Source organism: Electrophorus electricus, chromosome 21 (assembly GCF_041902795.1).
Source record: "Electrophorus electricus isolate QZ-2024a chromosome 21, ASM4190279v1, whole genome shotgun sequence".
NCBI classification, from domain to species: Eukaryota; Metazoa; Chordata; class Actinopteri; order Gymnotiformes; family Gymnotidae; genus Electrophorus; species Electrophorus electricus.
This window is the reverse complement of record NC_137517.1, coordinates 10258465-10330188: the sequence shown is the minus strand read 5'-3', so window position 1 is coordinate 10330188 and position 71724 is coordinate 10258465. Positions and strand designations below refer to the sequence as shown.

The following is a 71724-nucleotide window of genomic DNA, read 5'->3' as shown; positions in this document are numbered from 1 at the left end:
GTTTCAATTTTCTTCAGAATCCTAAACTCTTGCTGCTCCCTAATGGTCAGAAATAGAAACACATTACTTACCCAGTCACTATCACTGGCCACATTCTCTGCATCCATAGAGATCTTTAGCATTCTATGCTCTTACAAATTACTTACAAAGATAATTTGTTAAAAAAAATATTCATTACTTATTCTCAAAATGTAACAAAATTATTTCCTCTTCAATTTATGGCAAAAACAATGAAACTACTAATTTCTTTACTTTTGTTATGCAAACAGTAGATGCAAATATGACAAACAATATTTCTTATGATTGGCTGTTTTATTATAGACTAATTGCCAATTACAGTAAAGGCAATTTAAAAGGCATGACAGAAGCCATGTGCTCTGTAGCATGCTATCTGAATAGAAACTCGGAGAGACTTTATATAACAGAAAATTATTTAATTACCTCTTGAGTAACTTACAGCAGTGGGAGTAATAGAAGTTTAGCAAGTCATGTAGCAGTCTACTACCTTATAATCCCAATAATAAAATAAATAAATCCCATTTTCGTAGGAATGAAAATGTTCTCATGACTTGCAGTTTCACTGGATGTTACAGAATAGATCACTGAGTATGGATCAATTAACAAGATAACCTTCCAACTATTGAGAAAATGTATGAAGCTACACAAAAACAAGGCTGAGTAAAAAATAAGTAAATAAATAATTCAAAGGATTTTAATGCTCTTGAACAGCATAATTTCACCAGCTCAGTGTGGATGCACCTCAGAAACTCGGCTAAGACAGAAGAAAATTCACAATTAATTTGCATCAATAGATGCATGACATTAGACATTTTTAAAATACGCTTTACCGCCCCTGTCAATAGTTTGTCAATAGTTCTCATTCATTCTATCTAATTCAGCAGTACCGTCGTGTCTCCAAATTGACTTGCATAAGGGCGCGAGGGCCTGGGAGAGCTGCTGCTCCGCACAACAGTCCTGAAACCTGATACACAATTTGAGTATGAATGATTTAAATATTTGGGCAATCTGTGACAACGATTACTGTTGCTATGCACTGCTTTCCAAAAATCTCAACCAGTCTGTGTCGCGCTATGTGTGAGTCAGAGGATGTTCCCTAACTGCGTTTAGCTTCAATATAAAAATAAAGAAAATGAGTCATTTGAATGTCTGTTAAAATTATCCGAAATGAAATGAACAGAATAACGTTATTTAAAAGTAAACGAAAAACGATTTTTAAAAAATGCATTAAACAATGCAGTGTTTAATGAATGGTTCAATTTTGTTTTTTTGCAATTTTCCTGGGAGGCTTATCCCCCTATTCATATATATAGTGACGTCACTGGTTTATTATATTATCACCTCTTATTCATAATATTCATGTGTCTCATTCATATGTCACATATTCATTACTTGCAACTCTAAAATACTCAAATATGAAAGTAATTCCATTAAAAATCATCAGAATATGTATTTGATCAAACTAGGCACTTCACGTAATGCTTCTTGGGAAAATTCTTATTTGGTTAAAACCACGTTAGATAAATATAAGGTATATTTATTGCAATTACTAACTGATGTGATAACAAGTATTAAAACTCCAAAGCATTACACCACCTCCTTACAGGGTAAAGTAGCTCAACTAAAGTATATACCGCATAAGACCTACACTGATCCCTACACTGATTTTAAGGTTAGATACCTTACCTCAAGATACATTTTTCATTAAGTTTCTATAATTAAACAGTCTCGGCACACACACAATGTTAAATACATTCTTTATTGATGCTTCAGCTGTTTGAAAAAAAAATCAGTATTTCTACTCAAACATATAATGTATACAAAATAAATGCACTTTAGGTCGAGCTCACCTTAGAAAAGTGTTCAAAGCTAGTAGTAAATAAACCACTTTCGAGCCTTATTCGGTGTAACACTGGACGATCTAGTGGACTGCACTTCCCGGAAACAGCCATTCCTGAATACAAAAAATGGCGACTCTGTCCGTGTGTCAGCCTCAATTCGGAGGTTTCAGTTTCGAAAATTGTAAGAGGTATGAGCAAAAGGGTAAATTACTACTAACGTTGCATTTTAAGATCTGATATATTTTCCTTTGTGTTTTCTGTTGAGATTGTTTGTTTTCACGTTCCCTAGATGGGTTATCGCATACTCCTGGCGTTAGCTAGCTAGCCAACACGACTCTGAATGACTCAGTAGATTTCATTGAAACTGGTCAGTTATGTATGTTTATTCTGGTTAGTAAGAAATAAAGAACATTGTTCTTTGAATATAAAGTATATATTTGCCACAGCACATGTGTGTATATAAAGCTATAATTATATTGTCAACTATGTAGCTAATATTCTTAGTTTAGAATTTTGACGATGTGCAGATATCCATCCTGGCTCGCTAAATTCACCGGTCCCCGAGTTGCGGGTTTAACGCTAGCGTTGGCTAGCTAACCCTAACTAACCCAACCTGCCGTGTTAAATAAAATTATTATCTTAAATAGTAATAAAATATCCGACGTTTCTGCTATCAAGATAGCTAGCTAACTAGCTAATTGGCTAGACATACAATGAAAGCGCCTGTTATGCGCACTCAGTTTGTTTTTGGGCATTTTTCAGACAATTAGTTAACGTATTTGTCTGACTTGTATAAAATTATCATTTGAAAACACATTCGTATAAGACAAAGGGCTAGGCTAAATTTGATGGATACATTGTGAGTGTTTAATCTTGTGTTAAACCACCGTTTGCGAAGAGTTGGAAATGTTTTGATTTAAACTATTTTCCTAACCGTTAAAATTTGTTTTAACTGTTTAAAATGTAACGAATTAATTGTATTAGATTTTTAAACAAATGCAATTTTTTATTCGAACATATCCCTTATTGTCTTGTTCATATGCTATCGTTTTTACGGAGACGGGCGTGGGGGGGAGAGATAGATGGATTCAGTGTTGCATCGTTAAGAAGGGACAAGATGTCAAGCAATCATTTAAAAATAAAAGGGGAAATATGAATATGAAGATAAAACAGCACAATGGACCAAGAGCCAACCATCCACATCATACTACTGAACTTTAGTTTAACAGTGTACGTTAACATTTCAGATGTTGGAAAAAGTCTATATTTTCCCATGGTCGGTGTTCTAGAAGTACAGCTCTAGTGTCTCCGAAAAAACCCTTATTTTATTGCTCATATGCTAGTTATGTTGGAATTAAAACATTTTTTATTTATATATATAAAATTGTGTATATAGTGTGTGAGCATTCACTGTCAAAAAAATCACAATCATTTAAATTTGAGAACCATGTGTTGTAGAAGTAAAGTACGAAGATGGAGAACTAAGGGTAAATCTTTAAAGGGATAAAGTAAAACCCAGATATAAATTAAATCAAGGCACAGTATAATGGTATTTTCCTTTTAAGTGTCTGAAATGTGCTGCCCATTCTCACTATTGCACAAGCTTTGAAAAAATACACATTGCATATTGGTTTTAATTTTTGTTGATCTTATTTATTTGAACTTCACACGATTTTATTTAATGTACTGCTTCAGGTTTTGTACATTACTTGCTGTTTCTTTGTCTTACTGTAGGAATACTCTGCTAGAAGCTAACATCACTAAACTTGGATATGGCCTTCCTGTGGGTCGCAAAACTGGCACAACTATCTGTGGAATTGTGTATAAGGTGACAGTCTCTCTATTTTGGCTTTGTCCTCTAGTCAATGTGATGATCTTACCAATAAAGCTGGAACCAGGCATTGGTGTTTCCTCCATATTTTAGAATTGTTTTATTGGCATGTATGTCAAGATACACTTTTGCCAAAAGCTAAGCAAAATGTGTACTCCAGTACAGAGGACGTGACAAATTATGTGCTCTTGTGTACTGGTTAAATAGCTCTACTGATCTCTGAGACTCTGTTGATCTTCCTAAGAGACTTTATATCACATGCAATAGCTATTGCTTATGTACCATTTATTAGCAAATCTTTGTAGGATGTACAGCACCTTTGCAATTCACAAATTTGAACATCTTGTTCAAATATGGCCATAGAGAAAATGTACTGTAACATAGTAAGATTATACATTGAGTCAATTTAAATTACCCAAGTTTATACTCAAGTATAAATAATTAACTAAATAACTACAGATATTTTTAAAAATTGCACTCAAGTAATGTATTGAAGCATTTGTGCTTTTTCAGTGCAATTTTTTATGGAAAGGATTTATTTATACAATGAGAAGAGGCACAGAAAAAATATTGTATATAAACTAACTTATTTGCTTATTTATTTGATACTTTTTAGAAAATTGAAACTTGAATTATATTACTGTTTTGAATTATTATTTCTAATTTAATTAATTAATTTTATTTAAAACCCTCCCACACAGGATGGAGTAGTCCTGGGAGCTGATACGAGAGCAACTGAAGGAATGGTCGTAGCGGATAAGAACTGCTCTAAAATCCACTACATCTCTCCAAACATCTAGTGAGCACTGACAAACACAGATACCTGCCTAACCCATAATTACTGATCAGTAGAATAATATTATTGCCTAATAATGTTTGTGTATGTGTAGCTGTTGTGGAGCTGGTACAGCAGCAGACACTGAGATGACCACTCAGCTGATTTCATCTAATTTGGAGCTGCATTCTCTCTCCACCAACCGCCTTCCGAGGGTTGCCACTGCCAACCGCATGCTCAAACAGATGCTCTTCAGGTGGCTGGGATCCCTTCGCTTATCACTGTGTCTGTATACATACAGAAGTATCAATGTGTCCAGCCCATGTCTATAATGGCCAAGTTTGTGAAAGTACCAAATGAGGCAAAGTTGTTGTTGTAATTTGTTTAGAACATGGTGTTTAAACTACATATTTCCAAGAGAAAAACTAGAAGCAGCAACTATAAAAATCACCTGATTCTGAAAAATATTTCTGTCATTCCTCTTAACAAACATAACAACTTCTCATTAGTCTAACTTTAGTCTCTTAGCCAGTGCTTATAGACACCGGTTTTAACACTTGCCACAGATTCTTAGTGGAAATCAGATCAGGGATTTGACTAGTGTTGAAATGCCAAACATCCTGAAGAGTCCTGAAGTGTTTTCCCCTGGTTTTGACTCTTCAACAAAGAGAGAGAGAGATATTTTTTTTTTATGCTATATGGTTGATTTTCAGATGATGTTTTAGCATGTTGTTCTTTCTGCACTGCTATAGAGATCATCTTTTTGCAGGAAATGGATATTCCATATTTCCTTCTGTTTTCAGTCTCTTTTTAAGATGAAAGAGATTGAAAACAGGAGGAAATATGGATCATGTTTGGGCCAACAACATGCTAACACATCATCTGAAAATCCACCATAGAATGTAAAAAAAAAATCTTAGAGATACTCTCAGTTTTAACCCTTGTTTAGGTTTGAGGATGCTGTTAATGCAATCTGAACCACTGTGACAGTGGCCATTTCAGCTAACTGAGTCATTAGTGTAATTGTCCTCCCAAATTAGTTTAGTGTTGCAGGGTAAAAGAGTGTATATTTATGCTGTGCTCATTTTAAACTATTTTCCCCTTTTTCTGTTGGTTTGTCTTAAATTGAATAAGAATCAGGTTTTGAATAGTGATAAATTCTTTTTAAAAATTGTTGAAGGCTTCTACATCATAAACAGGGTTTAGCAAACCACCATTTAATTACTTTTTACCTGCTAGCTTTTTTTTTTTTTTTTTTTTTACCTCTTGCCATTTTTCTCTTCATTTTTGTGTGAATTTATTGATTGTGTGTGTGTGTGTGTCTGTGTGTAGGTACCAAGGATACATTGGTGCCGCACTGGTATTGGGAGGGGTTGATTGCAATGGCCCCCACCTATATAGCATCTACCCTCATGGCTCAACAGACAAACTACCTTATGTTACCATGGGTGGGTCTCTCTTTACACAAGCACATCAAAGCTTGAAGGTTTTTCATCTGCACTTGTTTTTAAAAGTGATGTTTAAATTTCCCAATAGCTTTGGCTGCAGTTCTGTTATAATTCCCCTACAGAAGGCTGCAGTGGCACAGAGTGCCTCCTCTTTCTCTGACTCCTAGGTCATTTAGATTTGAGGATTAATGTTTAAATTACTTTACTTTGATTTAATTCTGACTGGGTTTTGTCAGGCTCTGGCTCTCTGGCTGCTATGGCTGTGTTTGAAGATCGATACAGACCTAACATGGAGGTATGTCACACTTTAATTCTCTCTCTTTCTTTTTGTCTATTCACAAGCTAAATATGCTTTCATGTTTACTGATCTAAATTTATTGAATTAAGTTTGTGACATTGTTGCAAAAAGGGTTAAATAGGTTGCTTTCATCAGCTCTGTTTATGCATCACACACTATTGGGAAATTCCAATTTTCCTTTTGCTTTAAACTAATGGGCATATATATCATATAACGTCCACGGGTTGTGCCCCATCATTACCTAGGTTGTGTACCATCAGCAATACATTTTTTCACATAATGTACAATAAAACAAATGTTTAAAAAAACCTTGGATAGAAGTACATTTAATGCCATTAGCTTGGTTGAAAATATGCAGATGTTCTGTGTTATGTCTGTTAGGAGGAAGAAGCAAAGCGTCTGGTGCGTGATGCAATAGCAGCAGGCATCTTTAATGACTTGGGCTCAGGCAGCAACATCGACCTGTGTGTGATTACCAAAGACAGAGTGGACTATCTGAGACCACATGACCAGGCCAACCAGAAGGGTGTCCGGTAAGCAAGGACCAGCTGAGGTTTGGATTCATGTCAGCGGTTTATAAATACACTGCTGCAGAAGCAGCTGAATGTTGGTATGGGGGGTTGTTTTACTCTGCGTTTGTGTACTAAGGCTGACTGAATCTTTACTACTTGTTCTTCAAGAGTGTGCTGCCCTTGTAGTGTGCCTAAATGCATGTGTGTTAGTAGGAACACACTTGTATGTGATTAGAGTACATCTGTTTGTAGTCGTTTAATATTGAATACAAAGTTTGGGATTTCTGCTTTTTCCTCTTAACCCTTTCTAACATTAATTCCAAATCAAATGTTCCTCTCTACACACTCATCCCTCATTTACAGCAAAGCAAGTAATTATATGCACATAGGCTCTTCTGACATTCAGCAGGAATGTGACTGATTAAAAACTGATTTCTGTTCCTCTGGTCAAATGTTCACTAGTAGGAAAGTACAGTGTACTGAAAACATGCACAAAAACGTGTGCGCGCGCACAGATTCACACCCCTAATTTTATATTCCGGATCGTCTTCCTGCAGAAGTGGTGACTATAAGTACGGGCATGGCACCACAGGTGTTCTGACAAAGGCAGTGACCCCACTTCAGCTGGAAGTGGTGGAGGAGAGTGTGCAGACCATGGACACTTCCTGAAGACATCAACACTGACCTTTAACCTTTCACCCTGACCCTGTTCTGGCTGGAGATCAGTTTTCTTCCAATGTTTACAATAAAATATGTTGTGAAGAGTAGCTCCTGTGGTTCTTACCAATACTTTAGACATGCATGGTGGCATCATGTATTTAGTGATATTGAAGGGACCTCCACTGAACTGAGCAAATTTTGATGGGGTTTGTGTGAGAGATACTTTGCCAGTCAGAACTTTGGCTCAGAGTATTAGCATACACACACCACATCTCACAATGACGTAACTGATGAGATCACAATGTTGCTTGCATACCACTGGTTGAGTTGCCTGTTGAATGCACATTAATTAATGTCACAACATATAATTATATGTCACAACAAAGTCATTGTTCGAGTGTGGTGAAATACGTGTTCAGTGATATACTCTATGAATCTAAAGCTTGAAATCCCACTGGGTGTAAAAATATTTTAAATTTAAGGTAATGAAGTTGGTAGGTGTTTTCTTGTAAAACAGTACATGACTTTTATTTACCACTGCAAATGAGCAGGCTTGAATGATCAGTGTGTGCCATGCAGATGGCACATGATTCTGGCAGAAATGCTTTAAAGTTGATTTCAATAACACTATGAGAGGAGTCCCCATATTGCTGATGGAGGCTGCAGTAGAGAAAAAATAATAAAAGAATACTGTTTTAACAAATTATTTTCAAGAGTACATTGTTAGTATTTTTTTACATTTTGGGTTAAATATTTGTTTAACCTAAAACTATATTTAAGCTAAATTTAGCTATTCACTCCTATACTTAAAAAAACAAACCCTTCTGCTCGTACTCCACCCATACGATCTTTCAGCCCCTAATCAGAGCTGAATCTCCAAAAAAATGAAGAGTTCAGGTTGTGAATACTGATCCCACATCAACCAGGTAACAGAGAACTCATGATTTCCAGCAAGCATTAACTACTTTTAGATAGAAATCTTCTAGAAGAAGCATTTAGGTAAGTGGTCTGCGAAGTAAAGCAATGTATATTTTAGTACAGTCTTACAGCAAAATTAAGTTCAGCCTTGTTTAGTTCATATTCTATAATTGTCACTGTCCTGTCTCCAAATGTTTCAGCACAGGGTTTGTGTGGGTGATCAGAAGGACATTTCAGGGGCTAGCTGTCCATATTTGCATCTGTTTTGCATACTGAAGGACAAACACGATATCAGGCCGCTGGTCTGGGTCTGGGTTGATGCACATGCTGACCAGATTCCTCAACTACAAAACACACATATATTCAAAATTGCATCCATTTATCACATATTCTAAAGAATTTTATTTTTTGTGGTGTGTGTGTGTGTGTGTGTGTGTGTGTGTGATTACCTTCTCGGAGCAATGATCTGGTGGTAGTGGAGGATAGTCACACTGTTCGATCTTTTGGCAAAGTGAGAGGAGGGTCATCTCATCACTATAGAAAGGACTCTGCAGGGCCGCCATCTGACAGATACAAACCCATATTGGACAGTGTACATTTTGTTAATTGTACAAAAATCTGTATGTTAAGTACTCATTGAAGTCTTTATTTCATGACAACTGTTTTTTTAATCAGTAGCTTCTTCAAAAAGACAACTATAAAAACCTATAAACAAAACCTGCATTAAATTCTTTAATTTCCAAAGATCAAAACAAGTACACAAATACACAAATCCAAAAACCACTTTATCTTAATGCATGCATACATTCTGCGTAATAATGATAATTATTTAATTATGATCATAATAATGATGTCAATTTTGCTTGCCAGCTATTTCTAGATGGCTTAGTGTGGATGAGCATCCTTCATAACTTTAATACTTCATAACAGTTAGCTATTCTCAAACACCCTAATACCATAAGTATAAGTATTACAAATAACAAATAAATGTTGATCATTCTTGCTGAAATGAGTTGTGAAAACTTCCATTATTTATCAGCAAGACAAACTTACATGCTCTCAAAATTATAGGTGCTAATGAGTGAAAATGTATATTTTTGATCTTGTAGAAACTCCTCTTACAGGTTTGTGAAGAAAAAAAATGCAATGTTTTGAGTTTTATTAATATATATTTAGACTTACCTTACATTCTGCTCTACCATGCTTTCATTTTTAACTGGTCATATCCATCTTTTATTTTTGCCAGTACATCTTTTATTTATGCCAGTCTTGTTAAGGTTTTTTATGGATAGTTATGATAGCACTAGAAACACTAATTAGTGTTTAAAGGAGCAATAAGTCATTTTTACCAATAAAAAGTAGTAAGAAGTAATTATTTATTAGTTTTACTTTTTTTTCCCTAAAAAGTGCAGCTCACATGAGATCAAGAATCAAAGTGCTTTGTAGTCCTCAAAAAAAGGAAAAACATGACTAAAAACTACAGACAAACAAATTATAGACAAAAAACAAAGCGTTATGAAAATGAGTATATGAATATTAATACCATCTTCCTCAGTGTCCAACACTGACAGACTGCAATACTGCATAAATCCTTTAACTGTTTTAAGCACATTTGCAAGTTACAATCCAAATGGTTAATCCAATGGTCATCGCAGTATCAGAACAAATCATCTTGAAAAGCAACCTTGTAATGTATCCAATGCTTGCAAAATCACAGAAAGCCAGGGAAAATGATAGAGTGCTTTTATACAACATAGTTGCTGTTGATAGCTGCTTTTGTTTGAGTACATATTGGTCTCTTCAAGCTCACTAATAACCGTGAACTATTAGCCTTGCTTAATAGAATGTTTGTGTCTTTATATATATTCTTTTTAATTTAATGGTTATTTTGTTTAAATAAAAATTAGCTGAAATCTCTGCAACAAAAAAGCATCAGACGATGTGAATGTTACGACCCCAGGTGGGTGGTTTTGTTTGTACGTCCTCTGTTTCAGGTGGTGTTTCGTGGTGATCCATGTCTCCATCCGTGCGCCACGCCAGGTGCTAACGGTCCTCTGTGATTGCAGTGCCCTTTGTTCCAATTGATTGTCCTACCTCACACTACTATACACATCCAATCCGAGTGAGAAGTGTAAGGGGTTGGTGTAAGGCCAAGGCCCCCTCTGGCCACCAGAGGGAGGCCTCGAGTCAGGCACACCACTAATCAGGCTTAACACCCAACAGCTGGGCTAGACTTTATATAAGCCCAGTGACCCAGTCATTCAGTGCTGGGTCTTTGCCAAAGTTCTGAGCCAAGCTCCTAGCTGGCAACTTCAGGTATTAAGGTCTGTGAGCCCTTGTGCTACAACTCACTTCTTGTCTGCATGGTTGCTCGTGTTTTTACATGTCTCCTCTCCAGTTTTCCCTCTCGAGTCTGTCTCTCTCCTGAGGCATCCCTTAGCCATTCAAATTCCTCCCTGTTTTCTGGTTTTGTTTGGGAAATTTTAGTTTGGTTTTCCCCAGTGCATCGGGGTTGCCATTTCTTCCCTTTGTTCACGGTCGGCGTGGTTTTTAGTTTTTTCCTTTTGTTTTACCAGATCCAAGCTCTAACTGTTCTGCGCATGAGCCCACTATTGTTATAGTGTGGTTGCTCACCCAGTCAGTTGTTGGTGTCATCACTCACCTAGCTGACCTGGGTTTGAGCCCACCTTACAGAAAGACCCAGCCATGGACCCAGCTCAACAGTTAGATCTGGAACAGGTAAAGGTGGCTCTGACTGATCAGGGGGTGACTTTTGGTTGACATGGACAAGCCCTGCAACAGATCCTCTCTCAGTTGCAGGCCCTGACAGACCTGACACGAACACCGGTGCCTCTGGCTGCCCCTGGTCAGGAGGCGGCTGGGGTATCAGCAGAGCCAGCCCAAATCCTGCCCACCTTGTGTTCAGAACCTTTGCTCCCTGCCCCTGAGCAGCTATGCTGGTGAGGCAGGAGGTGGTAGGAGGTCCTCCTTCCATTCTCACTGGCTTTTGAGCGAGCAAAGGTGGTATACATCTTCTAACTGGGTGGGCTTTGGCATGGGCCACCCTGGTCTGGAAGCTGCAGAATTCGCTGCTGCCCTTAAGCGGACTTTCGACCATCGAAACAGGAGGGAATATATGTCCAAGTGGCTGATTATGTGATTATGCGACTGTGGTGGTCGAGAGTGGAGGGAACCCCAGTGCTGATGGCCGCTTTCCACCAGGGCGAGGAGCTTAAAGATGAACTGGTCCACCATGAGACTCTCGACGACCTGATCGATCTGGTCATGTGTGTGTGCGGCAGAGGCGCAGAACATGGGGAATCAAGGCTCTCGCGGAGCTCTGTGCAACCTTAGCCCCATTCATGTGTATGACAAGCAGGGGGAGTCTGGATCCCAGCCAATGCAGCTTGAACCCGCCTTTCCCGAAGTGAACGCGCCGTGGAAGCTCGGGTCATCTCCGCCCAGCTTGCGAGGGAGTCTAACGAACTCAACCAGTCCTCCCTGAGCTCAGAGGTTGTTCCTCAGCACCACAATGGCTTGGGGAACGTCTGAAACACATCTCCAGGCATTTGTGGACTCTGGGGCAGCGGGCAACTTTCTCGACGCTGAGTTGGCCAACAAGTTAGCCCTGCCACTGGTCCCACTGGATGAACCCCATTGCTGCCATTGATGGCCGGTCCTTTGAGCGAGGGGTTGTTAGTCATCAGACCCATCCAGCCATGTTGTGACTCGGAGCACGCACCAAACACACTGTACTGTTCATTATCCATGTTTCCGACTTGCAATTGATTTTGGGGTACCCCTGGCTTCAGCGACATAATCCTCAGGTAGACTGGCTGAGCCGGCTAAACCTTGCTGTCATCTGGTTTGACATGTCAGACCCCGGGGCCTTAACAAGGTGACTGTCAAGGACCGTTATCCCTCATGACCTCAGCATTTGAGGTGCTGCAGCAGGCCTCCGTTTTTACCAAATTGGACCTGTGCAGCGCCTACAACCTAGTGAGAATCCAAGAGGGAGACAAATGAAAGATGGCATTCATCACCCCCTCTGGACACTACGAATACCTGGTTATGCCATTTGGGTTGATGAACGCACCTGCCGTCTTCCAGCGGTACATCAATGAGGTCCTAAGGGAGGCCCTTGACAGATACATGTTCGTCTACTTGAACGACATCCTAATATACAGCCAAACAGTAGACGAACACGTCACCCATGTTAGGTGGGTCCCCCAGCTTCTGCTTGAGAACCACCTCTTTGTCAAGCTGGAGAATCAGTGTTCCATGCCCGTACAATTTCCTTTTTGGGATTTGTCGTCTCCCACAATAAACTGTGCATGGACCCCGCCAAGGTGCAGGCTGTAGAGAACTGGCCTAGACCCACCTCGGTGCGTCTGGTCCAACGCTTCCTGGGCTTCACACATTTTTATCACAGGTTCGTTAAGAACTTTAGCACAGTTGCAGCCCCACTGATCGTGTTGACCAGAAAGAAATCAGGTCAGTTCTGCTGGTCCACCGAAGCCCATCAGGCGTTTGATGAACTGAAACGCCATCTGATCCAAGGCCCCTATTTTGCAACTCCCTGATGCCAAGCTTCCATTTGCCTAAACTGCCATCTGCAAAGGAGATAGCTAAGTTATTGCTTACTCAGGTGGTCTGTCTGCATGGGATGCCTAGCAGCATTGTGTCAGACTGTGGGCCTCAATTCACCAGCCAGTTCTGGGGGGCCTTCTGTCAGTTGTTGGGGCAGAAGCTAGCTTGTCCTCCGGCTTCCACCCCCAATTCAATGGCCAGACCGAAAGGGTTAATCAGGACTTGGAGCACACCCTCTGCTGTCTGGCCTCTTCCTGTCCATCCTCTTGGTCAGAGCACCTATTATGGGTGGAGTTTGCCCACAATACCCTGTGGCACGCCTCCTTAGGCATACACCATTCGAGTGCCAGTACAGGTATGCTCCACCCATGTTTCCTGACCAAGAGGCCGACGTGGGTGTTCGGTCTGCTGAGCAGACGGTCAGGCGCTGCCGCTTCACCTGGCGAAAGGCAAGCAGGGCGCTTTTGTCTGCCGATGCTGCTCAGAAACATTACACCGATAAGAGATGGCAACCAGCGCAGACTTATCGGCCTGGGCAGCGGGTCTGGCTATCAGCCAAGGACCTGCCTTTGCATGGGAATCCCCATAAACCTGCTCGTCGGTACATTGGGCCGTTCAAGGTCTTTCACCGCATTAACCCTATCTCTTATCGCCTTGCCCTTCCCCTGTCGTTGAGGGTTCACCCCACTTTCCACATGTCTCGGCTTAGGCCCATGTGCTCGGTGGGCCCCTCTGAGGGGCCAGTATTTGGTGGACTGGGAGGGATACAGGCCTGAGGAGCAGTCCTGGGTCCCCTCCCGTCACATCCTGGACTGTGACCTCATTCTGGCTTTTCGGCAGGATCGTGCGGCTTGTGACGTCAGGAGCCGCCCCTTCCAGGGGGGGTCCTGTAAGGGTTGGTGCAAGGCCGAGACCCCCTCTGGCCACCAGAGGGAGGCCTCGAGTCAGGCACACCACTAATCAGGCTTAACATCCAACAGCAGGGCTAGACCTTTATAAGCCTAGTGACCCAGTCACACAGTGCTGGGTCTTTGCAAAAGTTCTGAGCCAAGCTCCTAGCCAGTAACTTCAGGTATTGAGGTCTGTAAGCCCTTGTGCTACACCTCACTTCTTGTTTGCGAGGGTGCTCATGTTTTTACACATCCCCTCCCCTCTCCAGGTTTCCCTCTCGAGTCTGTCTCTCTTCCGAGGCTTCCCTTAGCCATTCAAGTTCCTCCCCATTTTCTGGTTTTGTTTGGGAAGTTTTTGTTTGGTTTTCCCCAGTGCATCGGGGTTGCCATTTCTTCCCTTTGTTCACGCTCGGCGTGGTTTTTAGTTTTTTCCTTTTGTTTTACCAGAGCCAAGATCTAACTGTTCTGCACACGGGCCCCCCGTTGTTGGCGTGTGATTGCTCACCCAGTAGGCTGTTGGTGTCATTACCTAGCTGAACTGGCTTTGAGCCCACCTTACAGGGAGAATGGAATTGCCTCTTAGTTTTTGCTACTAATACTACTTTGAATTGACTGCCTTTGTGGGTATATGTTTTTGTGGTTGTGAGTATGCAAGAGTTAGTGTTTGGTTTTATAGCCTGTGCTTTTGCACTAGACCTTCGGTATTCTGACCTTGGCTTTGTAACCCCATTTGTGATCATCACTTATGCCCTGTATGGAAATTGGTTGCCGATGTAAATTGTGTAGTGTGTTATACTTATTTAATTATTCTGTCATTAGATGTTTGGTCATAGTTAGTAGGAAGGTGACGCTGTTTAGTTTGAGCTTTCTTTTTGTCTTATGTTTTGGTTCAGGGAGTTAGGGCAGGTTATTGTTCATTTATGTCTGTTATTTTCTCCGTTAGGCAAGTTATTGGCTCTGTTTTTGTTCTAGGACTGTATGTTTATTATTTTGGCACTGTCATCTCCTGAAGCACACCCCGTCTACAAAATAAATATCTCCTTTTCTTTTTATATCCTTCCCCCCCACCCCTCCTTTTCCTGTTACAGTCCAGAGCCTAGATTGGGTCATAACGGTGAAGTTCCCATGATATTAAAAATCATGTCCAATATTTTCCTCTGAAAAAATCATACTTGCTTTGAATAGGCCTGAAATATAAAAAAAACTGAAAATTCATAGCACAGTTAACACTGGGACATGGGTCTAGACTATAACTGTACCTCATACAGCAGGCAGCCCAGAGACCAGATGTCTGATTTAAAGTTGTAGCCATTCTCATGGATCCTCTCAGGAGACATGTAATAGGGGGTTCCGACTGAATAAAAAAGAGTGCAGTTTCAGCAAGGTTTCACAACTGTGAAACCCAGTGAGATGAAAAAGTGAATGGCAAAATTTACTAATCAATATACATAGTGAAAATTGGTTATACTATATTCTTTAAAAGTGTGATTAGATATTGATTTTCTAAAATTGGTGTTATGGTATGTGCGGCACCCAGAAGGAGGGACATGCTCGCTCTCTCAAACTCTCTCACACACAGCTCCTGCCCTGCTCCTAATCACCCGCTTACTAATCCTGTATACCTGTGCCTAGTTTGTTCTGCCCTCTATTTAAGACCACAGGTTCTCTACTACTCTAGTTCAGCACAATTATCCCTTATACAAGCACTAGAGTCACTGCTGCCACTCGCAACAAGAATCACTGCAGTTACTATGCTTCCTGACTCATCACTTCTTTGGCCCTATGAAGGAAAACTGTTTTGTTTGTTTCCTTGTTCCCTTGTCACTTGCTGCTTTGCTCAGTTGCTTGAACGGAGAATAAAAACTCAAACTGTACATGCCTCTTGCACCCTCCTCGTCACTGTTACAACTAGGAATACGTGGATTTGTAACCCACTGTAACAGAGCTGTCTAAGATACTGATACTTATAGGGATTCTCTCAATAGAAGTTCAGAACTTGGGTTTTTCCCAACACCAGTCTTATTGCTCTCCACAGTTTCAAGTTTCCAACTCACGTAGGGCTTAATAATTAGCAGATAATCACAGACATTTTGCATAGCAGTGAGGTTCTGAAAACCTGGCTGTCCAATATGGCTGGGAAAGATGGCAACAGTTTGGATTATACTACAGCCAGCAGCACTTAACTACTTTAGCCAGCTATTTCACAAGAGTCACTGTGTTGGCTAAAATGATGAGTACTTTAAGTATTTTACTTTGACTCTGTTCAGAAATAATATAAAGTTCCTATTGCATACTGCATCCTTCTAGGGTTCACATTTTCACTGAATTATTTTAAAATGTTATTAATTATGTGCTTTTTTAATTTAATGTTTAATTTAATGTTCACGTTTTCCCTGAAAAACCATGCCCAGTTATTGTTTCTTTACAGTGAACAGGCCTCTTAACTGCACATTAAATCTTACACAAATGAAATTCCATCACTTCTGCCATAGTTTCAATAATGTTAAGTACTTTTATTTTCAACATAAAAAATATGCTTTCTTATAGGGATCTGACACACCTAAACTGGAAATAGACTCCCTGCCTTGTAAAACCTTGCTTTCAAAACTGTGCATCGTGTATGTGTGAGTATGAATATTTATCTGCATATTTACCTAGTGAGTGTGCGACTGTGGTTTTGGAGCTAAAAAACCGTCCCAAACCTAGATCTCCCAGTTTCACCATTCCAGTAGCTGTGATGAATACATTAGCTGGCTTTATATCTGAGAGACACACACAGAAAGATTATTTAATGGATAGGTATGACTAATAAGCCTGAGTTTCAGAAAAAGAAAAAAGATCCCCTTTTAAGGATTTAAACTAGGGTTAATTTGTTGGTGTGTCACTGTAATACCACACATATATGGTAATGTTTGAGTCTGCATCTATACTTTGCTAAACAGTGATGTATGCATGCATGGGTTTTTACCTCTGTGCATGACTCTGCGGGAGTGCATGTGTTCCACAGCACTACACAGCTGCACAAAATACTTCCATATTGTTCTTTCAGGAATCAACCTCCGTTTCTTCTTAAAGTACTACAAGAATATACACAAAACAACATTTTACAATGAAATAAAAACTGAAGATTGGTTCTACATTTAAAAAATTAATTGTTTATATATGCTGTCTACCGTTGCTGAAATAATACTTCACTATGCTGAAACATGGATGGGGGGGGGGGGAAACAGAGGAAAATCACATCAATTTTGTTATGCTCTATTTCTTTTTCTTTTGTAGCAGCAGAGCATTACTGTAGTTATTCGTGTATGTGTGGTGCAGAATCCTACTCTCCCTATATCTCTCTCTTACACACACACACACACACAGCCTGCTGTTGTGTCTGACCTTTATCATATGGGAGAGGTCTCCAGCATCAGCTAACTCCAGCACAATATTCAGCTCATTGTCATCAATGAAGGAGTCAATGTACTTTATAACATTAGGATGGTTCAGCTGCTGCAGAGAAGAAGAGGAACAATGTCAAATGTACACAAAGATATAGCAGATAAGACAGGGTCAAAATGCTGTGCACCTTCTTTATATCTAAAAAGTCTTTAGTGGTTTGTAAGAAGTGGAATAAGGTATATACAGGACTATCATAAGAAGCAGAGATGAGACTGTTACTGATTTTAATGACATACCCAATGACACAGATACTGTTTCAGTATTTAAATATACTTGCAAGCAACAATGTTTCCCAGCATGTTGCACTGAGGGAGCGCTTCATCAGATGTGCGCAAGGCAACATGCTTGCAAATGTGAGGAAGACTGGGCTAAGAGCAAATGAGTTTTTAGCAGGATTAGACAAATGTACATTGGTCAAGCGTACAGATAGTTCTGTGTGTGCACATGTATGTTTGGAGCTGTGACAAGAGTAAAAATGCAGAATGAAACAGGGCAGTGTGGCCATATTTCATTTGTTAATTATGAATTAATCACCAACACAATATATCAATTAAAAATAAAGATATCACAGAAGACTGCAACATGATATTGAATCTGCAAAAAAATAAAAAATAAAAAAAAATTTAATTTAAAAAGCATGCCCCTGTAATGGTGAGCGGTAAAGAGGCAGATGCATGTGCGGGGCAGAGCGAGATTTATTAAGGGCAAATCCAAAGTCGTACTCGTCAGAGTAGTCCAGGGTCAATTTACCAACACGGAGATTACGGGGATACATGATAAACAAAGCAGAGACACAAGAAAGCAAAGGGGAAGCATGCTATAACAGAGGCTAGAATAAACTTGAAGGCTAAGAAACACAAAGGCTAGGCCAAATAAACACGACTTTAAATACATGGAATACATACAGCGGTTAGATTTGCATAAACAATGAACCTACTTACATACAGTGAACAGCACAGATACAGTTACCCAGACAGGGTTTAAATATATGAACTAATAAACTCTAAACCAGACTGGTAAAAGTAATGACAGGCGTGGAAGAATAGACGAGGGGGCGGAGAAAATGAAACCAAGGCACGGAAAAGGAAAACCTGGAAAACAATTGCTCTACATGTATAATTTAAACAATAGTGCTGAAAATTCTCATTGTTCACCAAAGATATGTTTGACAACGTGGCCTTAAACGTTCTTCCCAGATTTTATTTCTTTTCAGTGAATGTGCATGCCCGAGGACTTGATTTCTTAAGGGGAACTCGAATTTGAGGGGCTGCTGAACTGAATGCAACACCCGCATACTTGTCCCCAGCACTTTTCAAAGCAAAGTTATGCCCATAGCTGCAGGTATTGTAACTAGCATCTGATACTGAAGGTTAGTATTGTATGGATGTTTTTATAAATCACAGCATTCTCATGTTTCAAATGTAAATTAGTTTGGTAAGATAAAGGCCTATGTTTAACCAGGCAGTCCTAATCAAAGGGAAATGCATATGGTTAAGCAAAAGAACTATCAATATAATAACTTTAGGGAAATCATGACAATGTTATTAGTGCCTTTTCAACAGTTACAGTATATTTTTTAAAACACTACAATAAACTTTGGTCACTGGTATTAGAACATGTTTGTACTGTTCCATCCCTAATCAAGAATAACTTTTCTAACTGGCTCACTGATTTACTTTCTGGTTTTGAACTTTTTGGTTTTGTTCAATGTGAGGTAACAGCTTTTCTTTTGCTGGCCAAACATTCACACTCACAATCACATTCTTCCCCTTTTTGTCTTTCTGCCACAAATTTTTAAATTAGCACTAACCTTGAGCAAGTCAATCTCCTTCATGCAATCCTGGCGAGCTTTAGCATCCATCATCTCAAAAATCTATGAGCAAAACAAAAATAATGTTAGCACACAGTACCCATCATCTGATACCACTCCTGTGAGAGTGCTATTCCCCATGAACAACTAAAGTCTCAGTGTTAGTATGTGCATGTGGTAAAGATACCTGTACTTTCTTTAGCGCCACCTGTTGGTTCTCTAGTAGATAGGTCGCCTTATAGACCTCACTGAACTGACCGCGACCAATCTTCTTCTCAATGAGGAAATTTGACTGTGCACTGCTGTAACCTGGTTCATAGCCCTGCCACTAAATATAGGGTGGCATGTGATTAATAATTTGATATTGTAGTACAACCACTACCAAAACATAGTATTAGCCTACAAAAACCTGAGAGTGCTGTCATTAGTCAGACTGAAAGGTTATGTCCTTGTGTAAGGAACTCTAAATAAGTGTGTCTACTAATTGCCAGAAATATAAATGTAAATTAAACTCTTCTGTAAAAGAGAAAAGGGAAAAAACAATGAATTTAAGCAATTTGAACAGATATTTAAGGATAAAATGTGGATGGATGTGTGGGTAAGTCAGGAGGTGTGTATGTGGTCTGACCTGGATCTCGTACCCTGGCAGTGTGTGGTTTTTATTTTGATCCTGTTGACTGAGCTGCCCCTCCATTATGACATGTCAAACCTGAAACACACACAAACACATGCAGATGGGAGTCGATGACAATATACTCACTGTCTAGAAATAGCTTATTACTGAATGTAAATCAAAATACATGCACATTATCATGATTTCATTTCTGTATGTTCTCAATTTAAAAAAATCTCAAATGTGAACCCAGCCGTAAATCAGTTCAACAAACATTAAACACACAGAAACACATTCTTGCATGACATTTGACAAGGCTAAATAATATCACTGCAATTTAGAAATACATGAAATCATCACTTTCACAATCATGCTGTGTGAATAAATCCTTTACTAACAATGTAAAAAAACAACTTTGTTATTTGGTCTTCTGGAATGTGTATTCATGGCACATTTCCACAATCAGATGCCACAACTGCACATTATTAATTTTCTTTCTTTTTTTACCCTTCCATTATTGACTCAGTCATTCTCCTCTGAGCTGATGGAAAATTTATCACACCAAGAATTACCCTCTGGTATCAAAGTCTGCAAGCAAGAACACACACACAGTTCTAGGAAAAATATATTAAGCACAAGGAAATGAGCACAGCATTAAAGTGTTGTACACTGTGTGTATTCTGGGTAGTTCAGATATGAGTCATCTTCTCTGTGTGTGTGAGTAGTATCACACAGTGCAGTTTCACTCTTTATTTGGTATTCCACAGAAAGGTTTCAGATTGCATCTCTCTCTCGCTCTGTCTCTCTCTCACACACACACACACACACACACACTTCACCTGCAAGGTTTTAAGAAAGAAACAAACCCAAATATGTGCCCACCACGCACACACTATATGCTAGGTCAAAGTTTATGATATGCTGTTTATTTATCTGATGGAGCTCTCACTGCATTTTCAAAATCTTCTGTGATGTGTGAGATTTTTACTATGGCCAAATATGCAGATCAAGAATCAGATAGAGGTTTTAAGGGTCAAATTTATATCAAATAAATGCCCATAATATATTAATGCATTTGATGCTTTGAATGAGAAAACTTTTACAGATTTCAGTGTTGTTGTAAGCAGTGCTATACATTAATATTTATCTGTGTAAGACATCGGACATGATTTGACATATTTAAACACAATCCCTGATTAGTTTAAATAAGCCTCCTGACCTACACACACAATTACAAACATCTATCTGATTGCACACATAGTGTATGTAAGGGAAAGACAACTGAATGTTCATCATTCAGTCTGTTCTAAAGGTTCCCTACACTAACACTATTTACTATTTATTAGGTAACACTGAACAATGAAATTCAGCATGAAAAGCCATAAGTAACAGTAACAAACTAATGAACATGTTTATTAAATTTTTTTGTTTCATTGCTGCACATAGACAGACTAAGTTAAACATTTGGAGGTGGCAGATGATGACAAGAAGAAATTGGTGTTGAGTTTTAAAATTCTGATGATTTTAATGACTTTATTAACTTTAGTAACTTATGGGTTATTTATTATACTAATTATGTTCATGATTTGATAATATTAAATAGTTCCATAAATAATGGTAGTCAAGGCAACCTTGCACAATGTTAATGTAAACTCTTTCTAACCCTGCCTTATCTTTTTCTGGTTTTCTTGGATGTGTTCACTGGTCTGCAGTGATTCACACTGCAGGCATTAAACACAACTTCCAACAATACAAGTAGACCCTCTCACTATGCTATACTATGCAGGATTTTAACAATTAAACACTAAATGTTTTAGGTTATTTTTTAGAAAATAAAATAATAATATTAAGTCTTCCTTATTGTAACATTTAAAAACACTGGGTGATGAGATCATTGTTTTCACGATAATTTAAACATGTGCAGATATATTCCAATTGATCGTCAACAGTCTGTTTTTATTAGTTCAAGAAGCAAAACGTAAAAATGCTCTAGGTATTTTACTGCGTGAAAAAATCAGCGTCAAGCTTGATGTGATTTATTTCTACTTTACTTTTTGCATTTTTAGTTTGGCAAAACATTATGCCACTAATTTAGCGAAGTTCCATTTAGAATTGAAACCTCAGGATAAAAATGCACCCTGCAACAAAAGCGCGCCTAAACAATGTTTCCATTTTTATTAATTTAATTTTTTTAAAATACATTAAATTAAAAAAGGAAAGAAAGCTGTTCCTTATCGTACCGTCAGGGTCATCAGTTTAACCTGCGAGGAAACACGTTTTAGCCAGTGATGTTACTAGTAGCAACTTGATGGTGCGTCTTATACCTGAAAATCAAGCACACTTCCTAAAGTTGAGCGGGAAGTTATGAAGCTAAGACACTACGTAACAGGGCCTGCTCATTAATCCTGCAGCCTTCTCTGGAGGGCGCTGAGTTCTCCGTTTAACTCATGCTCTACTGTGCGCATGTACAGAAACTACATACATAGTACCACAGTTAATACAACGTTTCGTACTTATGTTCACTGAGCGATGCAAGTGGATAACAAATGTGAATAACGTGTCAAGTAGAATTGTACAAACAAGTTACTAGACACGCTACATATAAAGCGAGCCATTTTTCATAGCCTACCTTATTCTGCGTTGATCTATAACTTATACTCAAACGCGTTGGAAATAGACGAAAACATAACTACTAAGCTCTTTTTATATTTCTACGTGCCTCATGCTTCTCGTCTTCTTCTCTATTTCTTTAATACCTACAGGTTTATACACATGCCATGCAACTCATCTTCAGGGAAATTTCCTGAACTGTCGCTGGTTTTCCTCGTTCTGGGCGGAGAAATTCAACTTCGGAAGTGCTTTACAGAGCTGCATCAACAGGGGAGGTGCACATGCGTGTCAAAGAATTACGCTGTGGCCAACATTAGCTTAAATGTCACCGAACCGTTGCAGTTTCCTACCAGTTCATCATGATTTGTTTAGAGCATTTTTTTTTCAGTGTTCATTCGACTGACTATGCAACTCATGTTTAAATGCTGAACTAGTTAGTCTACCGCTAGCAGCATAGAAAAAAGAAAAAAAAAAAAAACTTGGTTAAGAAAGAAGAGCCTACACGTATATGCGGGAAGCAGGTTTCATTTATTTATGTAGTCTGCAAAAGGTACTCTTTCATACCCAGACACACGCTCTGCAGAACATATCAAAACCAGTAGTGACACAATTACTCCCTACAGGTTCGTAAATGTGTGTACGCCATTAATGACGTCAACACAAGGGGGGGGCGAAGGATATTGTAAAAGTCTTTAGAGATTTTTTTCTAAAATCCAACCCAAACCTGCACTCAGTAATACTTAAGATAAATTTACCTACAAACATACATAGTAAAGAACAGGGCTGGGTTTTCCAAAAGCATCATATAACAAAGATAATCTTTAAATAGCGAGTATTACACAGAACACACTCTCTCATTTAATGATCTTCACTACGATAATTTGGGGAAATGGGCCCAAAGTTGGTAACGATAATCCAATTTGCAATCTAAAATCATAAAAACTCTAATAACGAATTAAACTAACTAAAAACTCTGGTCTAAATAAACCAGATACATATACATAACTCAATAAAAGCTAAAATGTAACATTAATTTAAGTAAGTATGTAGGCTACAGGCTGAGGGGAAAGGCTCTGGATTCGGGGAGTCCTTGCCGTCGCTCTTCACTCTCTGGCTCTGTTTGAAATAGTCTACTACATACTGTATACTGCATAATGAACTCAGTATATATTGTATACTGGATACTGGTCCCATTAGTAGTATACAGTGTAGTGTCCAGTATGCGACAAACGCAAACCACACTACGAGGTTACGTGTACGTATGAAGATTCCGCTCACTTGGGAAAGATTTTCCGCCAACGCTGCATGACAGGATGCAGTACACCATGAAGATTGCTGTGGTCACGTACTGTAATATTTGGCAGTAGTAAGTAGTACACTAAGTAGCACATATTCTGGGTATCTTTCGCATACTGGAAAACTTTATTTTTACTGCATACTGCATACTGCATACTGCATACTCATTTGCAGCCCAATCAGTACACAAGTAATACGTAACAGGCTGTAGTAGGCTCGAACACAGCCTCTCTAGCTAAATTTATTTATACCTATTATTTACATTTTACAGCACCTGCTGTCACAAAACAGCTTTACAAATATATGGTTGCAGATCCCTGTAGAGCAAGGTGAAGACAACAGTGGCAAGGGAAACTCCCTGGGTGGGCTAAGGAAGGAACCTTGGGAGGACCAAGACTCGAGTGAACCCATCATCCATTGGGCGGCCCAGCTAGTAACTGGTCCATGCTTTATTATGTTATTTTTAACCCAAGTAGACACTTCAGTGTAGATGTGGATCACCAGTCACTCTAGTGGGTTTAGGGTGTGCAGGCTGTTTCTGGAATGGCAGTATCAGTTTCATCTACATGCAGGACCGGGACATTTTCTTAGATGTTTTGTTACTGATGTGCAGGTCTAGTCCAAAGTTGGCATCATCTCCATCTGGCATAAGAACGTCTGGCCAGTGTGATGGAGAAGTGGGTGGCTGGAGTGGAAGGAGTAGGCCACAGGAGGGGGCATCAGGAGGTGGTGGGAGGACCCACTGCAGTTGAGGCTCAGCAGCAGTAGATGGTGTAGATGTACTTCTTCCATCTCAGTGGGGGCAATGAGTTGCTTTCTGTTTATGCAACATGCAACCCAAAGCCAGTGCCGGCAGCCAATTTTCCTAGCTGTGGCATCAACATTGAGAATTGTTCTTTCTTTCAGCTGCTTGCCCGTAACTGAACATCCCCACTTTATTTTCCCTGCCGGCTTAGGTTTGCAGCATTGTCTGAAACATTCTTCCTGCTCCACCAGCACACCAGTCACTTTGCTACTACTTGTTCAAAGACTGCTTGACATGTTGTCTTCTTATGGAGACCCTCCACATAGCACTGAGTTGTTTGCCATGGTGTATTAACACTGAAGGTGTGGTGAACCAGTGTGATGAACTGCGTATACTGCCTCAACTTATCTGGCAGAATTGCATTCCAGAAAGAGCCGCAGCTATTCCTGTGCAGCCTTCTCAAACACTGGACACTTCTCAAACACTGGACATCCCTGGTGTGCTCAGTTCCACCACCAGCATGCTCCTCCACTCTCTGTGTAGCCTCTCTGGAGGAATGCCTCTCCAGCTATTTAGGAAAAGCGTATGTAAACAAGGGCATTGCCCACCTCAAATGCCCACTGGAACATGACATCCTAGTAACACCTCTGATGCCTACCACTACCTAAAGTGACATGCTGACATGTATTTATTACAGCTTTCCTGAGTGGATTACTTGGCTACCTGAGAAGCGCCTGTTTAGGGATAATATAATTTAAACAATAATATTGTTTTAGACAGTAACACAATAACATTTAAATATATTTTAGATCATAATAGCATTGGATCTTGCTTTGGTATCAAAACCAGCAAATCAAACAACATTAAACACAAGTGCAGAAACCCCTAGAACTATGTCATGGGACTATGTCATGGACCTACCTCACAGTTATATCACAGAACTATATCACAGAGCTATGTCAGAGAGAGAGAGAGATTAAAAAAAATATCGTTCTGTGTTGCTGAACTAAAGTACCTTAAAGGCACATGTCGTTGGCAGCTGCAGACGGATGCATGTAGTTGATCATTACCTTGACTGGCAAGAGAGCTGATATTATTAACTGCATCAATGATGAGAATCTATGCCCCTTGGAAAAAAATATGCTTTTACATATGAATTTTGAAATATACATTAGCTGCTGTATCAGTGCTTTACAAAGTCATACAACCAGATAAAAACAAACAAACAAACAAACAAGCAACAACAAAAAATGTGCAATTATTTATATTTTTATTACTTTCCCTTTGCATGTTATTTTGAAACTGAAACTAGGAAGGTGAACATAAAGAATTATCATGGTTCTTGGAAAGTGATAATATGTCTGCTTCACTTCAAACATTTAATTATATTGCCTCAAGAATAAAATCCATTTTCACATTTTTGTTATAAATCTGAAAATGAAACTTCCAGTTTAAGACAGAATAATAAAAAAAAATTAATTAACAAAGATGTTTGCATTCCTAAATGTTTAGTGAATATAATTTTCGTTGAACCCACTGAGTTTCCTCACACTATTGTAAGCTAAAATAAACTCAGTATGAGTAAAGTCGAGTTTTGGCAGTTCCTAAGAGATTGACAGCTGGGCTAACGCTAGATAAATCGTTCAAAGCAAAAATGTTGCAAACACATCGTTCAGGCAGGATACAAACCACCGTGCAACAGCTTTTCATAAGAAATAGCCTAAATCGAATTGTACAGTTGTCAACACACTGCGTTTCTGTATCACGCGACCTCTGGGTTACGACTTTTACTCTACTTGGTAAATGTAGTTTATCATTCTGTAACTCCCATTTAACCGATTCAGAAATAACCTTTTATAAAACTACAATCCCCAGAATTCCGGCTTGCTATGCGTACCGTGATCCGCGCGTAGAGAGAATGGCGTTCCTGTGTGCTACGTGACGGGGTTACCTGGGGAATATCACTTGATCAGTGTGTTATTACCTCACCGATACACCGGGAGAGTTGATTGTAAAAAAAGAAGATGAGAATGGGGTCTCGCATCAAGTAAGTGCCATTCTCTGTGACCTTAACTGTCTCATGTTAATCTTCACAAACCATGGGCCTGGTTGGACTTGTTGCGACAGGCTGCTTAGTTGACTGGCATTAGCGTTATATGCTGTTCACTCTGCCTGGTTCACACATTTAATGACACATTGATGGAGTCAGTCATGTGTTTTGATCGCTTTAACGGCTGAATAGCTATTAGTTAGCTAACTTCATTATGTATTTATTGTTTTGTGTTGGAGTGTGGGAATGTAGCTGGAATGTAGGTAGAAAGACTTATTAAGGCTCCTAAATTATGAATAAATTCAAATTCAAATTCCGTTGTTGGCTAATTATCGTTGCTGTGTCATTCTTCCTATATATTGTCACTATCAACACGAATGATATACCATGCGCCCAGCAGAAGCGTATTATTTAATCAAGACGTGAACCGAATTGTGGAGGACATAACCAAGCTAACCTAACTTAGCTAGCTATAACAGGAGGCTAAAACACTCAACCGTTAGCCGTTTTAAATACCCGCGTTGTACAAGCGCCTGTTATAACCCTCTGTCCTCAGACTAAGCCAATTCTGTTCGCTGTTTGCTTTTAATTAGTGTGATAACGAATATGAGGCTTTTCCATTGTGGCTAGAATACAAGTCAGAATATATCTAATTGACGTGTCTGTGCAGGTAAAAATAGTCTAAAGGATGAGAAGGTTACTTCTAGCAGTTGTAGAAGCTACTGGACTTCCATGTGATAAACTGTACTAATAAGGTGATATGCTATATATAGATATACACAGAATGGCGGGCTCTGATCTCACTAAAACGTAATGCTTTTGTTTGAAAAGTTGCAGGTAAGGTCTCCTAAATACAGATATTTGCTGAATGCATTAATGTTTTAAAAATTGAGAATATAGTAGTGTCCTAGGTGGGAAATTGAGTGGCAGAACTGAGAATAAGGCAATTCCTTTTTATTTAAGCAAAAAGTGATTTATGTCAGGCAGAAATCTTGTGTTGTCCATGGGGGGATTATTTACAAGAATGCGTTAACAAACTATATTTTATCTTATGGATTAATTCCAAAATGTTAACCATTTTCCCAGTATTAGGTACAAGGTAAGGATGGGATAGTTATTGCTTATGAAGTACATTTAACTTTTGACCTCTCTATAATTTAGGGACAGTCCTGAGACAACTTTTGAGGTGTATGTGGAAGTGGTGCATTCTGGGCTAGTGGGTGCAGGTAAATCTCATGAATAATGCAGTATTACCTTGTATCCATGTTTGATTTATAGAGACCTAGGCCAGTGTCTTTTCTTTTTCTTCTCATTATTAATTTTAATTCTAACAGTCTTAATGGAGATGCTAATTGTACCCAATTAAATGATTTTTTTTAATGCTTGTGTTGAGCAGGGCCAGAGGTGAGAAGAGTTTTCCCTGATGGCTATGCTGACCAGGTCTGCAGGAAGTTTTTAATTTTTTTAATCTGTGTGGGTGGGTGTAGAAGAGGGGAAATGTGCACACACACACACACACACACACACACACACACACACACACACACACATACATACATACATACATACACACACATATATATATATATATATATATATATATATATATATATATATATTTGCTTTTTTCTCTCTCTCATATGTACATATTAGCAAGGAAAGTAGATGTGCAAAACTGCATAACCTTGCACTTGTCACACCTGTACTCATAGGAACTCTCATAAATCAACCTGGAAATGATTATATGTAGTGGTAAATCAATCAGTAGTTGTAAATCAAGTTCAATTGAGCTGAAAAGTACTAAGAACATTATATATTTGTATTTTTATTTGTTGTTAATTTTTCACTGTGGTCTCTTTCAGGAAACTCTGCAGACTGTGCCTAAGTTTTGTTTTCCTTTCAGTGTGGACAGGTATCTCTCTCTCTCTCTCACACACACACACACACACACACATACACATAGCCTAGAAATTGTCATGCTTTTCCTGTATTTGTTCAGATTGACAAGATTCAGTCCTTTCTATTTGTGTCCCAGTCTGGCAGTAGGGCAGGTGGGACAGAACTTCACTTTTGTTCTGACTGATATTGACAGTAAGCAGCGCTTCGGCTTTTGCCGCCTCTCATCTGGAGCTCAGAGTTGCTACTGCATCCTCAGGTGTGTATTTGTGTATGTGTGCTGCTGGATACTACAAAGTGATAAATATTTTGAGTGTGTTTTTCTGTGTATTTATATAAGTGCATACAGTTAGCTACTGTGGTCGAGGTGTCCTACATAAAACTTGACAAATACGTATGTGTGCACATGTGTGTATCTTTAGTTATCTACCTTGGTTTGAAGTCTTCTACAAATTGCTGAACGTGCTGGCTGACTACACCATTAAAGGACAGGCCAGTGACCTCACCCACCTTCCAGTCGTGGTTCCAATCAGAGTAACATCAGTAGCATTATCACACAAGCTGCTCATCAGAAAGTGACATCATTACACAAACTTTCTGTCAAAGCCAGTGATGTAATCATACATACAGCTAACAAAAGTCAGTGACATGAAAAAAGTGATATGAAACGTATGCTCTGTCAGTTAGAAGCAGAGGCATTAGATACATTGTGAGAAGAGACATTGTTTCACACGAGTGAGAGGCAGTAAGTGGTGTGGGTAAATTTAAGTTACTGTATAAATGGATATGTGGTCATTTGGTATAAACAATAGAAATGCTGAATTACTGCAAATTTTCTTTTAGGAATGAAAGCATGTTGTTGCTGTTGTGTATGTTGTACAGGAGACTCGGTGGAGGGAGTTGTTAGAATCTCTCCACGCATTACACATACCTGACCCTGGGGTCCCTGTACACCTAAGTGTGGTAATGTTGCAATCTGTTCATAAATGCACACATTTCTATGTCTGTCTTAATGTGGTTGTTTATATGGAAGCTAGTATTGGATTGTCATATTAAACTTCTCATTGCAAGTTCACATCTTATTTCTGTGTAAACTTTGAGGTATTTGGTTAAGCCTGCATGAGAAAGTGCTTTTGATATTTTTTGTACACATTTGGTTACCTCTCAAGTAAGCATTTGGGAAGGCAAGTTGAAAACTTTCAGGTTGTGTCTTTTAGATATTTATTCCTTAACCCAAAATGGCATGCTAAATAATTGTGGATTCAAAAGATGCAGCACTTTTCAAGGCTTTTCAGGTTTAGAACACCAGATTTTGTATGCATTCTAAGTGTTGATTTACTTTGCATAAATATTGTTTATTTATATTATGGTATTTATACATTTCATTGTAGTGCACCACAGTCTGAACCAGTAGCTTTATCAGCTTGTAAATCAGTTTCTCATGTGTGTACGCATGCACGCGCACACACTCACACGCTCTCCTGCTCACTCTCTACCTTTCTCTTTCTCATTTTCCCTCACTGTCTGTATTTCTAGCATGCCTATTTCTCCGTGCCTGATCTAAGGCAGTTGCCGAGTATTCCTGAAAATGTGAGTTGATTAGTGCAATACTACATCACTGCACTAAAATCTTGTGTATTAGTGGTTATTTTTAGTGATGTACAGTAGTCTAGCCCCAAATTAGATACTACATAAATAACTGCTGCATTTGCAAATTATAAACTGAGTAGTCCAAGTACTCCACACTAATTCAGTGCACACTGTTCTACATACTAAGTTAAAATTTATAAAGATTTTTGTTTATATACACTGTTTATGTACATTATACAAATCTTATGAAACATGCAGAAATGATAACTACAGGTATAATGACATCATACCCTTCATAAACTGTATATACGTAGCACTAAAAGATGTATAACTAATAACAACAAAAAATGAACAAAAACATCACTTTGTACAGGTTATGTTATGCATATTCTCCTTCAATCACACATTGTTAATTAGAAGTAATTAGAAATAATAATTTCAATGGAATTTTTATAAATTGCTGAGACTAATTTTCCATTTAAATTTGTCAGAAATGTTCTGTCTTATTGTGACGCTAAACCTAATCCACAGTACGCTGCACACTGCACTGCTAATCTACTGCAGATTTCAATGAGGAATTAAATTCTAGCCATGCATAACTCTGCCATCACTATTTAATCTGCTGTGTGTGTTACGAATTACATTGCAGGTTCAATTGCTATGTAATTTAATTTCTGTGTAATTCATTGGTGAGTTCACCATGTTTCTTTTTTGCAGAGGAACCTGACAGAGTATTTTGTAGCGGTGGATGTGAATAACATGCTTCATCTTTATGCAAGCATGTTATATGAGCGAAGAGTCCTCATCAGCTCCAGCAAACTGAGCACTGTGAGTGTTCTCTCCACTTTCAGCATATGTGTGTAGGTGTGTCCTCTCCATCTGCAGTGAACAGTTATTTTTCTGGGCTATTTGTAACTGTGTAGCTGTGTATATTTGTGTGACATGTATGTGCAAGTTAAAATGGTTTCTGCAGTATGAGTGTCTTTTGTTCACAAAAATCTTTTTTTTTACAAAAAAATTCAAACCAACAAATCTAAATGGAAAAATACACTTTTTTGATTGCACAATAATTACTCCGCTATACTATTCCTATTTTGGGCTAAACACAACCCAGCATAACAGTATGAACTGTTTTGCCTGAGGATGCTTTAGTAGCAGGTAACTAGCTCATGCAGTGAAATAAGATGAAATCAGTAACTCCTATCAGTTGAGACTAGAGAAAAAATTCTTCCAGATTCTGATTCCTTGGCTCAAGCCGGTACATATCCGAGCAGGGTCTTTAACTGCTGTCCAGAACGATGACATGATGGCTGTCATATATTAATCAACAGTCCTGGGGCAGAGCTTTATTACTTAAACAGCTGTAACTGTGCAACTGAACTGGTTCAGCAATTTTCACAAACTTTTAAACACTTATGCCACTATTGAATCTGAGGTAGCAGACCAAATTTGGCATAGTTTTGGTACTATAGCTTGCCAAAAAAAAATTCCACTTGAGCTAAAATTTTGCTTCATAAGGATCACTCTATACCTGAAAAACATGGCTGCAATTAGACAATCAGTGAGCATTTAACAGGCGGCACATCGGGACTCTGCCGTGCATTTTTGACAATGGGGGTGCTATAACGTATGATGAGGCATTTTAATAAGGTATTTGAAATCCAAGCCCAAGTTAGTGCTAGACCTTTTTGTCAATCATTTTAAGTATTGTTTTAGAAACATGGTGAGCAGCTTTAGCAAATTATTAAAAAATATATTCACTTTTATATGTACTATGGCTGACACCTGTTAATCTCCAGGAACAGGCCTTTGAGCAATCATTTGTCTAAAAGTTGGCATGGATGAATGATAAATTTGGTTTGATTCTACATGGGTGGATGACACATTTGGTTTGAATTTGCAGTCTCCAAGAGCAGGCCTTTTAAGTAACAATTTGTCTAAAGCTCATTGAGTGGTATATAAAAAAACACATGCTTATGATGCATGCAAAATTTGCATTGAGCAAGCATTTGGGCCTCAGTCTGTGCATGCATTCAAACAACTAACAACTGTGAATACATTCAAATTGTACTTGCCTCCAGATTTTAATGAAAATTTATTTACAAGCTACAGTCTGTAGCATCCAGTAACATTTTTGAAAGTAGACACTGATGCACCATTGTGTATAGTGTGTTCAAGTCGTGTAGCAGGGTATTTTGTTGTAAAAATGGATTTGTTTGCTTTATCCAGTGGCTAGTGAAGAAACAAAAGGCTTTTCTTGGGTGTTGGGGATTTTTATTATTGTTCTACCAGGGTGGAAGGTTAGTTGGTAACAGGGTCAATATACATGGAGACACAATCAAGTGCTTCGTGTATTAGCATGTTTATTTGCTAGTAAGTGCTTAGAGGTTAACATGTTGCAGTGGTAATAATAATGTGGCTAAGTTTGTTTGAGAAGGACAAGTTCGGCGGAGTGATTGCAGGTTATAAATATTGGTAGATGGGGTGAAATGTGAGACTGGAAATTGCTTGTCGATGTAGGTAAAATGCTATAGGCTTTAGTCACTGAGGAGGCCAAGATGGATTTGTTGTGTTGGAGTATGTTTGCTGATTTGCTAGTTTGCTAAGTACGCTTGCTGATTTGCTTGTTGTTTGCTAGTGGCATAGTGCTTAAAGATGTGTGACTTGGTTTAAAAATGAGCTTGGAGTGTGGTGAGGCTGGGACATCAGGAAAAAGATTGCAAGAAGAAGGGGGAAAAAAAGACTGCAAGTGGCAGTATTTTTGACATAGCCTTCCATTTTCGTGATGATTAGGCAATCCTAAGCATGTCATATTACTGATGAAAGCTGATTGGCTAATGGTGATTATGCATATTTTATTTATTTGCTTTTTTTAAACTACATGAGGCAGCATTCAAAATCTCAGCTTTATCACACTGGGGAATGCTGAGAAACACCAACTTGCAGTTTACAGTAATATAGTGCTTCTGATCCCTGGCGGGCTACCTCAAAGTACTCAATGTTGAGGGTAAATGGATAATCTTCATGAATTTTAGCTATTTTAGTCGACTAATCCACAAGCACTGATTAGTAAACAGCAGCCCTACTGTTTAAAAAATATCATTATATTTTAAATTGTTGAAGATAAGGCTTTTGTATTTTTGCACCAAAATTGTGAGGCTCAGGCAAAGAAATTAGTTAGGTAGGAAAAAAATAGCTTTCACATATTTTGGGCAATAGCTCTAAATCTAAAACCATAAAGATGCAGTCTAGTCTAAATTGGCTTTTTGAGGTTGAACTACATTGTGTCAGTTGGAATTCTGGTAAAAAATGCTTGAGAGAGTGAATTCTGACATTGAGTAGATTTGGTCAAAGTTACTAAATTTTATTACTAAATTTTGTTACTAAAATTCTGCTTTATTGCAGTTACTTCAATACCTTCGGTACCTTACTCTGCACTGACTGCCCTTTTCCTGCTCACTAGAATCATTATCTGCCTTTACATTATTTTTATGGGTAATTGCCATAATGAAGTATTTTATAAAGATACTTACTGGAAAGGTCTGGGCTAGCAAAAGTTACTTGAATTAATCCCATTTCTACCACATTACTAATACACATCTGTTGATAAGCAGCTGTCAGAGACAATAACCACAAATATGCTAAACTTCAGATCTGTTATGTGTGATTACCAGTCCTAGGTGAGAATGACTTACTCCCAATATTCTAATGAACATGTTTGATTGACAGCTCAAAGTTACACTCGCAACATGTTACACTGCTTAAGCAGAACTGCATATAATGGTGCAAGCAGGGAGAATTGTACAACTGTACTTAAATGAATCTACAGATGAGGATTTTGACCAATAACAGCAGCAAATAAAAATATGGTGACGCAAATGCTTTGGCAAAAAACTATTCAAATATTATTTGAAATTATTTTAATTCCCTTGCACTATTTCCTTGTTTTTCTCACTTGGGTCTCTTAAATGCATCAAACAGAATACAAAGTTGCTGCTTATTGCAACAAATGTGTTGAGACAAAACTAACTGAACGCAAGGTTATCTGCTTCTTTATTTTAGTATGCATAAAGGAATACAATTAAATGTACTTTTCCATGACCCCAAATAGCTCAGCATTTGGTGTCTGTATGTTTGCTTCAGTTTTGAAGTTAATGTAGCTAACAAGTAATGAAAGAGAAAAAAAGATTTAATGTTGACAGTCACAAACATAGTCAAGTTATTAAGCAATCTCAAACAGTTTGTTTATGTGGGTTATGACCTTGTATATGTATACAAATGGCCCAAAGGTCTGACAAAATCCAGGCTTTGGATGGCAACTAGCTGTTATGCAGAACCTTGAATTAAACTTGAAATAGTCTTGAAATAAACTTCGGCATCTTTTGCAGCATCGGTTTACTTGAACCATATTTTAGTTACTTTAGGCAATCCTACACATTCATTTATGATGTTTAAAATAAGTGAAGCTTTCCTGCACAGTGTGCAGGAAAGTGTGCAACAAAGCTATTTTGCTTCTAAATGCATGCACAAACTTCAAAATCCTTTGCCCAAGAGGTTGGCAAGGGTTATGTGTGTATTTATATAGTATTTAGAGGTATACAGGCATACTATATTAGTGGAATAACAAAATCACAATTATTTGTATGACAGTTGGTGGCTAAAATGTCATAATTGTGACAGACCTATTATGAATATTAAAATACTGTCTGTTACATCAGGCTGCCCTGTAAGCAAATCAGTTCATCGCATCTGTTGAAGGGTGTTGGGCGTCTTCCATATCTTCTATATCTGCAGTAATAGCTGTTCTTTCCTTTGAATAAATTAATATGGAACGTAGAGGTGAGGAAAAGGTTTACAGTAAGAGCATATTCTCACTCACTTTCTCTCTCAGTTAACAGCTTGTGTCCATGGTGCGGCAGCCATGCTCTATCCAATGTACTGGCAGCATGTTTACATTCCAGTGCTGCCACAACACCTGATAGACTACTGCTGGTGAGAGAACACACACAGCATTCGATAGACTACTGCTGGCGCGAACACACACACACAACACCTGATAGACTTCTGTTGGTGAGAACACACACAGACACAACACCTGATAGATTACTCTTTGTGTCTGAGGACATATATGAGTGTGTTTGGGGGGGGGGGGATGCGCAAATGTGTACGTGTGTATGGGAGAGAATATTTTTTTAATCTTCTCTCTCATTTTGCTAGCGCTCCTATGCCGTACCTCATAGGAATCCACTCAAGCCTGATGGAGGTAAGACACAATCACCCTAATCACTAACCTTGCAAACCTTACCACTGAACACCTTAACCACTAATTCCTAACATCCAACCCCAAATTGCTAATCCTTAATTCCTGGAGTCACCTTTAGCCTGATGAAGATAAAACGCATAGTTAATGTAATGTCTAACCACTATTTTCTAAACTGTAGCCAATAATTCCTAATCCCTAGCTCACATTGCAGTCCGGTCCATCTGATGGCAGTGAAAGAAATCCTAACCCATCCTTGAGTCCCAATTCATAATTCCTAATCTAGTTTTAGAATTTACCCCCATCTAACAGCAGACATTATTTGTGTATGAGTGTATTTGCAGAAGGTTCGGGGTATGGCTCTTGATGATGTTGTCATTCTAAATGTGGACACCAACACACTGGAGACACCATTTGATGACCTACAGAGCCTTCCTAATGATGTGGTGAGAGCTCTTACAAATGCATACACTCATATAAGATGTGGCATCAAAGTTCTACCACAAGGAGAGAGAGAGAGAGAGAACAAAAGTGTGATCCAGTGTGATGTGTACTGAGGTTGTGTGTGCTTGTATGTATTCTTTGTTGTGTTGTAGGTGTCATCTCTCAAGAATCGACTGAAAAAGGTTTCCACAACAACAGGGGATGGGGTAGCAAGAGCTTTCCTAAAAGCTCAGGCAGCTCTGTTTGGCAGCTATAGGAGTGCTCTATGCATAGAACCGGTAAAATTATTTTCCACACAAACTCGCACACACCCACTCATCTATAGGAACATCCTGCTCATAGAACAAGTAACATACACAAACACACAAATATGAGGCTTCTCTGTACATAAATCCAGTAACACACTCTTATGTACATGCACCCAAGGATACTAATATTAGTCAGCATTTATGATAATGATTGATTGTTCATTTAAAAATGCATGACTTTTTTTTGCATGACTTGCCTGCTTAAATAGAGCCAGGAGATTTTGAGATACATGCTGGAATCACATGGTGCTCCAAATACTAAGTCACTACTGCAGAAACATTGTTCATCCTAAATCATTCACTTGTGCACAGATATACCAAATACAAATATACCAAATTGAAGTACAAAATATGCCCGTATGTATGTATGTATGTATGTGTGTGTGTGTGTGTGTGTGTGTGTGTGTGTGTATATATATATATATATGTGTGTGTGTGTTTAACAGTGCCATTGTGTCTTTGTGTATGTCTGTGTCAGCAACTATGTTCATGTGATCCTATTTATTTGTTATTAGGAGGAGCCAATTACATTCAATGAAGATGCATTCATCACACACAGATCAAGTACTATGAGACAGTTTCTACAGAATGCTATCCAGCTTCAGCTTTTTAAACAGGTGCATGCATGCACATAAACATGCGTGATATGTTTTAGTTTATTAAACGGGCACACACACACACACACACACACACACACACACCAGCTACTTATATTTAAGTGATTTACTGTGGTTACACACACTAGTGAAGGATAAACCCAATTCAGCTGCAGTTTTAAAACTCTACAGAATAATATATTCTTGAATCTTGGGCTGTGTAAGGTGGCAAGGAGGGTAAGCAGTGTAGCCCTGGGCCTATCCAGTGTGTGGGGTCTGTTTAGTCAAGCCTTTCCCTCAGGGTTCTCCTGTTGCTGAAGTATAAGCAGGTTGGCCCAGCAATTGGGCATGCTTTGGGAAGTAGACAAACTTTTCCAACGTTTTAAACAGGAACACACACATGCACAGTGTATACAGCTACACCTTTCAGGTACACACAGATTAGCACACACTATGAATGTTGATGATTGAAAATCTTTTGTTTGTTTTAAGCATGAGTGTTTTCATTAATTTCATTACTGATACAGTTTAGCAGTTTTAAAATACAAATCTGTTCTAGAGTTGGGGTGGGTGGGTGGGGGTGGTCAGTGACTGCATACACAAAGACTACATATATCATTCACATTGATAACTATTTCTGGGAGGTCTGTGTGTGTGTGGAAGGTGTTGCTGACACTAGCTAGCAGCTAGTTAGCTATCAAAGTTAGCTGCTTAGCAAAAAAAACAAAACAACAAAAACACAGGGGTGCATTTCCTTATAAAGTGATTTACAAAGAACTTTAAGAACAGTGTAACTTTAAGAATGCCAGTTTTGTTAGAGTTTCCTAGAAGCCTTCTTAATCTCCAAAATTATTGATAAACTTTAAGAAGTTCAGAGCTTGAAAAGCACCACCAGTCGAAAACCAAACCACCAATTTACAAATGTTTTATTATTATACCACAAAGTTATCATTTTGAAAATAATTATTATAAAACTAATAAGTATTTAAATGACTGGTAATGGCACATAATTAATCTTTCATGCATCTGATCAGAAGCATGGCCAAAACATAATGCTAGCACAAATGGAATTTTTCAAAGATGAAATCATCCTATATATAGGATACACACACACATATGTGTGAAAACAAGTACAAGACCACTTCTATATGTGTTGTTTGTTTAATTTAACAAGTATTCTGATTTTACATTATTAACCTATAATTCTAAATATTTGGCTTTTAAATAATTTCTGTTTAGAACTGTTTCTGTGCATGTATTTTTTTAAGTTTATAGATGGACGTCTGGAGTTGCTGAATTCTGGGGAAGGCTTCAGTGATGTCTTTGAAGAAGAGATTAATATGGGAGAATATGCTGGTGGGTTTCACTGTAGTTAGCTGTTTTAGGCAGTCTGCCAAAGGGAAAAAAAAACATTCTCTTCCTCTTAAGCTTCTCTAAGTAAGATTATCTTTTTTTAATATTGAGTGATGGTGACACAGTTCTTAAGATGAGTTTTCCCTGTATACACTATATTTATAAAGGTTTGCAGCATTAATCTACATGTAATCAAGTTTTTCAACATTCTACTTCATAAGGGCGTTCATATGAATGTTGCAATCTTATGTCCCTAGCTAATACTAGATTGGTAGATTTTTTTTTTTTTTTTTTTTTTTTGTTTGTTTGTTTTTAGATCATACCGATCTTGGGCATAGTAGTTCATGGTCTTGACTAGTAAGATCAATTCCAATTTTTCAGTTTACATATAGTTCACTCATCTGTCTTAGAATGTGTTCCTTTGTTATACAAAAAAATGTTAGGCTGTTGTAGTGGTTATTATTGATTTTTATTGTTGATCAAGAAACACACAAAGTGAAGTTTTTGCCTTCAAAGCCAGGGAGCATGAGTCTGTTCTGCCCAAACCACCTCTAATAAAGGCACTTCATACATAAACTTTAAAGGTATTAACAGGGGTATTTTCTTCTTTCAGAAACAAAGAAACCCTAAAAGAGACCCTATATATACACACTAAAAGAGACTAGTGCTCCATTTACATTTTTTACCCAGTTACAAATAGATAGTTGCTGCTTCCTTTAGGGATTGTCAGTCCTTGCATTTTCTCTGTTACAGCACATTGAAGGTCAGACAGGCCATTCCAGGGTATACACTCTTGCGAGGCTTGAAACAGAGACCTTGTTACACATACAGAGCCGAAGCATGAACACAAATTTCCGGTTCAACAGGCAGTACATTTTATTAAATATGCTGAATATGCTTCAATATGCTAAAGAGATATTGCTTATTTTATTTCATTTTTATAACACAAAATGCTTCCCTGGGAAACTCCACTATTTACTAATCTTGCCTTTAGTGAACGCCATTCACAACCACTGTCTGAAGATGATGTATTAACTTTGCCTCTTAACTGCTCTCTCCCTAAAACTTAAAGCTAGTCATTTCTGCAGTAACAAGGTATGATCCACTGTATCAAAATCAATCACTATCCCACAGAAACTTCCTCATCTCTTTACATATAACATCAGTTAAAACATTATATGTCTCTAGAATGAGAGCTTCATACAAAAAGATTATTATTGCTTAGTATTCTTGTTTATTACTGATTATTTTGTGTATGTATAACACTTTCAAACACCTTGTACAAAGCACACAATAAGAGGCCTGCACTTCTAAAGTGATTAAATGCTGCCTGACCTAATCCACCTAGATGATAGAAAGGGTATACCCTTAAACCCTGAAAGGATATACCCTTTCATTAGGGTATTAATATAGGGTAATAATAGGGTATTGAAAGGGTATAGTTTTTACTCATCAAACAATTAAAATAAAATCATTGTCTATAAAGTGGGCTTATTCTTGCTTTCAACAAGTTTACATTTGTGGAAGGCATGGAGTTAGTTACATTGTGCAAATACACAGCATTTCACAAATAAGTTCAAATATCATCTAGTCATGATGTCATGATGCGCAGTATTTACTGCATTTTCAACAGTGGTCTGTAATCACTCAATATTACTATTTTGTCACAAACTGCTTTTTAAAAGGGAATTATGTGATTTACCTACTGGTTTATAGATTTTTATATATAAATATAAATGTGTGTGTGTGTGTGTGTGTGTGTGTGTGTGTGTGTGTGTGTGTGTGTGTGCTTTTTTTCCACAGGTAGTGATAAAGTGTACTATCAGTGGCTTCTCACAGTAAAGGTTGGTTCTTGCATCCTGAGATTGTGTGTTTGAGTATTCATTTACCTGTGTGTGTGTGTATAAAATCTAAAATACTATTTATTTATTTATTTATTTATTATTTATTTATTTATTTATCCCCCCAACATTCCTTTCATGAGCATCCTTGCACTTTTCCTGCAGAAGGGTGGTGGAGCCATCTTTAATACAGTGAAGACGAAAGCAAATCCTGCAATGAAAACAGTCTACAAATTTGTATGTCCAGCTCCATAATGTCAAAAAAACAACCCAACTGTATTATATAATAAATAAAAAACTGAATATACATACATGCAACTATGCTGCCTAAAGCCAGGTCATATATGGACCTGACCAAAAATGAATGCCTCTAATTATTCTTCACAAACATTAAAGGCTAAGACTGCAGTTTATTTACCTTCTTTCTTTGGTTTTAATCCAGTTTTTAATTGTGTCTTTACTGCTGCATATCTTTGCAGGCCAAAGATCATGCCAAGATGGGCATCAAAGAAGTGAAGAGTCGTCTTAAACAGAAGGTACATGAGCACTGATGCATTGGGAAAGCTGATTTGAAAATGTTCATGGACATACACTGTGTGCACAATTATTAGGAAAAAGAGTATTTTGACCATATTATTTTTATGCATATTTTCCAAAAATCAAGTTATATAAACTTGAATGCTTATTGGATTTAAGCATATCAGGTGACGTGTGTTTGTGTAATGAAGGAGGGTGTGGCCTAAGTTGATCAACACCCTATATCATGGTGTACATAATTAGGCAAAATGGACCAAAAAAGAGATTTAACTGACTATGAAAAGTCAAAAATTGTAAAAAGCCTTTCAGAGGGATGCAACTCTCCTAAAATTTCTAAGATATTAGGGCGTGTTCACAGAACCATCAAACGTTTAGTTGGAAATAGTCAACTGGGTCACAAGAAACGTGTTGAGAGGAAAAAAGATGCAAATGAACTGAAGATTAGAGAAGAAGCATGTGAAGTGACAGGAATGCATTATTCTCCAGTACTGTCATATTCCAGAACTGCAACCTACCTGGAGTGCCCGGAAGTATGAGATGTTCAGTACTCAGATATGTGGCCAAGGTAAGGAATGCTGAAACTCGACCACCACTGAACAAGACGCATAAGGTGAAATGTCAAGACTGGACCAAGAACTATCTGAAGACAGATTTTTCAAAGGTTTTATGGACTGATGTGATGAGAGTGACTCTTGACGGACCAGATGGATGGGCCCATGGCTGGATCAGTAACGGACACAGAGCTCCACTTCGACTCAGACACAAGCAAGGTGGAGGTGGGGTACTGCTATGGGCTGGTATTATTAAAGATGAGCTAGTTGGACTTTTTCGGGTTGAAGATGGACTCAAAATCAACTCCGAAACCTATTGTCAGTTCTTAGAAGACACTTTCTTTAAGAAGTGGTACAGGAAAAGTATGCATCTTTCAAGAAGATTTTTATGTGGGACAATGCTCCATTGCATGCATTGAAGTACTCCACTGCGTGGGTAGCCAGTAAAAGCCTTAGAGATGAAAAAATAATGACATGGCCCCCTCCTCACCTGACCTAAACCCTATTGAGAACTTGCAGGCCCTTCTTAAATGGAAGAATTACGGTGAAGGAAAACAGTACAGCTCTCTGAACAGTATCTGGAAGGCTGTGGTTGCTGCTGCACAAAAGGTTGATCGTCAACAGATTACAGACTCCATTAATGGAAGGCTTATATGACTGTTGTTGAAAAGAAGGGTGGCTATATTGGTCACAGATTTTTTATTTTTTTTTTAATGTCAAAAGTTTATTTGTAAATTTTGAGTTGTTTGTTTATTATTCTCACTTAAAATAAGTGAGATGGGAAAATTTTCATTTTTCATTTAGTTGCATAATTATTCTGCAAACTAATAGTTGTTCAATAATTGTGCACAGTTAGATATTCTCCTAAGAGAGCCAAAACCTCACTTTTACTTATTAAATATTCAGGTTTGAGGTTTATTATCATTTTGGACTGACTGAGAACAGTGTAGATGTTCAATAATAAAATGAATCCTCAGAAATACAACTTGCCTAATAATTGTGCACACAGTGTATTTAGCTGCAAAATGTTGTCCTTCATCCAAGCCCTAATCTCCAAACAAAAACTTGGATATGGCTACATCATCTGATATCTCCAAGGGGAAGCATATAGTATAGATAGTAAAAAAAAAAAAGAATGGGGCCAAGAACCAATGAGTTTGGTACTCCAGAGGATACAGAGCATGTTCATGACCTAAATCCTCCTAGACATACTCAGTCCTATCAGATAGATAAGACTGAAACCAGCTCGAAACAGTCATAGATAGCCCAATAGTGCACTGTTGAGAGGAATGTTATGTCCACTGAACCAAATGCAGGGCCTCTGGTCTAGCAGGATCAATAGGGAGGGAAATCCAGAATCAGCTTCCCTCAAATGTTCATTTGTTACCTTCAGAACAGCTGTTTCAGTACTTTGGTAGGCGTGGTATCCACATTGGAATTTTTCATAGAGATGATTTGAGTGAGATGTTCTTTAAGATGAGCAGCCACCACGAATTAGCCAAGACATCTGGCTCCAGTGTAGGCTTCTTGAGAAGTTTGGATAATGGCAGTTTTAAGAGCAGATGGAATATTCACAAATTGAAAGGACTGATATATAACCTGTTATCAGTGGACTAAGAGCCAGCATGCATAATTTCACTCGTGCTGTACATATAGGATCCAGAGCACAAGTAGTGAGTTTCATTTCCATAATGATTTCCATTTTTCTGGGTAACATAATAACCGAAACAAAATAGTTGGCATTTCTGTAGCTGACAAAAGAGGAGAAGAGCTGGAAATCCATCCTTGAATATTACTGATTTTAGACTTTAAAAAGTCCATAAAGTTGTTACACTTCTCATATGTTACCTCCATAAAAGAAGACTGCTGTGGCTGGAGAAGTTGATTTATAGTAGTGAACAACCTTTTTGAATTTCCAGGATGACAATTAATGAGTTCTGAATAGAATTTTGACCATGCTTCTTTAAGAGATCTTCATATTCCTTTTGGTGTTTGATTGGCCATTTTATGGACAGTAAGCCCACAGTGTCTGAAACATCTCTCTAGAGTGCATCCAGCATTTTTCCTTTTCCATAATTCAGGCATAAATTATGAGGCAAAACGTGAAAAACTCTTGACCGGGGCATAATGATTAATCACACAGCCCAAAGTTGTATTGTAGAATTCCACTGATTCCACTGATCAGATGTTGATGTAAAATTATGACAGGAGATGTTTTGGAGAATGTTTTATTTTTATTTATTTATTTATTTATTTATTTAAAAACAGTAACTTGGTCAGTACCTACCAAATTATGGTGGCTCATAAGACGCTTTTGCTTGGGTTTAGTGGGAAAGCACTGAAGTGATAGGTCCATGAATATCACCTTGTGATTGGACACCCCAAGATCATAAAACTAAAATAGTTATAGTAAATGCAGTCCAAAGAAATGGAAGAAACTCATGGATCTCTGAAAATAATTATGCATTATATTTGGGAGGACTATAAATGAGATGCAGTGCCGAGATATATGGGTTCTTGCACTCAGGTGCAAGGTATTCCAAAGATGACGACTTGGGTAGAGTCACTACAACACTTCCAACTCTGCCTAATGGAGGATGGTTAAACCACCACCATGACCAGATCTGTGTGCTGCCACAGAGGGACATGCTTCAATTTAGCACACTGTAAACTCCATCTTGATGCCGGGTTTGTCAGGCACTTGTCCAATCAAGTGTCTTGTCCAAAATATGAGCATACACTTGAGTGGATTTATTACTAAGGGACTGTGTGTTTAAAAGCACCAAATGTATTGCAAATGACACTTGAGGAAGTTGCCTTTGAAAAGACTTCTGGAAATTTTCTATAATACCAGTAGGTTTATATGATGTGCAATATATCCTGCAGGAAGTTTTTTCTTGCACTCAACACATAGAAAAACAGTTATAGGTTTATAGGTGCCTTTGACACTCTGAGACCACGTTGAGAGCCTTTGTGGTTGTAATATCTCTCCCTCTTTAAAATCCCAAGTGTAGAGCAGTGGTCCAAGATGATCTTATCCACTGCATTTGGAACAATCTGTAATTACTATAATTGGTAAGCAGTATAAACCAGCCAATTTGGCACACAGTCTAATATACTATGCTGCAGAGGTCTTGAACAACAAATTCAAGTACAAACAGGAATACAATATTGCCTGTCTGGCATAGAGTCTGTTGGATCACAGCACATGAATATCTCTCTTGCAAAATACAAAGTTGCAGTTTAAGTCACATAGCCCAGTTAGGATTGAGTCCACATATCACGTCACGCTCCAGTTTACACTGGTAATTCTAATCCATACAAGTTGAGAAAGTTTGTATATTGCATTACCCAGCTAATGCACACTCCACATGCTGTAGTGCAGCCTAGCCAGTGTTTCATTTTAAATGCATAAAACTGCTGATAAAACATAAAAAACATCACCAAACACAATCGACATAGCTACAATGCTAACTTAATCTAGAACTAACTTTCATTATTTAAAATTATCAAGAGGAGCAGCAGCAAGTATGCAAGAGTGTTCCCTCTCACCTCCCCCACTTGTCTGACTTGTTTGTTTTGTTTATATTTATCAACAGTATAATAAATGCTAAAGTATTGCTTTTCTATAATGCTCTCAGTCAGCTTTAGCATTAAAGTGTCTCCCTCAGATTCCAAATCTTTCCTACATGCTTGAAAATATTCACTGAATGTTACTCAGGCTTCTTTGGCAGCCCATGTTTGCTCGTGCTCTCATCTGTTGCACTGTCACAACCACTCACACTCTCTCTTATGTCTGGCTGTCTGGGCTGTCTGCAGGAGTTGACAGAGAATGGTTACCCCAGTAGCAGAGATGAGTCTGGCTCAGCCCATGTAGCCTCTACACACAGCAAGGACATGCTAACCTGGGAACAGAGACAACCAATCACAGTGCACTTTGGACAGGTGCGTGGAATACTTTGCATAGCACATTTGTTGATTTGGAAGATCTTTCCTTTGGTGGGAGTATGTTTGTGTGAGAGTATGTATTTGTGAGACAGGTGGTTGCACTTGTCTCATACTTTCTGAATGAGGTCATCTGTAAAAACACTGAAGAAGAAGTGTGTTGTACGGTTGGTTAATGTACCTGCCTATGTTGTGGTCTCTGAGTGACAAACTTACCTGTGAGCTGTTAAATCGTTCAAGAATCTGAATCATTTTCACTGTTCTCTTCCATCCGATTAGTAATTCCATCAAATATATGAATATGTTCACATAGATGTGTGTGTGTGTGTGTGTGTGTGTGTGTGTACGTGTGTGTGTGTGTGTACGTGTGTGCTGAAGCAGTCGGAACGAGGTCCCCCCCCTCGGCCAACCGCTCCCCAACGGCCCCCTCCCCCCATTCTCTCCAAACTACATCGCAGCACTCAGCCAGTGAGTACCCCAGTCTGCCCCTTTAACTCTGACCTCATGTTTTAGACTTGCTCACTCTTTCCTGTCCTTGCTAATATGTATCACTGACTGCATGTGGATGCCATCGTTATTTCTTATGTGAATGTAGCCTACAGTAAGACAGCTTACTGAGTGACACAAAACAGCTAGAGTTAGGGTTGGGGTCAGGAGTGACAAATTCATAGCGCAATAGGTTTATTTATTTAATAGTTTATTTATGCCTGAGATGATATTCAAGTGGTTCTGCTAGCATTCTCTTCTCAGTCACTGCATCTAATGAATTCATGGTGAGTCATGTGAGAGAGCCAACTTTCCTAAATATCTTATTTAAGCATTTGACCTTTCTAACAGACCAATAGGATAGAAGCATAGAAAGGAACACAGACTTGCATGCAGAAGAGAAGACTGTCCTGGACTTTCGTGTAGTTTGTCAGTGTTGTTACATCAGTCCAATCTGCAGATCCAGTAGTCCCCTAGATACCTGTCCCCACATCCCCTCCCTGGATGTCCCTGGTCTCAGATACTCCTTAATGTGGCAGAAATCTACAACCAGTTCCTTTGCCTTAATATTACCTGCATGTGGTTTTCACTGCACCATGAGACAGAGGACTCTGACAAAAGAATTTTAGCTGCTGGCATGGACTAAAGTTGCTGTAGATGTCTGAGGAAACTGGGAGGAAGAAATACACCAGTTGTAGTGATATACTGTAGACAAATCCTTTCGTGTTCTCTGAGAACATCCCAATGAAAATGCAGAAGTGAGTTAATTGCCTCGTCCTCTTTTACATAATTCAAAGTAGGGCTGTGCAATATGAGCAGGATCTCATAGCCTGATATAGGTCACTTCATATCCCAATAACGATGCATACTGTGATATAGCACCTTCTCTATACATCCAACAAATAAATAGTTTATAAAATGACAACATGTAAAGATCTATTTCTTATAGATTTTAATTATATATTGAATAAATAAAAAATAGAAAACACCTTTTAACTACAGTTTCTAGTAAAATATATACTCGTTAACTGTAGAACTGTGTGTGTGTGTGTGTGTGTGTGTGTGTGTGTGTGTGTGTGTGTGTGTGTGTATAAACACGCAGTGGCATGCAAAGGTTTGGGCACCCCTGGTCAAAATATATGTTACTGTGAACAGTTAAGCAAGTTGAAGATGAAATTATCTCCAAAAGGCAGCTGCTTCTATAACAAGAGAATAGTGATGATAGCAGCAGTAGTTTTATACTGTTGCTCATTAGAATAGGATTTTGTTAAGGTGATCACCTATTCAGCATCTCATTAAGTAGCATGAGGTGTATCTGTGAAGGAATTCAACAAACACTTGAAAGGCTGCTGTACATGTGGAGATGCAGATTTAAGAAAAAAATTGGAGTGGTCTCATTTTCTTCTGGAGATACATTGTGTGTGTGTGTGATTTAGTTATATATAACTAAATCATATATATATATATATATATATAATATATATATATATACGCACACACACTGTTGTGTGGTAGATCCCAGCCTCTATCTTGTATTCAGAGCTAGTATTTCTTTATATTAACCCTTTTCCACTATTTGTTGGTGGTATATATCGTGCAGGGGTTTCTCTTCCCATGATGGTTCCTGCTCCTCCTCAGTTCATCAATTGGGGACATTTTCTTGTCATACTCTTGGATCTTTGCTGTTTCACCCTAGATAGTGGCACTGTTCCTCACTAATCCTCCCCCCCCCACTTAGTGTTTAGTCTCAGAGTGCTGAATTTGGGACGCAACCCTCCATACATTATTGAGGAGTTTCCTCGTCTTGATGTCAGTGGCTTCTATCTCCTCCTTTGGCCAGCTGATTATGCCAGTGGGGTATCTGATGGCTGGTAGAGGGTAGGTGTTGATAGCTTGGATCATGTTCTTCCTGTTCATTTGACTTCTCAGGACTTGCCTCACTCTTTGAAAAAATTTGGCTGTGGCTGCTTTCCTTGTGGCTTCATCAATTTGCCTGTGGGATTCCAAGGTACTTGAAGCTGCCCTCAACATCTGCTATGTCATCAAGTTGTATACCACAGCAAACATCACGAGGTTTCTCATGGTTGCTCCATTTCTTGGCCACTGTCCATAGCCACCCTTCAGGATGAGTTCACTGAGGGGGTTCAGGCCTAGACAAAACAGTAGCGGTGACGGGGTAAATCCCGCACTTGATGGGGAGTCATGCTATTGGTTTGACGTTAGCCTCTATAGCCATCTTCCACAGTTACAGAAATAGTTACAGGAAACATGCTAAAGAAAAATCTTCATTCATCACATGGAGACATTGTATTGAGATTAAAAATGTACCAGGTCTCGCTCTACAAGAGGATTTTTTTTCTCCACCTGTTGGAGACCGATGGACTACTTCCATCCCCATAACGTGTAAAGCATTAACTTCGTGTCCCGCCTTGCCACCACTGGAGATTTCCCATCCATAAAACCTTTGTGTCATTGTCCTAGAATGTATTAAATGTTTGTGTATTATACAAGTACTGCTTGTCTATTCTCAACATTGATAATTTCCAGTGAATTCAGCACATTAATAGTTTTATCCAGGATTGTAACCTGTTTATTCACCTTCACATCAGGGTACATCCAGTCTTCATTTTTTAAGACATGTTCAGCACTCCAATTGTTAATACCTTATGCAGTTAGTAAGTTGTTGGTTTTTTTTTTCATTTTTTGTTTTGTTTTGTTTTTATTTTTGTTTTACTAGGTTTTAATATGACATCTTCATTTCAAATAACCATATTTTTTTTGTCTGCCATAATAGGTTTGTATTTATCAAATCATATGTTGGTTTAAAGGAAATCATGTATTAGAAAGATAAAAAAAATAAAATAATTACTGTTGATGCGCAAAATAAATGTACCCCAAGATGCACTGGTTAAATTATGCATTTAAATAGCTCGATTTTTCTTTAATTTGAAGAGTTTGAAAGGAAGTGTAATTTATCAATGCTTTGCACCTGTATTTCGTTTTGTATTTTGATTGTATTCTGTAGCTGGAGGTACAAATCTTTTACTTTGATTTAATATGATATAATATTATAATATGATATTATATATAATAACTTGTATATCATATAAGTGGGTGTGGTTTTGCATTTAAAACTATTATAACGTCATCATCACACTGAAGAAGGCTGTGTACCGAAACACCTTTGTACTTTTTTATGATTCCAATTAATAATAAGCTATTACATGAGTGCTTTCCATATTTATCATTTGTAAATTTTATACCTGACATGTAAAAAATTGAATTTGACTATATTTTTTGTGTTTATAAATCACAGCCAGAGAGAAATGATGAGTGCATCCTGAAGTATATGGTCTCAGAATTTGTACACATCTGTGTACATTTAGGGAGTAGATTAATTTACCCACTTTTTTCACGTACCCCACTCTCTGTTTACACTGTAAACGTGTGCGTGTGGAGTATAGTATTTGGATAAATGTGTTGGTGTGGGTGGGGAAATATATTTTCACCTTGGCAGAGTCCACTGGCCACCTCTTGGCATGTATACATTTTTCATTGTACAGAAGCCCTTTACACATCTACCTTTTTTTCTTATCTATAAAACTACTGCACAAATATGTTTAATTTTATTAATATGTTATGAAATTATTCTTTCTGTGTTGTGCTGGCATCAGGTCCACTTTTGTCTCAGTTTGTCCTAACACTGTTCTTTGGGGTGGATGGGTGTGCACTGTGTGTGTGTGTGTGTGTGTGTGTGTGTGTGTGTGTGTGTGTGTGTGTGTGTGTGTGTGTGTGTGTGTGTGTGTGTGTGTGTGTGCTTGGTACAATTGCATGTCTGTAGGCTCGCCCCCCTCGGCCACTAGTGTCAAAGAGGCCACGCAGCAATGTGGGATTGGAGGGCAGTCCTGAACAGTAAGACAAAGCACACAAACGGACACGGCACTGTGTGTAATGCGATCTGTTACTCACTATTTTCTCAAATTTCCACAGTTAGATTTAAGTTTGTAGCTTGGTGACTATTTTCATCTTTCTGTTGAATATTGTCACACCACACTCTTACATCACCATTGCCTATTTTATATTCAGGTTTCACAGGTTTTCTTGATTGTCATTAATAGCAGGCAACATGCATTGCTTCTAAAACTGGTCATCCCTGACATCATAGTTGCTGCTGCCAGCTTCTGACTGGCTGTTTGACCCTGAAGCACAAGTTTTAGAAGAGAGCCATAGCACTAGCTGTACATCAGACAACTTATTAAAGCTTTGCTACCTTTTTGCACAGAAACTTGCATTTTGTTTCAAAACTAGAATGAGCTGTTGTCTTTCCCTTGAATCTTTATACATTTACTCAACAAAATTGGTATATTTTGTGGTGCTATTAAAAACAAATGAAATGTTTCTAATAATGCATATAATTTCAATATAATTATGAGCAAATGTGATTTTAAATTGTGTAACCAAATTACTGCAGTCTAAATAGAACTTCTGGGGTCAGTGCTGACTAATATTAACTCTTGAATAGTAGCTCTTTAATTCATAATAACCAATCACCATTTTATAGTAATAATGAATGATTATGGTTGTTCATGATTGCATTATTGTATGTCTCACAGTGCCTTTCTGTCTTTCTGTCTTGGGTTGGTCTGTATTTTATTCATGCTTCACCCTATGTGCTCATGCTCGATGTTCCTTATTTGTATGCATGTGTACACGAGTGTGTATGTGCACTGTGCTTCTTTTTCTCTTTCGCTCTCTCTAGCTATATGCGCCCTACACGTCACTACACTGTGTTTCTGTGTGAGGACTCCTCTGGTGATGAGCTCTCGCAGGATGACGAGTCTGTCTCCACTTTTCCTGACCACTTCCTGCTGTCCACCCCTTTCGAATGGTCTCTTCAATAATCTAATTCTGAACCAGTCACAGCATGTCCCTCTCTTTCTTTCTTAGCCTATAGAGCTCACATGTCACGGGATCATCCAGGTGGCAGCAAGTTTAGAGAAGTCAGTCTAGGATGTGACAAATTCAGAATACACTTGCCTAAAATTCTGGTAGGCAACCAGATCGTGTAGCAAGAACACAAGTTTCGTATAAGCATTCTTAAAAGACTCCAAAGGTGATTGAGAATGTATCACAGACAAATCCTGTGGTGGGATCAAAGGTTTAGAGACAAGATTGGTGGCTGATTTGGGTGGAGATGACATTTTTGCCCATGCGCTTGGAAAAACAGTTCCCTGGGTAATGAGAGTGGTCAGGGTTCATATCGGCCCCTTTTGGATTATATCTGCTAACTACAGTCTCTTTGGCTAGTGAGGGACAATCCGGACAGATTTGTTTGTTTGTTTGTTCTGGTGAGAATCATCGATATAAGGTGCAGGGCTACAAATGTACAAAGCACATTTGGCTACTGAGCCAAAGGAGTCAGTGGATACACACCCAACTACTCAATCCTTTCTGTAACAAAGAAAAACAGAAGGCAATATATATTTGTGCACAAGACAAAGATCTGCAGCAGCCTACATTCCTCCTAAATCTGACTGACCACCTGAAGGCGAAGTATCTACTCTCTGTATAGAGGGGTTTACAGTGGAGAGGAGATCCACTCCTGTGTTCATTAAGACCAGTATTTGAGTTGAATGTAGCATGCGAAAATGAAGGGTAAAAAGTATGAGATAAAAATGTGGTGAACAGTTATAGGAAAGGTTTGTGCACATTACAGAGACATGGCAACCAAGTGCTGTTGGCTGCCTTCGTATTCTGCCCCGATCCTCAGGTCAGAGACATCTGTTATCACTGCTATAGCTTGCTGATAGTGACAGAGGGCACACAGACACAGTGCAGTGACTCATCACCAAAGGTCTTTTATTCTTAGGAAGGCAAAAGGGAGCTAAAGTGGAAGCTATAAGATTTCTTTGCAGAGTACAGACAGGTGTATGGAAGTGTGTGAACCTAAAAATAAAATCAATCTGGAATCCAAGGCCACTAAACAGCTCTTTGTGGGATTTATTCTGAAACCCAAGCTGCTGAGATGGTAGACAGGTATCACCGTGTTTCACACTGCCTGCTTCATTGTAGATGAAGAGAGGTGAGACCTTTGCATCCGACCGTGCCCAAAGCATGGCTCTGAGCACTGTAGGTAGCGAATGATTGCAGTGGAGACAATTCAGGAGATTCATCAATAATGTCCAGCTAGGCTGTAATTTTCAGCCCTCTTGGGTACAGGCTCTGAAGGCAGGCAGAAATTTGGGTTGTCCTTAGGCAGGGCAGTATGTGCAGATTGTCCAGAATTTTCACCACTGTGGCAGTAAACGTCATAAATTTACAGGGAGCGGAACAACAGTGGGATGTAATATGCCTGCGCAGGCAGAATTCTCTTTTGCCCAGGAGCAGATGAGCATAGCAAAACCTAGCAGGTTCTGCTAAGAACTTAAAATTCAAGTTAATTTCAGGAAATTAATTTGCTTAACTTAATGAAAAATAGAATATCCTGAGTTGAATTTGAGTAAAGGAGAAATTATCCTGCTGCCAGATTCGCCTTAACACATTAAAGACCATCAAAGAACAGCAGCAGAAGTAAAATCTGCTAAATGTTGTATTTAATACAAAATACCTCTGCAGCAGTAATGCATTGGAGAAAAAAATGGAATCCTCTATTCAGTGATAAATGTGTTGTGCATAACATCTTTTGCCAGGTCTGCAACAGAGGATTTATAATCTTCACAAGGAAGAGCACAAGAATGCAGTCGCAGTAATTTGGGGGAGGAGTGGCAGGGCCATCATGTCACAATCATTGATTGTAGTTTTTTCGCTATTATCTAAAGTAAATCTGTTGGATATGATTGTGCTTCTGAAACCGTGATATCACGTGGCTAGAGAGCTCTATAGATGCATTAGTGTAGTCTGTTCTCTGAGGGGAAAACAAACTTTTTTGCAGAACACTTAATCTTGGAACTCTTACAATTATTCTTAAAAGATTAATTTCTAGTCTGACAATAGACAAAAAATAATCATCAAAAGAGTCTTCAGATATGGTCTGAACTGAATTCAGTGGAGTTAGTACAGCTGGACACAAGCTTTTTTTTTTCCATCTTGTGTCATGGTGTGATGAGGCAATGTTGTTTCAGCACTGCACAAGCTTCGCATCATTAAATATAATGCTAATTTATAATACTATAATATTTCCATCCAGTGCCTGATTTTTTTGTAACTATATAAGATATCCACTTGTATGGATAGCTCAGTTATGTTGAGTATGTTTGTATCTCATTGTATGCATGTCTGTATGTGTCAGGCCTCAGCCATACAGGTCTCTGAAGGAGGCTGAATTTGTAGAGGGAGAAGCGGTGGCAAGGTGTTTCCAGGGTAACACAGCCCCACCTAGCCCTGTACAAGACAAGTTCTCTGAGCTGAGTTTGTTGGAAGGTTCTTTCAACAGCCAGCAGATGGAGCCCACACATTCCTTACATACCAAAACCAACACACACACCCCGCTCAGCACAGCACGAAGCCTAGAGGAGCTACGCTTAGTCTGTGAGCAAGAGGAGCAGCATACAAGTGTCAGCTACCAGGTGCCCAGCTTACCCTCTGGAATGAATGCTCCATAGAATTCACTAGGTGTATGATTCTTTTTGGATTGCTCTGCATGTGTTTTAAAATATATGCACATATATGTAAACCAGCTTAAGTGTGCATTTGTGTGTATTTTGTAGTTTAGTGGTGATGAACGCATTTGGACTCTCCCAGCTCTGAAACACTCCAGCTACAATAAGCTGCGGAAGGGGCCAGATACAGAGTCTCCTCGTTGGGATAGGCCACTGTCTGTGCCACCCCTGGAGCCTCCAGAGACTCAGCCACCCAGCCAAGAGAGCTCTGCACCCAGCGCAGAGGGGAGCATTACAATTCCTCGCCCTCAGGGCCGCAAAACACCAGAACCAGGAGCAGTACTTTCGCCAGCAGTGACCCTGCTGCAAGGGCTGAGGCAGGGTGAGAAGGAGGTGAGCATGAGTGTTGGGGGGAAGGAATTCCGGCAGGCACTTAACATGTCCCCTCTGCCACAGCCTCACCCACCCAACATGGGGACAGATCCTGACCTTCTCAGTTTGCTGGACCCTCTGAGTAGAGCAGAAGAGCCCTCTAAACCACCCCTGCCCCTGCAGCCTGCCTTGCATCCATTCCACCCCCAACTCTCCCTCAATCCCTTCACACCACCCTCCCACTATCCCCTTCAGAGACAATACAGCCCTGTTGCTCCAGGCAACCCCTTCAGCTCCAACTATACGCCCCCCCACATTCATGCTTACTTTCAGAGCCCACACCCTTCCCCACCACTCTCAGTGTTTGGTTACCCTTCCCCTACAGGTGGAACCCAGATCAGTGGGCCGTGGCCAGTCAACAGAGCCCTACTGACCTCCAGCAGCAGTATCTCTCTGTCTAGCCTATTAGACTCCCCAGCCCCATCATCCCTAACCCAGGCTTTGCCCCCCACCCACCCTGCAGATTCAACCAGTGACCCCTTCAGTGACCTTCTTACCATGGCAACAACGCCCATTGTTACAGCAACACCCCCTAAAAAAAAGGTGGAGGACTTGCGCAGGAGATGGGAGACTTTTGACTAGCTCCATCCATGTGGTATCTATTGCCATCTATTGTCAATGAAGGACAGCCCTTGTCTAATGACCAACCAAGAACAAATTGATTTTTGAAAGGACTGTGCTCTTTGCTGGCCTGGAAGATTTGCTACTTGTGTGTATATGTGTGTAGGGCATAAACTAATGCTCCATCTGCATTCACGTTTTCTCTGAGGATGACTTGATCGTCAGCAAAATCCGGCCATTGATTGGCCGTACATCCCATATAGTGCAATGGTGAAGGGTAAAAGTTCATGTACGAGGTACTGTGTTGGCATTTATCTCTGTGTTGGCATATCTGAGACTACCAGTTCCCATATTAACCACACTAATGATGTAGCCAATTTGGTGTGAAACTCCCAGTCTTCTATCATTGCCACTTTAGAAGCAGAAAAAACTTTGTAGAGCTATGTAGGATTTAGAATTAGAAGACTGCATTGTCCACCTGGTAAACTCCACCATCAGCATGTTTAGCTCTTACACAGTAATGGATTCCTTGGAAGTCTTTTTTTTTTTTTTTTCTTTTTTTTTTTTTTCTTTTCCCCCACCCCTATCTCAACCTATAACCCTTGATTTCACTATTAAATCCAAACTATCAGTTCTATATTCAGAGTGCACAGGACAATAAGTACATTACACAAAGTGTGCTGTATCCACTGTTCACACTACTGTACACATGAAGTTCAACCCACTACAGTCTAGATATCTGAAACCATAACCTGATTCTGAAAATTTATCTACTCATTGTTAAGCGTTTACTGACAATTTTCCTTGGACAGTTTCACTGTCTTTGTCCTGCTCAGGCAAACTGAACTTATACTTTGGCTGGCTGAAGTAAACTGGGTTCAGGAGATTAACCCAACAACTACCCCCTAACCCAAGTTAACCTAGAGTCAGCTGGCTGGCTATCCATGACTTCTGCTTGTAGCTTTCCTGTTGTATGAGTGTGGTGTGAGCTGGGGTAAGAATTCCAAAGTATCAGTGTGATGACTGGTGAATGTTAGTGGGGTTGTCCTTGGTGAAAAGAGCATCGAAAGCTGGAATTCAATTAAAACTTTGAAGGATCAAGCAGTCAGTTCAGTTCAGTCAGAGGGTTCTTGATAAGAACTACATAAATTTAGAGTGCTGTGAAGTAAAGGAACCTGCTTCTTATATTCTGGTGTTAGTGATGGAACACTAACTGGGTAAATCAGACTTTATTCAAAATGGGAGTTTAAATGATGTGGAGTATTATATAAACAGTGGTCTTAGATCCCTGTAGCAGTCCAAAGAGATGTTGTAGATTAAAATATTCTGTGTGGCATGTTGATCTTTTCCAGCCCAAATGTTCCTGATGACTTAATCTGAGTGTGTGGTTGTGTGTCCTCCACTGATGGCTCAGTAGATGACCTGGATGGCTATATAGCGCAGATAGAATAGTAATAGTCGTCATTGCATTTTTTTAAGAGTCTCAGCATAAATTTCAGCCAGTCCAATGTTAACCAGCAAAGATTAATATTTTGCATTAAACCAGAACATTTTGTTCCTGACTCTGCAGTTACTTGCGCTCCCTGACTATTCTTCACCACTCCAGTCAGGATTCAGCAGTGACATGAGCAGGGACTAATGAAAGCAGCTGTTACACTTCATCAGTCAAATATCACATCCCTTGACTGATATCAATATAAATTAAATGAAAAACCAGAGGACTGTTTTTTTGTTTTTTGTTTTTTTGTTTTTTAGAACAAGAAATATGTTGTGTGTTAGAGACTAAGGCCACTGTAGCCTTAGGATTTTATTTTGTCTGAGGAGTCTTAATGAGAGTCATATTACCATTTATTGGCTCCCACCAAACTCACTATTGTAAGATCACTGGTGACGGTGCCTTAATGGCCTCTTGCTGAGTACATGCCTGCACTTTGTTCAGAGACTGCAGAGCTCTTTTCCTCAATAAACAAATTTGAATGCAGGTCTTTTTTCTTAATTGTATGTGTGTAAATCAGTATAGATATTATCAAATGTAGCTACCCACACTGACTAAAGCAGGATTAGGATCTAAGACTAGAATTAGGGTAATGGTGAATAAGACACAAATGCAGATTAAAGATTCAAAATAGGAAAAGGTGTTGTCTGAAACATCCTAGTTTTCTGTGTGTGTGTGTGTGTGTGTGTGTATATGTATATGTATATATATGTATGTGTATGTATGTATATGTATATATATGTATGTGTATGTATGTATATGTGTGTGTGTATATATATATATATATATATATATATATATATAATGAGAGATAAAGAAGAGAGAACCTTTGAATTTGTTTTAATTTGTATTTAATTTTGTTTGATCATATCATATTTTACTCTGCTGATTCAGATTTTGTTTTTAATTCTGTTCATGTTTTCTCTTTTTTGCTAATAAAAGATTATTTGGACAGGACAAACTGATGTGGGTACAATAACCACCTTACACCACTGTACATCTTCAAGCAATGAATGTTAACAACCCGCATTTGCTGTGATTTTAAAATTATTGTACTTGTTTCAATGGGGAACCTCCACAAACTGGAATACTACTTAATTTTATATTCTAGCCGATATTAGGGAGTTAAGAGGTAACATTTAATCCTGCATCTCGAGTTTGAATCTTTGATCAATTTCTTTTAGTGCCGCAACATCTCCAGTACAAGTATTAATGTTATGTTCCCACAGCCTACATTACAGCATTAACTGGTCAATGTGAACATTGCAAATATTAAAACAGTTTGTTTTCATGTACATAAACTATTTTCCCTTGAAATAGAGGGTGCAAAGTGTTTTCTTATCATGCATTACATTTTGATTACAAACAGTATGTTTTGCACTGAAACAGTGTATAAGTCGATTACAATGCTTGGAAATGCTGTTTCGTACTTGTCAGAACTGAAAGAACACAGTTGCAAATTGCAACTCTGCAAATTGCAAAGATATCAGAACAGTTTGTCTTCACTTACATAAACTATTTTCACTTGAACTACGTCCTACGTTTTTTTCTTTTTATGCATTATATTTTGGTTTAAATCAGTTTGTCATGCACTGAAACAGTGTATAAGTCGATAACAATGCTTGGAAATGCTGTTTCGTAGTGGGCAGAAGTGAAAGAACAGAGTTGCAATTGCAGTGTGCAAATTCCAAAGATATTCAGAACAGATTGTTTTCATGTACATAAACTATTTTCACTTGAAATACATCTTAGAAAGTGTTTTCTTATCATGCATTACATTTTGATCAAAAACAGTATGTTTTGCACTGAAACAATAAGTCGATAATGCTTGGAAATGCTGTTCCGTAGTGGGCAGAAGTGAAAGAACAGAGTTGCAATTACTTGCAAAGTACAAATTGCAAAGATATCAGAACTGTTTGTCTTCACTTACATCTATTTTCACTTGAACAACGTCCTACGTTTTTTCTTTTTGTGCAATGCATTTTGGTTAAAATCAGTTTGTCTTGCACTGAAACAGTGTACAAGTCGATAACAGTGCTTGGAAATGCTGTTTCGTACTTGTCAGAACTGAAAGAACGGAGTTGCAATTTCTTGCAATGTGCAAATTTCAAACATGTCAAACCTGCTTGTTTTCACATGCATAAAGGAGTTTCACTTGATATGCATGCTTCAAAGTGTTTTCTTATCATGCAATACAGTTTGGTTAAAAACTATGTTTTACACTGAAACAGTGTATAAATCGATTATAATGCTTGGAAATGCTGTTTCGTAGTGCGCAGAAGTGAAAGAACAGAGTTGCAAAGTGTTAGTGTTAGGGAAGGGTTAAGGTTAGGGTTGGTTTAGGGTTAGGTTAGGGTTTAGGGTTAGGCTTAGGTTAGGGCTAGGATTTAGGTTTCGGGTTTAGAGTTGGGTTAGGGTTAGCGTAGGGTTTAGGGTTAGGTTGGGTTGGGGTGAGGTTTAGGGTTAGGTTAGGGTTTATGGTTTAGGGATGGGGTTAGGTTTAGGGTTAGGTTTAGGTTAGGGTCAGGTTAAGAGTTAGGTTAGGGTTAGGATTTAGGGTTAGGTTAGGGTTAGGTTAAGGGTTAGGGTTAAGGATAGAGTGAGGGTTTGGGTTAGGGTGAGGGTTAGGGTTAAGGTTAGACTTAGGGTTTGGATTAGAGTTAGGGTTAGGTTCAGCATTAGGCTTAGATTAGGGTTAGTTTAAGGTTTAGGGTTTAAGGTTTAGGGTTAATGTAGGGTTAGGTTTAGGTTGGGGTTTGGGTTAGGGTGAGGGGTAGGGGTAGGTTAGGGATAGGATTAGGGTTAGGGTTTATGGTTGGTTAAGGGTGAGGGTTAGGGTTAGGTTAAGGGTTAGGGTTTAGGTTAGGGATTAAGGTTAGGGTTAGGTTAAGGGTTATGGTTAGTGTAGGGTTAGGGTTAAATTAGGGTTAAGGTCAGGGTTTAGGGTTAGATTAGGATTAAGGTTAGGGTTCGGGTTAGTTTAGGGTTAGGTTAAGGGTCAGTTTAGAGTTAGATTTAGGATTTGGGTTAGAGTTAGGCTTAGGTTTAGGTTAGGGTTAGATTAGGGGTTAGGGTTAAGGATAGAGGTCAGATTAGGGTTAGGGTTAGCCTTAAGGTTAGGATTAGGGTTAGTGTTAGGGCTAGTATTGGGTTAGGGTTAAAATTAAGGTTAAGGTTAGGTTATGGTTTAAGGGGTAGGGTTAGATTAGGGTTAAGGTCAAGGTTTAGGGTTAGGTTAAGGTTTAGGGTTAAGAATAGAGTTAGGGTTCGGGTTAGGTTTAGGGTTAGTTTAGGTTAGGGTTAGGTTCAGGGTTAGGGTTAAGGATAGAGTTCAGGTTAGGGTGAGGGTTAGGGTTTGCGTTAAAGTTTGGATTAGGGTTAGTGTTAGGGCTAAGGTTGGGGTTAGGTTAGGGTTTAAGGGTTAGGGTTAGCGTAGGATTAGGGATAGAGTTAGGGTTGGGTGAGGTTTAGGGTTGGGTGAGGTTAAGGGTGAGGGTTAGGTTAGGGTTAAGTATAGAGTTTGGGTTAGGGTTAGCGTTAGGGTTAGTGTTAGGACTAGGGTTGTGTTGGGATTAAGCTTTAGGTTAGGGTTTTAGGGTTAGGTTAGGTTAAGAGTTAGGGTTTGGGTTAGGGTTGTCTTAGGTTAGATTAAAGGTTAGGGTGGTGGTTAGGGTTAGGTTAGGGTTTAGGGTTAGTGTTAGAGTTAGGGTAGGGTTAAGGTTTAAGGGTTTAGGGTTAGGATTAGGTTAAGAGTGAGGGTTAGGTTAGGGTTAAGGATTTGGGTGAGGGTTAAGGTTAGAGTTAGGGCTTGGGTTAGGTTAAGGTTAGGCTTGGTTAAGGGTTAGGGTTTAAGGTTAGGCTTGGTTAAGGGTTAGGGTTTAAGGTTAAGGCTAGGGCTAGGGTTAGGGTTAAGGATCGAGTTAGGGTTAGGTTAGGTTGAGGGTTAGGTTAGGGGTTAGGGTTTAAGGTTTAGGGTTAGGTTAGGATTAGGTTAAGGGTGAGGGTGAGGGTTAGGGTTTAAGGTTTAAGGTTAGCGTAGGGTTAGGGTTTAGGTTAGAGTTAGTGTTAGGGTTAGATTAAGGTTAAGGTTAGGCTTGGTTAAGGGTTAGGGTTTAGGTTTTATGGTTAGGGTTAAGGTTTAAGGTTAGCGTAGGGTTAGGGTTTAGGTTAGAGTTAGTGTTAGGGTTAGATTAGGGTTAAAGTTAGGCTTGGTTAAGGTTAGGGTTACAGCTAGGGTTAGGGTTAAGGATAGAGTTAGGGTTAGATTAGGTTAAGGGTGAGGGTTAGGGTTAAGGGTTTGGGTTAGGTTAAGGGTTAGGGTGAGGGTTAAGGTTAGAGTTAGGGCTTGGGTTAGGTTAAGGTTAGGCTTGGTTAGGGTTAGGTTAGGGTTAGATTAGGGTTAAGATTAGGGTTTAGGGTTAGGTTAAGGGTTAGTTTGAGAGTTAGGGTTAAGGTTTGGTTTAGGGTTAGGGTTAGGTTTAATGTTAGTGTTAGGGTTTAGGGTTAGTGTTAGGCTTAGGTTTAGGTTAGGGTTAGGTTAAGGGTTAGAGTTAGGGTTAAGGATAGAGTTGGGGTTAGGATTTGGGTGAGGTTAGGGTTAGTGTTGCGTTAAGGGTTTGGGTTAGGGTTTAAGGTTTAAGGTTAGCGTAGGGTTAGGGTTTAGGTTAGAGTTAGGGTTAGATTAGGATTAAGGTTAGGCTTGGTTAAGGGTTAGGGTTAAGGATAGAGTTAGGGTTAGAGTTAGGGTTAGATTAGGTTAAGGGTGAGGGTTAGGGTTAAGGGTTTGGGTTTAAGGTTTAGGGTTAGGGTTATGTTAGGGTTATCTTATGGGCTAGGGTTTACTTTAGGATTAGGGTTTAAGGTTTAGGGGTACAGTTAGTGTGGGTTTAGGGTTAAGGTTAACTTAAGGGTTTAGGTTAGAGTTAGGGTTAGGGTCAGGTTAAGGGTTAGGGTTAGGTTAGGTTAAGGGTTAGGGTGAGGGTTAGGTTAAGGTTAGGCTTGGTTAAGGGTTAGGGTTTAAGGTTTAGGGTTAAGGTTAATGTTAGGGTTATCTTGTGTGCTAGGGTTTACTTTAGGATTAGGGTTTAAGGTTTAGGGGTACAGTTAGTGTGGGTTTAGGGTTAAGGTTAACTTAAGGGTTTAGGTTAGAGTTAGGGTTAGGTTAGGGTCAGGTTAAGGGTTAGGTTAGGTTAAGGGTTAGGTTAAGGGTTAGGGTGAGGGTTAGGTTAAGGTTAGGCTTGGTTAAGGGTTAGGTTAGGGTTTAGGGTTAGGGTTTAAGGTTTAGGGTTAGGTTAGAATTAGGTTAAGGGTTAGGGTTTATCTTATGGTTAGGGTTTAAGGTTTAGGGTTAGGGTTAGTGTGGGGTTAGGGTTAGGTTAGGGTTAGATTAGGGTTTAGGGTTAGGTTTAGGGTTAGGGTTAAGGATAGAGTTGGGGTTAGGGTTTGGGTGAGGGTTAGGGTTATTGTTAGGGTTAAGGCTTGGGTTTGGTTAGGGTTAATCTTAAGGTTAGGGTTAGGTTAGTGTTTAAGGATTAGGGTTAGTGTAGGGTTAGGGTTAAGGTTAGGGTTAGGTTAAGGGTTAGGGTTTAAGGTTAAAACTTGAAATATGCCTTAGAACGTGTTTTCTTTACCATTTCATTTAGATTGCGAACACTATATCTTGTTCTGAACTACTACTTAAGCAATTAGAATGCTTGGAATATGAAGATGTTACAACTGCTTCTTTTCCCTTGCACACACTGTTAAAACTTGAAATACGTCTTAGAACCTCTTCTGTTATCCATTTCATTTTGGTTGAGAGAAATATATCTTCCTCTGAAACACTGCTTAAGCAGTTAGAATGCCTGCAATAAGATGTTACAACAGATTCTTTTCCCTTGCACACTGTTAAAACTTGAAATTCGTCTTAGAACATGTTTTCTTATCTACTTCGTTTTGGTTGAGAACAGTATATCTTGCTCTGCAACACTCTTTAAGCAATTAGGATGCTTGCAATTTGAAAAAGTTACAACAGCTTCTTTTCCCTTGCACACATTGTTAAAACTTGAAATATGCCTTAGAACGTGATTTCTTGTCCATTTCAGTTTGATTGCGAACACTATATTTTGCTCTGAAATACTGTTTAAGCAATTAGAATGCTGGCAATAAGATGTTACAGCAGTTAATTTTCCATTGTACACACTGTTAAAACTTGAAATACGTCTTAGAAGATGTTTTCTTATCCATTTCCTTTTGGTTAAGAGCACTATATCTTGCTCTGAAACCCTGTTTAAGCAATTAGAATGCTTGCAATATGAAGATGTTACAACTGCTTCTTTTCCCTTGCACACACTGTTAAAACTTGAAACATATCTTAGAACATGTTTTCTTAAACATTTCATTTTGGTTGCGAACAGTATCTTGCTCTGAAGCACTGTTTAAAGCAATTTGCTTATGTTACAACAGCTTGTTTCCCCATTGCACACATTGTAAAAACTTGAAATACATTTTAGAACGTGTTTTCTTATCCACATCATTTTGGTTGAGAACTATACATCTTGCTCAGATACACTGTTTAAGCAATTAGAATGCTTGCAATATCATGTTACAACAGCTTCTTTTCCCTTGCACAAATTTTTAAAACTTGAAATTGGTCTTAGAATAGGTTTTCTTTAGCATTTCATTTAGATTGCGCGCACTATATCTTGCTCAGAACTATTGCTTAAGCAATTAGAATGCTTGGAATATGAAGATGTTACAACTGCTTCTTTTCCTTTGCACACACTGTTAAATACTTCAAATACATCTTAGAACATGTTTTCTTATCCATTTCATTTTGGTTGCGAACAGTATATCTTGCTCTGAATCACTGTTTAAGCACATTCAATGCTTCAATGCTTTGAAACGCTGTATCAATGAGTGTAAAAGCTAAAGAACAGAGTTTCAATGTAAAGATTCTTCTTATAATGCATTACATTTTAGTCTAAAACACAATCTCTTGCCCTGAAACAGTGTTTAAGGTGAATACCAAGCTGTTTCATAGTGTGAAACAGCTAAAGAACAGGTTCAAAGTAAAGATTCTCCTTATAATGCATTACATTTTAGTCCAAAACACAATCTCTTGCCCTGAAACTGTGTTTAAGGCGATTACAATGCTTTGAAACGCTTTTTCAATGAGTGTAAAAGCTAAAGAACAGAGTTGCAATGTAAAGATTCTTCTTATAATGCATTACATTTTAGTCTAAAACACAATCTCTTGTCCTGAAACAGTGTTTAAGGCGATTACAATGCTTTGAAACGTTTTAATGAGTGTAAAAGCTAAAGAACAGTTTCAATGTAAATATTCTTCTTATAATGCATTACATTTTAGTCTAAAACACAATCTCTTGCCCTGAAACAGTGTTTAAGGTGAATACAAAGCTGTTTCAGAGTGTGAAAAAGGTAAAGAACAGAGTTTCAAAGTAAAGATTCTTCTTAAAATGCATTACATTTTAGTCTAAAACACAATCTCTTGCCCTGAAACAGTGTTTAAGGCGATTACAATGCTTTGAAATGCTTTTTCAATGAGTGTAAAAGCTAAAGAACAGTTTCAATGTAAAGATTCTTCTTATAATGCATTACATTTTAATCTAAAACACAATCTCTTGCCCTAAAACAGTGTTTAAGGTGAATACAAAGCTGTTTCAGAGTGTGAAAAAGGTAAAGATCAGAGTTTCAAAGTAAAGATTCTTCTTATAATGCGTTACATTTTAGTCTAAAACACAATCTCTTGCCCTGAAACAGTGTTTAAGGTGAATACCAAGCTGTTTCATAGTGTGAAACAGCTAAAGAACAGTTTCAAAGTAAAGATTCTCCTTATAATGCATTACATTTTAGTCCAAAGCACAATCTCTTGCCCTGAAAGTGTTTAAGGCGATTACAATGCTTTGAAATGCTTTTTCAATGAGTGTAAAAGCTAAAGAACAGAGTTGCAATGTAAAGATTCTTCTTATAATGCATTACATGTTAGTCTAAAACACAATCTCTTGTCCTGAAACAGTGTTTAAGGCGATTACAATGCTTTGAAACGTTGTTTTAATGAGTGTAAAAGCTAAAGAACAGTTTCAAAGTAAAGATTCTTCTTAAAATGCATTACATTTTAGTCTAAAACACAATCTCTTGCCCTGAAACTGTGTTTAAGGCGATTACAATGCTTTGAAACGCTGTTTCAATGAGTCTAAAAGACAATCTCTAAAGAACAGTTGCAATGTAAATATTCTTCTTATAATGCATTACATTTTAGTCTAAAACTCAATCTCTTGCCCTGAAACGGTGTTTAAGGCGAATACCAAGCTGTTATATAGTGTGAAAAAGGTGAAGAACAGAGTTTCAAAGTGAAGATTCTTCCTATAATACATTACATTTTATTCTAAAACAAAATCTCTTGCCCTGAAACTGTGTTTAAGGCGATTACAATGCTTTAAACGCTGTTTCAATGAATCTAAAACACAATCTCTAAAGAACAGAGTTGCAATGTAAATATTCTTCTTATAATGCATTACATTTTAGTCTAAACCTCAATCTCTTGCCCTGAAACAGTGTTGAAGGCTTATACCAAGCTGTTTCAGAGTGTGAAAATGGTAAAGAACAGAGTTTCAAAGTAAAGATTCTTCTTATAATGCATTACATTTTAGTCTAAAACACAATCTCTTGCCGTAAAACAGTGTTTAAGGTGAATACAAAGCTGTTATATAGTGTCAAAAAGGTAAAGAACAGTTTCAAAGTAAAGATTCTCCATAAAATGCATTACATTTTAGTCCAAAGCACAAGCTCTTGCCCTGAAACAGTGTTTAAGGCGAATGCCAAGCTGTTTCATAGTGTGAAAAAGGTAAAGAACAGAGTTTCAAAGTAAAGATTCTTCTTAAAATGCATTACATTTTAGTCTAAAACACAATCTCTTGCCCTGAAACAGTGTTTAAGGCGATTACAATGCTTTGAAATGCTTTTTCAATGAGTGTAAAAGCTAAAGAACAGTTTCAATGTAAAGATTCTTCTTATAATGCATTACATTTTAATCTAAAACACAATCTCTTGCCCTAAAACAGTGTTTAAGGTGAATACAAAGCTGTTTCAGAGTGTGAAAAAGGTAAAGATCAGAGTTTCAAAGTAAAGATTCTTCTTATAATGCGTTACATTTTAGTCTAAAACACAATCTCTTGCCCTGAAACAGTGTTTAAGGTGAATACCAAGCTGTTTCATAGTGTGAAACAGCTAAAGAACAGTTTCAAAGTAAAGATTCTCCTTATAATGCATTACATTTTAGTCCAAAGCACAATCTCTTGCCCTGAAAGTGTTTAAGGCGATTACAATGCTTTGAAATGCTTTTTCAATGAGTGTAAAAGCTAAAGAACAGAGTTGCAATGTAAAGATTCTTCTTATAATGCATTACATGTTAGTCTAAAACACAATCTCTTGTCCTGAAACAGTGTTTAAGGCGATTACAATGCTTTGAAACGTTGTTTTAATGAGTGTAAAAGCTAAAGAACAGTTTCAAAGTAAAGATTCTTCTTAAAATGCATTACATTTTAGTCTAAAACACAATCTCTTGCCCTGAAACTGTGTTTAAGGCGATTACAATGCTTTGAAACGCTGTTTCAATGAGTCTAAAAGACAATCTCTAAAGAACAGTTGCAATGTAAATATTCTTCTTATAATGCATTACATTTTAGTCTAAAACTCAATCTCTTGCCCTGAAACGGTGTTTAAGGCGAATACCAAGCTGTTATATAGTGTGAAAAAGGTGAAGAACAGAGTTTCAAAGTGAAGATTCTTCCTATAATACATTACATTTTATTCTAAAACAAAATCTCTTGCCCTGAAACTGTGTTTAAGGCGATTACAATGCTTTAAACGCTGTTTCAATGAATCTAAAACACAATCTCTAAAGAACAGAGTTGCAATGTAAATATTCTTCTTATAATGCATTACATTTTAGTCTAAACCTCAATCTCTTGCCCTGAAACAGTGTTGAAGGCTTATACCAAGCTGTTTCAGAGTGTGAAAATGGTAAAGAACAGAGTTTCAAAGTAAAGATTCTTCTTATAATGCATTACATTTTAGTCTAAAACACAATCTCTTGCCGTAAAACAGTGTTTAAGGTGAATACAAAGCTGTTATATAGTGTCAAAAAGGTAAAGAACAGTTTCAAAGTAAAGATTCTCCATAAAATGCATTACATTTTAGTCCAAAGCACAAGCTCTTGCCCTGAAACAGTGTTTAAGGCGAATGCCAAGCTGTTTCATAGTGTGAAAAAGGTAAAGAACAGAGTTTCAAAGTAAAGATTCTTCTTAAAATGCATTACATTTTAGTCTAAAACACAATCTCTTGCCCTGAAACAGTGTTTAAGGCGATTACAATGCTTTGAAACGCTGTTTCAATGAGTCTAAAAGACAATCTCTAAAGAACAGTTGCAATGTAAATATTCTTCTTATAATGCATTACATTTTAGTATAAAACTCAATCTCTTGCCCTTAAACAGTGTTTAAGTCGAATAACAAGTTGTTTCATAGTGTGAAAAAGGTAAAGATCAGAGTTTCAAAGTAAAGATTCTTCTTATAATGCATTACATTTCAGTCTAAAACACAATCTCTTGCCCTGAAACAGTGTTTAAGGCGATTACAATGCTTTGAAACGCTTTTTCAATGAGTGTAAAAGCTAAAGAACAGAGTTGCAATGTAAAGATTCTTTTTATAATTCATTACATTTTAGTCTAAAACAAAATCTCTTGCCCTAAAACAGTGTTTAAGGTGAATACAAAGCTGTTTCATAGTGTGAAAAAGATTAAGAAGAGAGTCGCAATGTATTCTTCTTATAATGCATTACATTTTAGTCTAAAACACAATCTCTTGCCCTGAAACTGTTTAAGGCGATTACAATGCTTTGAAACGCTGTTTCAATGAGTGTAAAAGCGAAAGAACAGAGTTGCATTGTAAATATTCTTCTTATAATGCATTACATTTTAGTCTAAAACAGAATCTCTTGTCCTGAAACAGTGTTTAAGGTGATTACAATGCTTTGAAACGTTGTTTCAATGAGTGTAAAAGCTAAAGAACAGTCTCAATGTAAATATTCTGCTTATAATGCATTACATTTTAGTCTAAAACACAATCTCTTGCCCTGAAACAGTGTTTAAGGTGAATACAAAGCTGTTTCAGAGTGTGAAAAAGGTAAAGAACAGAATTTCAAAGTAAAGATTCTTCTTATAATGCATTACATTTTAGTCTAAAATACAATCTCTTGCCCTGAAACTGTGTTTAAGGCGATTACAATGCTTTGAAACGCTGTTTCAATGAGTGTAAAAGCTAAAGAACAGAGTTGCAATGTAAAGATTCTTCTTATCATGCATTACATTTTAGTCTAAAACACAATCTCTTGTCCTGAAACAGTGTTTAAGGCGATTACAATGCTTTGAAACGTTGTTTTAATGAGTGTAAAAGCTAAAGAACAGTTTCAATGTAAATATTCTTCTTATAATGCATTACATTTTAGTCTAAAACACAATCTCTTGCCCTGAAACAGTGTTTAAGGTGAATACAAAGCTGTTTCAGAGTGTGAAAAAGGTAAAGAACAGAGTTTCAAAGTAAAGATTCTTCTTAAAATGCATTACATTTTAGTCTAAAACACAATCTCTTGCCCTGAAACAGTGTTTAAGGCGATTACAATGCTTTGAAATGCTTTTTCCATGAGTGTAAAAGCTAAAGAACAGTTTCAATGTAAAGATTCTTCTTAAAATGCATTACATTTTAATCTAAAACACAATCTCTTGCCCTAAAACAGTGTTTAAGGTGAATACCAAGCTGTTTCAGAGTGTGAAAAAGGTAAAGATCAGAGTTTCAAAGTAAAGATTCTTCTTATAATGCGTTACATTTTAGTCTAAAACACAATCTCTTGCCCTGAAACAGTGTTTAAGGTGAATACCAAGCTGTTTCATAGTGTGAAACAGCTAAAGAACAGTTTCAAAGTAAAGATTCTCCTTATAATGCATTACATTTTAGTCCAAAGCACAATCTCTTGCCCTGAAACAGTGTTTAAGGCGATTACAATGCTTTGAAATGCTTTTTCAATGAGTGTAAAAGCTAAAGAACAGAGTTGCAATGTAAAGATTCTTCTTATAATGCATTACATGTTAGTCTAAAACACAATCTCTTGTCCTGAAACAGTGTTTAAGGCGATTACAATGCTTTGAAACGTTGTTTTAATGAGTGTAAAAGCTAAAGAACAGTTTCAAAGTAAAGATTCTTCTTAAAATGCATTACATTTTAATCTAAAACACAATCTCTTGCCCTGAAACTGTGTTTAAGGCGATTACAATGCTTTGAAACGTTGTTTTAATGAGTGTAAAAGCTAAAGAACAGTTGCAATGTAAATATTCTTCTTATAATGCATTACATTTTAGTCTAAAACTCAATCTCTTGCCCTGAAACGGTGTTTAAGGCGAATACCAAGCTGTTATATAGTGTGAAAAAGGTGAAGAACAGAGTTTCAAAGTGAAGATTCTTCCTATAATACATTACATTTTATTCTAAAACAAAATCTCTTGCCCTGAAACTGTGTTTAAGGCGATTACAATGCTTTAAACGCTGTTTCAATGAATCTAAAACACAATCTCTAAAGAACAGAGTTGCAATGTAAATATTCTTCTTATAATGCATTACATTTTAGTCTAAACCTCAATCTCTTGCCCTGAAACAGTGTTGAAGGCTTATACCAAGCTGTTTCAGAGTGTGAAAATGGTAAAGAACAGAGTTTCAAAGTAAAGATTCTTCTTATAATGCATTACATTTTAGTCTAAAACACAATCTCTTGCCGTAAAACAGTGTTTAAGGTGAATACAAAGCTGTTATATAGTGTCAAAAAGGTAAAGAACAGTTTCAAAGTAAAGATTCTCCATAAAATGCATTACATTTTAGTCCAAAGCACAAGCTCTTGCCCTGACACAGTGTTTAAGGTGAATACCAAGCTGTTTCATAGTGTGAAAAAGGTAAAGAACAGAGTTTCAAAGTAAAGATTCTTCTTAAAATGCATTACATTTTAGTCTAAAACACAATCTCTTGCCCTGAAACAGTGTTTAAGGCGATTACAATGCTTTGAAACGCTGTTTCAATGAGTCTAAAAGACAATCTCTAAAGAACAGTTGCAAAGTAAATATTCTTCTTATAATGCATTACATTTTAGTATAAAACTCAATCTCTTGCCCTTAAACAGTGTTTAAGTCGAATAACAAGTTGTTTCATAGTGTGAAAAAGGTAAAGATCAGAGTTTCAAAGTAAAGATTCTTCTTATAATGCATTACATTTCAGTCTAAAACACAATCTCTTGCCCTGAAACAGTGTTTAAGGCGATTACAATGCTTTGAAACGCTTTTTCAATGAGTGTAAAAGCTAAAGAACAGAGTTGCAATGTAAAGATTCTTCTTATAATGCATTACATTTCAGTCTAAAACACAATCTCTTGTCCTGAAACAGTGTTTAAGGTGAATACAAAGCTGTTTCATAGTGTGAAAAAGGTAAAGAACAGAGTTTCAAAGTAAAGATTCTTTTTATAATTCATTACATTTTAGTCTAAAACAAAATCTCTTGCCCTAAAACAGTGTTTAAGGTGAATACAAAGCTGTTTCATAGTGTGAAAAAGATTAAGAACAGAGTCGCAATGTATTCTTCTTATAATGCATTACATTTTAGTCTAAAACACAATCTCTTGCCCTGAAACTGTTTAAGGCGATTACAATGCTTTGAAACGCTGTTTCAATGAGTGTAAAAGCGAAAGAACAGAGTTGCATTGTAAATATTCTTCTTATAATGCATTACATTTCAGTCTAAAACAGAATCTCTTGTCCTGAAACAGTGTTTAAGGTGATTACAATGCTTTGAAACGTTGTTTCAATGAGTGTAAAAGCTAAAGAACAGTTTCAATGTAAATATTCTGCTTATAATGCATTACATTTTAGTCTAAAACACAATCTCTTGCCCTGAAAAAGTGTTTAAGGTGAATACAAAGCTGTTTCAGAGTGTGAAAAAGGTAAAGAACAGAATTTCAAAGTAAAGATTCTTCTTATAATGCATTACATTTTAGTCTAAAATACAATCTCTTGCCCTGAAACTGTGTTTAAGGCGATTACAATGCTTTGAAACGCTGTTTCAATGAGTCTAAAAGTCAAGCTCTAAAGAACAGTTGCAATGTAAATATTCTTATTATAATGCATTACATTTTAGTATAAAACTCAATCTCTTGCCCTTAAACAGTGTTTAAGGTGAATACCAAGCTGTTTCATAGTGTGAAACAGCTAAAGAACAGTTTCAAAGTAAAGATTCTCCTTATAATGCATTACATTTTAGTCCAAAGCACAATCTCTTGCCCTGAAACAGTGTTTAAGGCGATTACAATGCTTTGAAACGCTTTTTCAATGAGTGTAAAAGCTAAAGAACAGAGTTGCAATGTAAAGATTCTTCTTATAATGCATTACATTTTAGTCTAAAACACAATCTTTTGTCCTGAAACAGTGTTTAAGGCGATTACAATGCTTTGAAACGTTGTTTTAATGAGTGTAAAAGCTAAAGAACAGTTTCAAAGTAAAGATTCTTCTTAAAATGCATTACATTTTAGTCTAAAACACAATCTCTTGCCCTGAAACTGTGTTTTAGGCGATTACAATGCTTTGAAAGGCTGTTTCAATGAGTCTAAAAGACAATCTCTAAAGAACAGTTGCAATGTAAATATTCTTCTTATAATGCATTACATTTTAGTCTAAAACTCAATCTCTTGCCCTGAAACAGTGTTTAAGGCGAATACAAAGCTGTTTCAGAGTGTGAAACAGCTAAAGAACAGTTTCAAAGTAAAGATTCTCCTTATAATGCATTACATTTTAGTCCAAAGTACAATCTCTTGCCCTGAAACAGTGTTTAAGGCGAATACCAAGCTGTTTCAGAGTGTGAAAAAGGTAAAGAACAGAGTTTCAAAGTAAAGATTCTTTTTATAATGCATTACATTTTAGTCTAAAACAAAATCTCTTGCCCTAAAACAGTGTTTAAGGTGAATACAAAGCTGTTTCAGAGTGTAAAAAAGGTAAAGAACAGAGTTTTAAAGTAAAGATTCTTCTTATAATGCATTACATTTCAGTCTAAAACAGAATCTCTTGTCCTGAAACAGTGTTTAAGGTGATTACAATGCTTTGAAACGTTGTTTCAATGAGTGTAAAAGCTAAAGAACAGTTTCAATGTAAATATTCTTCTTATAATGCATTACATTTTAGTCTAAAACACAATCTCTTGCCCTGAAACAGTGTTTAAGGTGAATACAAAGCTGTTTCAGAGTGTGAAAAAGGTAAAGAACAGAATTTCAAAGTAAAGATTCTTCTTATAATGCATTACATTTTAGTCTAAAATACAATCTCTTGCCCTGAAACTGTGTTTAAGGCGATTACAATGCTTTGAAACGCTGTTTCAATGAGTCTAAAAGACAATCTCTAAAGAACAGTTGCAATGTAAATATTCTTATTATAATGCATTACATTTTAGTATAAAACTCAATCTCTTGCCCTTAAACAGTGTTTAAGGTGAATACCAAGCTGTTTCATAGTGTGAAACAGCTAAAGAACAGTTTCAAAGTAAAGATTCTCCTTATAATGCATTACATTTTAGTCCAAAGCACAATCTCTTGCCCTGAAACAGTGTTTAAGGCGATTACAATGCTTTGAAACGCTTTTTCAATGAGTGTAAAAGCTAAAGAACAGAGTTGCAATGTAAAGATTCTTCTTATAATGCATTACATTTTAGTCTAAAACACAATCTTTTGTCCTGAAACAGTGTTTAAGGCGATTACAATGCTTTGAAACGTTGTTTTAATGAGTGTAAAAGCTAAAGAACAGTTTCAAAGTAAAGATTCTTCTTAAAATGCATTACATTTTAGTCTAAAACACAATCTCTTGCCCTGAAACTGTGTTTTAGGCGATTACAATGCTTTGAAAGGCTGTTTCAATGAGTCTAAAAGACAATCTCTAAAGAACAGTTGCAATGTAAATATTCTTCTTATAATGCATTACATTTTAGTCTAAAACTCAATCTCTTGCCCTGAAACAGTGTTTAAGGCGAATACCAAGCTGTTATATAGTGTGAAAAAGGTGAAGAACAGAGTTTCAAAGTGAAGATTCTTCCTATAATACATTACATTTTATTCTAAAACAAAATCTCTTGCCCTGAAACTGTGTTTAAGGCGATCACAATGCTTTGAAACGCTGTTTCAATGAGTGTAAAAGCTAAAGAACAGAGTTGCAATGTAAATATTCTTCTTATAATGCATTACATTTTAGTCTAAACCTCAATCTCTTGCCCTGAAAGTGTTTAAGGCGAATACCAAGCTGTTTCAGAGTGTGAAAAAGGTAAAGAACAGAGTTTCAAAGTAAAGATTTTTCTTAAAATGCATTACATTTTAGTCTAAAACACCATCTCTTGCCCTGAAACTGTGTTT

General features: G+C 37.9%; 3 protein-coding genes across 15 annotated transcripts; 2 read left to right on the top strand and 1 right to left on the bottom strand.

The window, feature by feature from the left end:
- Nucleotides 1–1943: 1943 nt before the first annotated feature.
- psmb7 (proteasome 20S subunit beta 7) lies at nucleotides 1944–7490 on the top strand. Its single transcript, XM_027016858.3, has 8 exons — nucleotides 1944–2047; nucleotides 3594–3687; nucleotides 4392–4489; nucleotides 4581–4721; nucleotides 5798–5913; nucleotides 6150–6208; nucleotides 6593–6744; nucleotides 7281–7490. The coding sequence occupies exons 1-8, from the start codon at nucleotides 1986–1988 to the stop codon at nucleotides 7390–7392; spliced, it is 834 nt and encodes a 277-aa protein (XP_026872659.1). The 5' UTR covers nucleotides 1944–1985; the 3' UTR covers nucleotides 7393–7490.
- A 394-nt stretch (nucleotides 7491–7884) lies between these two features.
- On the bottom strand, nucleotides 7885–22517 carry nek6 (NIMA-related kinase 6). Of its 7 annotated transcripts, XM_027016854.3 has the most exons (12): nucleotides 22281–22515; nucleotides 21892–21975; nucleotides 20159–20239; nucleotides 19667–19747; nucleotides 19226–19366; nucleotides 19039–19101; nucleotides 17169–17279; nucleotides 16750–16858; nucleotides 16436–16543; nucleotides 15041–15135; nucleotides 8751–8864; nucleotides 7885–8645 (listed from the first exon to the last, which is right to left on the bottom strand). In XM_027016854.3, the coding sequence occupies exons 4-12, from the start codon at nucleotides 19730–19732 to the stop codon at nucleotides 8535–8537; spliced, it is 918 nt and encodes a 305-aa protein (XP_026872655.1). In that variant the 5' UTR covers nucleotides 19733–19747; nucleotides 20159–20239; nucleotides 21892–21975; nucleotides 22281–22515; the 3' UTR covers nucleotides 7885–8534. The 7 variants fall into 7 exon arrangements, with proteins under 7 accessions (XP_026872655.1, XP_026872656.1, XP_026872654.1 ...); XM_027016855.3 differs by lacking the exon at nucleotides 20159–20239; XM_027016853.3 differs by lacking the exon at nucleotides 21892–21975.
- A 3682-nt stretch (nucleotides 22518–26199) lies between these two features.
- On the top strand, nucleotides 26200–57404 carry dennd1a (DENN/MADD domain containing 1A). 7 transcript variants are annotated; one of them, XM_027016877.3, is made up of 24 exons: nucleotides 26200–26349; nucleotides 27514–27578; nucleotides 27749–27792; nucleotides 28215–28264; nucleotides 28388–28507; nucleotides 28671–28740; nucleotides 29131–29211; nucleotides 29785–29838; nucleotides 30556–30666; nucleotides 34730–34830; nucleotides 35056–35101; nucleotides 35443–35544; nucleotides 35695–35820; nucleotides 36366–36467; nucleotides 37715–37802; nucleotides 39603–39643; nucleotides 39806–39877; nucleotides 40120–40176; nucleotides 44548–44673; nucleotides 45055–45141; nucleotides 49001–49071; nucleotides 49919–50047; nucleotides 52448–52724; nucleotides 52866–57404. In XM_027016877.3, exons 1-24 carry the CDS (start codon nucleotides 26327–26329, stop codon nucleotides 53769–53771), a joined length of 2949 nt encoding a protein of 982 aa, XP_026872678.2. In that variant the 5' UTR covers nucleotides 26200–26326; the 3' UTR covers nucleotides 53772–57404. The 7 variants fall into 7 exon arrangements, with proteins under 7 accessions (XP_026872678.2, XP_026872677.2, XP_026872680.2 ...); XM_027016876.3 differs by having other exon boundaries at nucleotides 45052–45141; XM_027016879.3 differs by lacking the exon at nucleotides 45055–45141.
- The last annotated feature ends 14320 nt before the right edge of the window (nucleotides 57405–71724 follow it).

Coding starts and splice junctions, on each gene's coding strand:
- psmb7 (XM_027016858.3), top strand. CDS start 1,986: ATGGCGACTCTGTCCGTGTGTCAGCCTCAATTCGGAGGTTTCAGTTTC. Junction 3,688..4,391: donor TCTGTGGAATTGTGTATAAG/GTGACAGTCTCT, acceptor CCTCCCACACAG/GATGGAGTAGTCCTGGGAGC. Junction 6,745..7,280: donor GCCAACCAGAAGGGTGTCCG/GTAAGCAAGGAC, acceptor GTCTTCCTGCAG/AAGTGGTGACTATAAGTACG.
- nek6 (XM_027016854.3), bottom strand. CDS start 19,732: ATGGAGGGGCAGCTCAGTCAACAGGATCAAAATAAAAACCACACACTG. Junction 19,102..19,225: donor TGGCGCTAAAGAAAGTACAG/GTATCTTTACCA, acceptor TTTTGCTCATAG/ATTTTTGAGATGATGGATGC. Junction 16,544..16,749: donor CCGCAGAGTCATGCACAGAG/GTAAAAACCCAT, acceptor TGTGTCTCTCAG/ATATAAAGCCAGCTAATGTA.
- dennd1a (XM_027016876.3), top strand. CDS start 26,327: ATGAGAATGGGGTCTCGCATCAA. Junction 27,579..27,748: donor TTCTGGGCTAGTGGGTGCAG/GTAAATCTCATG, acceptor TGTGTTGAGCAG/GGCCAGAGGTGAGAAGAGTT. Junction 34,831..35,055: donor CACCTGATAGACTACTGCTG/GTGAGAGAACAC, acceptor TCATTTTGCTAG/CGCTCCTATGCCGTACCTCA.